This window comes from Ahaetulla prasina, chromosome 2, assembly GCF_028640845.1.
Source record: "Ahaetulla prasina isolate Xishuangbanna chromosome 2, ASM2864084v1, whole genome shotgun sequence".
Lineage (NCBI taxonomy): Eukaryota > Metazoa > Chordata > Lepidosauria > Squamata > Colubridae > Ahaetulla > Ahaetulla prasina.
This window is the reverse complement of record NC_080540.1, coordinates 14863836-14935924: the sequence shown is the minus strand read 5'-3', so window position 1 is coordinate 14935924 and position 72089 is coordinate 14863836. Positions and strand designations below refer to the sequence as shown.

The window sequence follows — 72089 nt, the reverse complement described above, 5'->3', positions numbered from 1 at the left end:
ACTGTGGGACAGAGTCTTTATTGACATTTTATTTTATTTTATTTTATTATTTTATTTTATTTTATTTTATTTTATTTTATTTTATATTATTTTATTTTATTTTATTTTTTTATTTTATTTTATTTTTTTATTTTATTTTTTTATTTTATTTTATTTTATTTTATTTTATTTTATTTTATTTTATTTTATTATTTTATTTTATTTTATTTTATTTTATTTTATTTTATTTTATTTTATTTTATTTTTATACCGCCCTTCTCCCGAAGGACTCAGGGCGGTGTACATCCAAATAGTAAAAACCCCACAATATACACATTAAAACAAAACTTAAAACCAAGCATATAACTTAAATGGCCAAAATTTAAAACAATTTAAAACCCTAAGATACATAAAAACCCCAATTAAAAATTTAACAAAACTTTTAAGCCAGTCCCGCTTGAATAAATAAATGCGTTTTCATGTCACGGCGACATCAGTCTGGGGGAGCCCAACTTGACATCAATCAAGCCAAGCTTATGAGTGGGAAACAGAATCTAGCCCTCCGTTGCAAGATCTAACATTTCATTAGTTCCCAGAAAGTCACAAGAATTCATGTATGAACACATCTTCTTCCTGCACTATGAATACAAGCACACTTGTGCTTGATCTCCCTGCATCTGAGTCATCATCTGCCGTTTTGAACAAGTGACACCGAGAGCGGCTGGGTTGGTGCGACCACAAAAAGCTTGCTGAGAAAATAACGTGCAGTTTGTTTCTCGAGATTGAGGGAGGAGGGGAGTATGTGGGTTGGTTTGATGGGGTGTATTTGACAAAGAAACAGAACACTTGCAGATTCTGTGTCCTTCGGCAGCTACAGTATTTCTCAAAGCGTTGCTAAATTTCTGTTTCTAGTTTTGTGATTAGATTCTCCACACATATTAATCATACCCAATTTAAGGCAAGTGACTCATTTTGTCCCAGATTTTATTCTCCGGATAATCATGCTTTGTAGATAATCAAGTTGTGTGATTCCAAGTTGCCTTTTTCCATCGGTAGCGGCTTTACCACTTCCATGTTGAGACTGGAGAGCTAGCAGTGCATTGCATTTTAAATGATTGGTAAACATAAACATTCTGATGAACATCTGGCTCAAAGGCTGTGATTTTCAGAAAGTGTTATTATTTTGGGGTGTGTCTAATATTACATTAAACTCAACTCATCTCAAACATTCAGTAGTTACATCAGTTAATGACTGAATACTTGACTTACCGTATTTTTCAAAGTATAAGACACACTTTTCTCCCCTAAAAGAGGGTGAAAATTTGGGTATGTCTTATGCACCAAATGTAGCCACGCCTACTTGCCAGCCCCCCCCTTTGGCCTCTGCCTTCCAGCAATTTACCTCCTTGCAGCAAGCAGCAAACAGCAAACAGCCCATTTCAGCTTCAGCACAGCCTGATTAGCACAAGCAGCTGATTGTCGGTTGGATCGGCTTCCTGACCCTCAGCTGTTTTAGGCTGCAGGGATTGCCATTGCCTATTGCTGCGTCGGCCTCCGCTGCTTGCTGCAAGCAGACAAATTGCTGGGAGGCAGATGTTTTTTCTTGTGCTAATCAGGCTGTGCTGAAACTGAAACTGGCTGTTTGCTGCAAGTAGGAAAATTGGTGGGAGGCAGAAGCAGATTTCTTTTTCTTGTTTTCCTCCCCAAAAAAGGTAGGTGTGTGTTATAGTCCGGAGCATCTTATACTCTAAAAAATAAAGTACATATAATTTGGAAGTTTGAGTAGACCTTTTTTTGAGGAAAAGGAAAAGGAAAAGGAAAGGAAAGGAAAGGAAAGGAAAGGAAAGGAAAGGAAAGGAAAGGAAAGGAAAGGAAAGGAAAGGAAAGGAAAGGAAAGGAATCCCAAAGATTCTTTTTCAAAAGGCAACTGGACTTTCTGGGGAAAAAATGTTTAGAAAGTCCATTTTCCTCTTGAAAAAGCATTTTTGGGACAACCATGATCTGGATGACTGAGAATCTCTTTAGGCACGAAAGGGGAGGGAAGGAATATCCATGGAGGAATCAAAATCTGCAAGGTAGTAGCTGTAGTGTCACGATCGAAGCCCTTGCCACTTTGTACATACAGGGTTCTCCAGTCATAAAATGGTTTGTTTAAACAGGGTTCAATCACAATAGCTTACTGATGTTGATCAGCCCCTGCCTGCAGACACCCCTTCATACACCGAACCATAATTACAATGCGGTACAACGTTAATATTAAAAGAGAAAAGGATGGGGTGGGAAAATCTGAGAAATTTGTGTTAATTTTAAAAAGGTAGATCCAATTTCGGCAAAGTCTTCTTCCTTGCCCTATTATTGAAAGGGAAAAAAAGAGATCAAGCAAGTATCTTTTGCTGCCAATGAAGCATTGACTTCTCCTTCTGGATTCTTGGGGCAGTCCACATTTATGAAATGTCTTGATTGTTTCCCAACAATGGAGATATAGCTGAGAACAATATATCCATCGTGACTTGTATCAAGTGATTTAAAGGCACAGTATCGGTCCTTTGGATTTCAGCTCAAAAATGTGTCAATAAGGCGAATTAACATTACTACCTCTGAACAGCTGCTCCAACCAAAAGGCATTCATTAATATAAGTCATTGTTAAAACGGCGATGCCGTTTTACAGTGTGCAGAAATGGACAAGATGACGCTAAAAATTAAGGAAAGGGAAGAGTCGGAATACTACAAAGTGTGGAATAAATTATATGATTGGTTAGAAAAAAGAAATCAAAATAATAAATTGGAATGTTAACCTAATTAAGTTAAAATTAAGAAGTATAAACCACTGAATTGTGTTAACCGGATAAGGACGGATTGGTAAATAGATACCAATGTAAATATAAGCATGTAGAGCAGGGGTCTCTAAACTTGGCAACTTTAAGACTTGTGAACTTCAACTCCCAGAATTCCTCAGCTAGCTTTGCTGGCTGAGGAATTCTGGGAGTTGAAGTCTACAAGTCTTAAAGTTGCCAAGGTTGGAGACCCCTGATGTAGAGGATCAATTGAATAAGAACAGAGAATATATATTTATGTCGCTACAGCAAGCTGTAAAATAATATATGATGTAGTGTTATGTCTGTTATGTGTTTTTAATGTGTTTTTGTTGTATTTTTCTTCTCATCGTTTCCATCACCAATCTCTTTCAGCTTCTGACTGTATGACTGTAACTTTTTGTTGCTATCATTAAGGGTTAAATTGTACCCTATGACCATCATTTGTGTTGTAAATGTTGTACCTTGATGAAGGTATTTTTTCTTTTATGTACACTGAGAGCATATGCACCAAGACAAATTCCTTGTGTGTCCAATCACACTTGGCCAATAAATTCTATTCTATTCTAAAATTCTATTCTCTTTTTCTTTATTTTGTTTTTAAAAGTTAAAAGTTTAATAAAAATATTTTTTTCAAAAAATAAAATAAAACGGCGATGCCTTATATACAGCAAACCAACCCTACAGTTGAGTAATTGGCACTTCAAAGGAGACCCATCTCACTATAATGGCCAAGAATGGGATGTTCAAATGTTATTCCAGAGGTATATAAGTGATCAATGTAAAATTAATTCAGTTTCCTTCCACTTCTTACAAGAATGATCTACTGGGTTTGAAGGCTCAGTTGTCATGTAACTCAGACTTTTAATGAATAAGAGAGACAAAATCCATCTATCTATCTATCTATCTATCTATCTATCTATCTATCTATCTATCTATCTATCTATCTATCTATCTATCTACCTACCTACCTACCTATCTATCTATCTATCTGTTTATTTCCTTTATTATTTTTACAAATATGGCAGTGAACATATCCGACATACCTTCCTTCTCCTATTTTCCCCACCACAATCTATCTAGCTATCTAGTTATCTAAACTAGATAACTAGATAGCTTTAAATTGTTTTAAATTGTATATATTTTGTTCTTATTCCGGCTGTACACCGCCCTGAGTCCTTCGGGAGAAGGGCGGTATAAAAATCTAATAAACCAACCATAAACCATAGCTATCTATCTATCCATTCATCCATCCATCCATCCATTATGAACAGGCTCAGTCAATCCAATGAAGAATGAGGTTCTACATTAAATCTTATGGATGTTAATCTAGGATGCTTGTCCAGTGTTGTCAGGGAATAATTTAATTTTTTATTTCCCAGATTGGGGGGTGACAGACCCAGCTGGATTCTCATCTTAAGAGGGGCACTCCTATTCCTTTACCACTGAGTTACACTAGATCCCATATTAATCTACTTATCTAGTCTCTCTGATTTATAGAATTTCACCCATAATAAAGTGGCTATGTAGCCAATTCCAAAGCCTTGATGGTCAGGGTGGTTTCTGTGAAGGATAATTGCTTGAATAATGTGTACGCTTCTACCTACTATATGTATTCCTTTCTTTGTGGTACAATTGTGCAGTTAGGTAATGATTGTTTAGCAGTTTTTCTTTAGAGGGTCCCTGCCATTATTTAATGGTAAAACACAAATTTAATCTCCTTCCCCACCCATCTCTCTCTCTCCCTCCCTCCCCCCTCCCTCCCTCCCCCCTCCCTCCTGCAGAGTAACAGTGCAGTAACAGTGGTTGATTAACAACAGTTCCCACCTCCCTCTATTCCCCCTGCCCCCCATGTGTCATCACAATTTAAGTTTTAATTTAATTTACTTATGTTTTAATGTACTGTATAAATAGATTTTTATGACTGCAAACCAGTTGGGTTGGATTTTTTTTTTACTACCGGTTCTGTGGGCATGGCTTGGTAGGCATGGCATTGCATGGCTTGGTGGGCGTGGCAGGGGAAGGATACTGCAAAATCTCCATTCCTACCCCACTCCAGGGGAAGGAGTCTGCAAAATCTCCATTCCCACCCCACTCCAGGGGAAGGATATTGCAAAATCTCTATTCCCACTCCACTCTGGGTCCAGCCAGAGGTGGGTATTTGCTGGTTCTCCAAACTACTCACTCTCTACTACTACTACTACTACTACTACTATTACTCCTCCTCTCTTTCTCTCTCTCTCTCTCTCTCTCTCTCTCCATCATCTAGCTATATCATCTAGCTACCTACCTAGCTAGCTATCATTGGTCTATCTATCTCAACATTAAGTAAAGCAAGATAAACAAAGACATACCCCATTGCTATGTGAGAACAGGCACATATACAAAAGGAGCTGTTGTGACAATGCACCCACCTTCATGCAGATTTTGACACACACCCAAATGTCACCAAGTGCATACACTGAACTTGATCCCTAGGAAAAGAGGGATCCCACAATGGCCCAGTGAGGTCATAGAACAGCCTTCAAGCTGAGGAGATGGATTCAGATAAGCTTGTTCCAAACAGTAATCTTAATCAGTTTTAAAACTGATGCTTGCTGATAAACACACACAAGTGTAGCTGATCTACCTTTTCAATCAACATTTGTAATCCATGCAGGGAAAATTTCAGAGGATTCCCCACCCACAGATAGTTACATAACAGTACACTCAGAAAAAAAACAACTTTTCATGAAATAACATGAAGGGAACTTAACATAAGGTGACCAACTTTTTTACAATGAGAAGGAGGACACAAATAAATTGAAGGGAAAAAAATGTCGTAAATAAAAGAAACATTTTATTCATTGCAACAACAATACAGAATACACTATAATATGATAAATGCATAATAAAAAACATTTGTAACAATATTTTATATTGTAATTATGCTTACGTGCCTATTAATTATTATTTAAATGAGTAGTTTTCCATTGAATAAATAAACTTGTAAATAAAATTGCACATATTTGGAAATTATTAAATAGATAACGAATTAATAAAATGTGAATTAACATGCTTACCTGCGTGTGACTGAATATTCACTGAGAAAGAAGTGAATCTAATGTGTGCGTGCGTGTGTGCCGTGTCGTGTTTCAGTAAGAAGTAAACAAATCCACTTGCGCACGGTGCACCCTTGCGTGTAGTGCATTCTCTCAAAACAATTCCCCTGTGCGGAGCACATGCATCTCATAATCGCGTCTCGCCTCATTGTACCAAGCCTTGACGAATCGTCATGTCAAATACAAATACGTCACATCACATGCAACGGATTGGATCGGCATCGATCAAATATGGAGATTTACAGATAGTCTTCAAATATCGAAAAGGAGGACATGTAGGAGAACACTTTTCGAGAGAGGACAGAACTTACAAAAGAAGGACTGTCCTCCCTAAAGGAGGACGATTGGTCACCTTACTTAACAGAAAAACGTCTTAAAATACTATTCACTATCAGAATCTAAAGAATTTTCATCGTATTTATTTCAGAAAAATGGTAGTAGCCCATATGACTGAATGCAGTATTTTTATTGTGATAAAATATTACATTTTTAATTTTTATTTCCCACATTTTAATGTAGGAAATAAATTCAAATTTGCTAAATGAGAAAGTTTATATCAGTATACCATAAAAAAAAAAAGAAGGATTCCTTAATAGGCCAATATGGTTTCTGAACTCTACGGCTATCAAAAGTGATTTATTCAAATTTATAGAAGGTGTCATAGCAACTTTTCCAACTAACAAATTTTATTAAAAGGCATACATTAAATTATTAACATTTTACAAAAAGGCATAAATGATCTGCAGATATTAAAATATATCTTTCTCACTTTTTGTCATTTTTATAGCTCTCCTTTCATAATGTCTAATTTGTAGAATAACCCTAACCCTAATTTATAGAATTTATGGAATAACCATAGAGGACACCAAACTCAGAAATTAAGGAAGTTTGGGAGATCCACAAAGGTGGGTAAAAAAATGTAAAGAAAGTGGCAAGAACATATGATTAAAACCTTCACTTTTTTCCTTTTTTTGTAATGTTATAAATCTTGATGCACTGTATTATTTCAATGCAAATTTGGATGAAAAATAAACAACTTTTTGCTTGTTATATGGACATTGCCTATTAATATTGACTGACATTTTACTTTTTCTTATTGTCAATATTTTAAGCTTTCTAAATAATGTTCATAATTTATAATCATATTATAAATATTATAAATATATACCTATGATATATACCTAATATTTATGATATCATATTATAAATATATATTTATGATTATAAATTATGAACACTATTGTTTAGAAAGCATAAAATACTGAAAATAAGAAGAAGTAAAATATCTGTTAATAATAAGATGTCAAATAACAAGCAAAAAGTTACTTAATTTTTCATCCAAAATTGAAAATAACATAAAAAGGTCTCTTATATTTCATATCAAAGTAATCATTATAAGACAATAGTTTCAATATGAAACTGACAATTAATATTAAGATCTCTTCAGTGGTGGGTTGCTACTAGTTTGCTCTGGATCTTGCAAACCGGTAGTAGCGGTGATGGGGGGCTCCGCCTACCCGCCCGGACATCAATTATGGACACTCTGCGCATGTGCAGAAGCTCACCATGCGCGAGCGCTTCTGCTGCAAACCGGGAACAAAGGTAAGTAGAACCCACCCCTGGATTTCTTGTTTTATTATTTGTGTGTGTGTGTGTGTGTATGTGTGTGTGTTTTTATTTATTTATTTTATTTATTTATTTGTCACAACATTATATATAAGCATAAGCATGAAATAACTATACTATATATAAACATATATATAATCATAAGAATGTAATAACTATATGAAATTGGATACAATTAAAGGGAACATTAGGACAGGACCAGTAGGCATGCTTGTGCTCTTATGCACGCCCCTTACAGACCAAGTCTTAGGAATGGGGTGAGGTCAATAGTAGATAGGTTTTGGTTAAAGCTTTGGGGATTTTGGGAAGAGACCACAGAGTTGATAAAAGCAACAAAAGGAGCAAATTTAACAAAGTTAAACACCTAAAAAACAAAAAGAAGAAAGAAAGAAAGAAAGAAAGAAAGAAAGAAAGAAAGAAAGAAAGAAAGAAAGAAAGAAAGAATAATTTTAAGAGGCAAACTACTGGTTTCTGATTCCCCAATTTTTGTACATTTGCTAATTTGCAATATTTGAAAACATTCAGGCCCTGTAAAAAGCCAGACAGTAAAGATTATGTTTGCCATGGTGTGCAATGTGTCATATGTATGGAAACCATTCTTGCTTAAATTTGGTTTTGCATACAGTATATCAATCATACAGTCACACCTACCAGCTTGAAGTATTTTTTATATCCTCACCCCCGAAACTCCTGTATAAGTAAGAATTAGAACTGAAAATTTTGATTCATCTCGAAACTTCTGATTCTTCTCCTCCTACTGCAATTCTTCTAATTATATATATATATATATATATAATATATATTGTATATATATATATGTATATATACATACATACATACATACATACATACATACATACATACACAAATTGGAGTTCAGAAGCACAAATCAAAAGAAACGAAGGGGAAAAACATGCACACTATGTTTCATGACATGTGTTCAATTAAAAAGGAAATACACATTTGTAACAATGACACATGATTCTGGATTGAAGTAAAATATGCTGATCACGAGACAAAACTTTGGTGGTTAAAATGAGTCAAGAAACCTCCAGAAAATCATATAAAAAACTTCCTTAGCATTTAAATTTTTTTTAAAGAAATTGCAGATGCTGGCTTTTGTTTATTTGAAGTTAAAACAATTATATCGGTAAGGAAAGGAAGCTTATATTTTTGAAGGCTACAAATGAGTGCAGCCTTGACCCACTATTGTTGAAAGAATAAGATTAATCTAATGCAGTGGTTCCCAACCTTTTCTTGTTTGAGGCACAACCTTTTCTTGTTTGAGGCACCCTTGGAAAGCCTTTCAAAAGTTCCCGGCACCCTTATAAGGAAATAGATATTTAAAATCTCCGTAGCTCAAAAGTTCCCGGCACCCTCAAAAGATCTCACGGCACCCCTTAGTGCCGCGGCACACTGGTTGGGAACCACTGATCTAATGGTATCTTTCAAGTTTTTGGATTCTACAATCCCCCCAGGATTTGAAATGGACGCCTAAATTTAGAACCATCACTAAAAGGTGTGATTACAATAAAGAATGTTCTTCCTGCATCATCTCAGGAGCTGTTGATACAGTTTTGCAGAGGAATTATTGAATCTGTCATTTGTACTTCTATAACTGTCTGGTTTGGTTCAGAAACCAAACAGGACAAGCACAGACACCAACTGATAGGACTGCAGAAAAAACTATTAGAGAGCCTTTGCACTGGAGACAAATTGCCTGTGTGTCTAATCTCACTTGGCCAATAACATATTCTCTACTCTACTCCACTCCACTCCACTCCACTCCACTCCACTCCACTCCACTCCACTCCACTCCACTCCACTCCACTCCACTCCACTCCACTCCTATTCTATTCTATTCTATTCTATTCTATTCTATTCTATTCTATTCTATTCTATTCCATTCTCTTCTTTAGGGTAGGGTAAGGTAGGATAGGGTAGGGTAGGGTAGGGTAGGGTAGGGTAGAATAGAATAGAATAGAATAGAATAGAATAGAATAGAATAGAATAGAATAGAATAGAATAGAATAGAATTGAATTCTTTATTGTCCCAGTGTGGTTGGACACACAAGGAATTCGGTACACAAGCTCACAGTGTATATATTATCAGTAATAGGTCAATAGATCAAGGTTACAGAGTAAGGGTAGCCCTTAAACAAAAAATCCAGATTAGCCTTCTTCAATTCTATAAGTAGAATTGTGGTTACAATTTCTTGTGAAGTAAGAGGGAAGAAATGCAGTGTGTAATCTAGTTCTGCAATCAATGGGGTAGCTCTGCCTCATGTGTGGATGACAAATTGAGACTCTCATTGGAATACTTTTTTTTTTGGACAATTAATAGATTTACAATAAGCATGGATCATAATTATTATGTCATTTAATTGGTTTATATCTAACCAGCCAGTCACATAATGATATAATTTTCTCCTTCACCAGTGTTGAAAAAAAGTGTTCAGACTTTTTGAAACATTTTTAAATTTAAAATCTTTATTTTTTGCAAGAAAGCCATCTTTAATCATTTTTGAGTTTCAAAATTATATTAATTTATCAAAACATAAAATACAGAAAACCACCTTTAATCTTAAAAATACGAAAATAAATAAATAAAATCAGAAAATAAAAAAAAATTAAAAGGATAAATTAAAAATTTGTAAAGGATGGAAAAGAAAAATAATCTACCTGTGGCTGGGCCTGGACGGCTATTAGGTGTAGTCCCTATGGTTATGGGAATGCCGGTCTTCGGATCAGTAGTGGCTTAGCCACCGTGAACCAACCCAGGCATCTGCCATCACCAATGATGAGAAGGAATCAACAAAATTCTATACCGGATGGGTTGTCGCGTCAGATGCTATGGCTCCTGGACATCTGCTGAAAAATGGGCTACAGGGCTCAGTTGCTACTGCTGGGGAACCAGGGCGTGCAACTGTAAAGCAAATGGGATAAAACATCATATATTTTAAGAAGATATCGGTACTTAGTTGATACCTAGGATGCTGGCAGCAACCCGTACCAACCATTAGCACCAGTCAATTGTATTTGTGACACATTTTTAAATATTCGGTTGACTGAGTTTTATGTCTAATGAATAAAAGAGATAATAATAATATGAATATTAATAATAATAATAAAATATGGGCAGCAACCTGTATCAACCATTAGCATTGGTCAGTGGTATTTGTGACACATTTTTAAATGTTCAGTTGACTGAGTTTCATGTTTAATGAATTGTAGGAATTTAGCACCCACCCCCCTCCTAGAAGAATGAAATATTCTAGGAAATATTTAAAAAAGCAGAATATTATACCTTCCTGGATGAGAAAAGGAGAAACATGCTCTTGGAAAGCGGCCCCCACCTTTGTTAATAGCCCCAGAAAGACAAAAGACATCTTATCTACAACACAGAAGACCTTCAGCTCCAGGGTGATGGGATTAAGACATGGCCCTCAGGACATGATAGGATTAGCCTCTACCCATCTCACCACATGGCACCTGGGAAGATTACATCAGCCAGCAAAGCTCAGGCAAGCTTGAGGGACACCCTACAAGGCTAGCTAAGACCCCCACCCCCTGGGAGTCTGACAACCAATCAGGATACTCTTCCTGTGCCCCAGAAAGTTCAAAGCTCAGAAAAAGCATAAAACCAGGGAGCACACAGGATCTCAGCCCCTTTTCTGTTCAGGATCTCAAGCCATGTGATCCTGGCCACCATTAAACCATCTTTCCAAGCAGCCTCCATGTTTCCAGTGTCTTTATCCCCACTTGGAACTGAACCCAGATGGATATTTCTTCCAACAGAATAAAGTAAATAATAATAATAAATATAACCAGATTGTTGGGGGGGCAATAAATTGACTTTGTAAAAATATACAAATAGAATGAGACTATTGCCTTATACACTGTAAGCCGCCCTGAGTCTTCGGAGAAGGGCGGGATTTAAATGTAAACAAAACAAAATAATAATAATAATAATAATAATAATAATAATAATAATAATAATAATAATAATAATAATAATAATAATACTGTAATAACAAGAGGAACAAAGAGGAACAATTGTTTACGCAGTTTATATTTTTAACTGTCACTATGTTCCACTTTTCTTTCTCAAAAGGGGGAAATAATTCCAAAAGAATTTGGTGTTTCTTTCCTCCTCTTTTGAGAAAAAAACCCTAAATCCTCACAGCATCTGAGTTCTCTTTCTGGATTGCTTAATTCCTCTCTTCTTCCGTCCAACAATCCCTCCCCTACCTCCCCATTTTTCAATGTCCTAATCTTTTCCCAACTAGCCAGTTTCGAAGCAATCCTTCTCCCCGAAATCTAAATACTCGGATCTCAAATCACTTTTCCAGTAACCGCAACCGGATCCTCTCAGCTTCTTTAGGAAGTTTTTTTTATTTTATTTTTTTTTGGACTCCGGCTTTTTGTCTTTAGGACAAAGTCAGCGGGTTTTCCCGCCCATCTACTTGGCATAGGAAGTAGACTTCTGGAGCAATTCAGGAGCTGGGATTTCCCTGTCAAAACCTCAGATGTCACCATGAACTCGCTTACCTTTTTGTTGTTACCTTCCCCCGGATCCTGTTTGAACATTCAAAAAAAAAAAGCTCCACAGGGGCTTTTCCAGTTTTTTTTTTTAAAGGTTTTACGGGGAAGAAAAAAAATGTGCATTACTCATCCATGGCATAGGTTGCCTTCTTATGTTTCTTTCCAGGCTACACTCACAATTTTATAACCCCGAGGCGGCTGTTGTTTGCTGATACTGTTTCGTAAATGTCTTAGGGGCTTCCTTGGATTTTGCCTGTTCTGTGTAGGGTAAGGATGAATGTGCAGATTTTTTTTTAAATGGAGTGTTTTACATATGAATCACCATTCCCTTTTATTTAATGGATTATAGGATGGGCGGGAAAGGAAAGGGTTAGCTCTTGTTCCTTGAAACGGATTTGCCTGGCTTCCTTGTTAGATGGATTTAAAAAAAAAAAATAGTGGCATTTTCACTTGGGGTGATATCTTTTATGGATTTATTACACCGATATCCTGTTTCATGGGAACCCACAGGAATTAATTAATTAACTCATAGAATCATCTATTGCAATGTTCTTCCTGTTGAAAACTTCTTCAGCTTCAATCACAATACAAGAGCAAACAATAGATTTAAACTTAATGTTAACCGTTCCATCTTGATTGCAGAAAATATGACTTCTGTAACAGAGTTATTAATGCTTGGAATCCCAAAATCTTTAACCAAAAACTATCTACTATTCCTAAGAGATCTATATGGGCGTGCATAAGAGCACAAACGTGCCTACCGTTCCTGTCCTATTGTTCTCTTTCATTATATCCAATCAATATAGTTATTACCTACTTATGCTTATATATATATGCTTATATATTATATAGTTACTTTCATGCTTATGCTTATATATACTGTTGTGACAAAATAAATAAATAAAAATAAATAAATAAAAATTCCCCATCCCCTGTCCCTATTTCTATTGGCATCCTTCAGTCTCAAAAGACTATGGTATCGTGCTCCGGAAACGGCATCTAGTGTGGCTAAAAAGGACAATTTGAGAGTGGCGATCCCTTCCACACTGAGGGCAGATACTTTCTGTCCCCTGCCCAGCCCCCAGATTTCGCTGGTTCCGGAACTGCCTCTTTGCCTCTGCCTGCCGAACAAATGTCTCTTCGGATTGGAGAAGGCCATGCTGCGTCTTTAGCATCCAAGCTGAACGATCGGAGGTCAAGGTTTCCCAGTTGTTAATGTCTATTCCCAGGGCCTTTAGGTCCCCCTTGCAGATATCCTTATATCGCAGCTGTGGTCTCCCTCTGAGGTGTTTTCCCTGCACTAGTTCTCCATACAGGAGATCTTTCTCCTGATCTAATGTCATATAAGAGATCTAATGACAGTAAAAAGATGGGGAAAGGGGCTTTGATTACATGGCTGTAGCCAACATCTTGACTTTTTTGACCTACTCCCTTCAGATCTGTATCTGTTCTTTACTGGAATGCTCCCCTCTCTGGTTTTATCCTCACAACCACCTTGCGAGGCAGGGAGAGATGGAGGAAAAAACTCCCAGGTTCAGACGAAATTTAAACTTTCCACCTCCTTCCCTTGATCACAGGCTGATGTTTGCCCTCCGTCCAGATGTTGGGGGAGAAGAAAAAGACCATCTAGCTCAGGGGTCTTCAACCTTGGCAACTTTAATACTTGTGGACTTCAATTCCCAGAGTTCCTCAGCCAGCTTTTGCTCTGGGAGTTGAAGTCCACAGGTCTTAAAGTTGCCAAGGTTGGAAACCCCTGAGCTAGCTTGACTGTTGTACTGTATCTGTTTTGCAATGTTCTAACTAATATTATCTCCATGGAATCTTTGTGAGGTCGTTTTGCATGACGAAATTTCTTTCTGGATACAGGAAGTCAGAAATAAGCCAAGATGGCCGTGACTACATAATTTAGGTCCTCAATTTAAAAAAAAACAACTGGGCACAGATAACTATGTGCTGCGTTGATCTTCTCAGATATTGCACCAGGATTGGGGGGGGGGATATCGGTTTCTAAATGTATTCCCCCCCTCATCCTTCCTCCCAAATATCCAAGGGATTATCTTCTTGAAAGTTCCATGAAGCTTTGGTGAGAGGGAATGACCCACCATTGCCCACTGAATTTAGAATAGCATATAATAGAGTGGAGTGGAGTGGAGTGGAGTGGAGTGGAGTGGAGTGGAGTGGAATAGAATAGAATAGAATAGAATAGAATAGAATAGAATAGAATAGAATAGAATAGAATAGAATAGAATAACAGAGTTGGAAGGGACCTTGGAGGTCTTCTAGTCCAACCCCCTGCCTAGGCAGGAAACCCTACACCACTTCAGACAAATGGTTATCCAAAATCTTCTTAAAAACTTCCAGTGTTGGTTGGAGCATTCACAACTTCTGGAGGCAGAGTTGTTCCACTGATTAATTGTTCCGTCAGGAAATTTCACCAAAAGCTAGTTGTGAATTTCAGTCTGGATTTCCATGGTCCTGCTTTCCCAATGCTGTGCTCCCTGCCCATCTTGCAAAGCAACAAAACTCAGTTTCTCTGTTTCGTGGGGCAAGCTTATTAAAAGCAAATGGTTGCCGAGACCAGAATGGGATTAGTTTCATACAGTCCTGATTGTGTGTTGATCAGCCACACGATGAATGGCTTAAGCGAGAACAAACTCACTCCACTAATCAGCCAAGCTATTGGAAGGCATTCAGAGCAGAGCCCAAAGGCGTCCGTAGCTGGGACAAAACAACTCAAAATGGCGCCTGCAACATGATCAAGGTTATGTCTTTTACTACAGTTCTAGATCAGCATAAGAAGGGTGAAATACAAACAATCAATAATTTTAAAAAATAAAACAAATATAAAATACACAAACCTAAAAAAGATTAAAAGCGCACACACAAATCTAAAAAAAATCCAAAACCTTATGCTTGAAGCCCCATCCTTTGACATGTGTGTCGTGACATTTGGATTTGATCAAATAGTTGTGGCCACTATTTGACTTTTTTTTTTTTTTAGAACACACCCCACCCCACCTCAGCAAACTTTCCTAGCACAGCTAAATATTTCGGTCCAGCTCTCCAGAGGACTTAGGGGCAGGGAATTTTAAGGATGGAAGCATTTCATCTCAAATAAACCTTGTGTTTCCATTTCCCCACCCTCAATTGAGAAACTTAAAAACCAGGCCATTCCAAACCAGCCATTTTACCGTCACATTCAGTGATGCAATTTGGTGGGCTACAGAAGGGATGTAGCCTGGAGGTGGGTTTCAGCAGGTTCTGAGCAGTTCTGGAGAACCAATAGCGGAAATTCTGAGTAGTTTGGAGAACCGGTAGTAAAAATTCTGACTGGCCCCACCCCCATCTATTCTCTGCCTCCAGAGTCCCAGCTGATGGGGAGGAAATGGGGATTTTGCAGTAACCTTCCCTTGGAGTGGGAGGGAATGGAGATTTTACAGTATCCTTCCCCTGTCACGCCCACCAAGCCATACCCACAGAACCGGAAGTAAAAAAATTTGAAACCCACCACTGATGTAGCCCCCCCTCAAATGAGATGATGGGGGATACCTGTGGCTTAGCACAGTGTTTCTTAACCTTCGTAACTTTAAGAAGTGTGGATTTCCAGCTCCCAGCTGGCTGGGGAATTCTGGGAGTTGAAGTCCCACAGATTTTAAAGTGGAGAAAGTTGAGAAACACTGGCTTAGCACATTGATAGAATCCAAGCAAACATGGTTCAGACAGCAAGCTGTGGTTAAGCAAACCATCTTTCAGCGTCTGTAGAGATTCTCAGTCATCCAGGTCATGGTTGTCGCAAAGGTGCTTTTTTTTTCCCCAGTAGGCAGCTGGACTTTCTTGTTTTTCTTTTTGAAGACGTTTCGCTTCTCATCCAAGAAGCTTCTTCAGCTCTGACAGGATTCCATTCCCCACTATCCTGTCAGAACTGGAGAAGCTTCTTTCAGAGTGATACAGGAACTGATCCGTTTGATTTCAAAAGAGGGCATCACAAGAATAGGCTTGTGACCAATTTTAGCCCTTTAATTACGTTTTTAGTAGTAGCTCCAGTGAAAATGAATGAAATATAGGTGAATATAGGTTTTTTTAAAAGAATATAGCCAGTGAATAAAAAAAACAAAAACTCTTCTCCAAACACGCAAAGTTGGTGAAAAGGGGGGAATGGGTTGAATCATCCACTTAAAGGGGAGTATTTCCAACAATACAGCTTATTTATTTTGCAAACCAAGAATTAAAAAAAAAAAAAATAGAATGAATCATTTCCACGAAACAATAATAAAAAACAGCTGTGCTCAGATATATTGCCAGAGTACTCCTTTCCTTTTCCTTCCCCTAATTTCTCCAGAAAGCGTTGGAGAGACAAATGATCTGAGGGACTTATTTCCTTTATAAAAAAGCAAAAAGAAATCAAAGTTTCAGTGAAACCATCAGCCTGCTAATTCCAGCTTGTGCTTATGAGGGGTCAGGTTTTTTTCTGACTCAGGATTGCCCTGTAATTAACTTCCAATGTGGGGCTTCCTTCTCCCCAGGAGTCTATATTTTGTATAGGCATAAACTAGATTGAGATGTAACATTAACGTTAACGTCATCAAATTATCATACCATTCTAAATAACGGATCGGTTTGGATAATCTCCTTAATGCAAGTGCTTTACATTAAAAAATTCTGTGATCAATATCATTGACCTTGATTGGATTTCGTCATGTCCAGGCACTGTTTTGAGAAAGGAGGACAGGATTTCCTTATAATAGGGTGGTGAGGAATGGGGAAATGGGTCTTCCAGTTAATGATGATGATAGATATCTCATCATATGACAACATTGTAAGAATGGGGATTATGGAGAACCAAGGTGGGTACTACTGAAGATGCTTGAATCGAAGTTGGAAGATCCAAGTTCTAGGTTCCCCTTCAGCTACAGATGCTCCCTTGGAAATGGTGGGCCAGTTCTTCCTACAATGGTCTAGTGGTAAAAATGTTGGACTCACATCAGGGAGATCTAGGTTCTAGGTTCAACCATGAAAACTCTTTTGGGGACTGTGCGCCGGTTCTTCCTTCTCAACCTTATCCAGTGGTGAAAGAGTTGGACTGGTATCAGGGAGACCCAGGTTCTAGATTTCCCTTCAGCCACGGATGCTCCCTTGGGAACGGTGGGCCAGTTTTTCCCATAATGATCTAGTGGTAAAAATGTTGGCCTCACATCAGGGAGATCCAGGTTCTAGGTTCCCCTTCAGCCATGGAAATTCTTTTGGGGACTGTGCGCCAGTTCTTCCTTCTCAACCTTGCCCAGTGGTGAAAGAGTTGGGCTGGAATTAGGGAGACCCAGGTTCTAGGTTCCCCTTCAGCCATGGATGCTCCCTTGGGAACTGTGGGCCAATTCTTCCCTCTCAGCGTGGTCTAATGGTGAAAATGTTGTACTGGCACCAGGGATACACAGGTTCTAAGTTCCCCTTCAGCCACATACGATCCCTGGGGATCTCTGGGCCAGCTCCTCTCCCTCTCAGCCTGCCTGGTCTAGTAGTAGAAATGTTGGGATGGCACCAGGGAGAGCCAGGTTCTAGGTTCTTCTTCTGCCACAAAAACTCTGTGAGAGAACTTGGGGGTCATTCTCTCACAGTCAAGACCCAGTGGGCTGTAAAAGGGGAAGATATTAAACTAGCCATTAGGAAACACCGGTTTTAATCCTCCCTTAGACATATGCTAGCTGGAGAATTCTGGGAGTCCCTGTATACAATGTAAAGTTGCCAACGTTGATGACAATTATTCTAGACTAGCATCCAGATCAACCAGGTTGTATATATTGTATATTGTATATTGCAGTAATGAGGACAGGCTTTCTAACCTAAAATTCCACAGCTGGATGAAGATGATGATTGATTAGATTTAGTAAGGCCAATTTATCATGGCCACCCACTCCAAAGGATGGTGTAAATCACTAGTGTGGGTGCCAAAACTGGCTTTTTGGGTGCCCTGCTGCCACTTCCTATATAGCCTGCTCTCCCCCTGAACACTTCTGAAGCAGTGGTCACCTATAACCATGTCAGCTAAGGATGATGGGAGCTGTAGCACTAGAGTACGAAAGGGTCAATCACCTGGTATGGTGATGAAAACATTGGACTGGCACCCCACCCCTGCGAGGTAGGATAGTGTGAGGAGGGCAAATCAGCCTCCTAATCGATAGGAGGAATAAGCAAATCCAAGGATTGGTGACAGGGAAGGGCATCCGGCCAGTAAACACTCGGCTCCATTCAGTTGACCGGACTCTACCCCGCAAAGGATTATTGGGGGGGGGGCGGTCGTTAAAAGAGGATGTTGATGAAAACGAATCCAAGGAGGGCCCGGACAGCAGACAGATCGCTTTCCCACCCCACTCCCCGCCTTCACTTTCCGATCCCCACAACCAGAGGTGGGTTTCAGCAGGTTCTGACCAGTTCTGGAGAACCGTTAGCGGAAATTTTGAGTAGTTCGGAGAACCGGTAGTAAAAATCCTGATTGGCCCGGCCCCCATCTATTCTCTGCCTCCCGAGTCCCAGCTGATCGGGAGGAAACGGCGATTTTGCAGTAACCTTCCCCTGGAATGGGGTGGGAATGGAGAGTTTACAGTATCCTTCCCCTACCATGCCCACCAAGCCATGCCCATCAAGCCATGCCCCACCAACAGAACCAGTAGTAAAAAAAATTGAAACCCACAACCCCTGCGAGGTAGGACAACGTGAAAGCGAAGCAGGATTCGCTTTCTTGGCCAACCCATTTCCCACTTCACACCCTTGGAGTTCTTTTTTCCGCCCTATTCCCCTCGCCTAATTTCCCCTTCCTGGATTGTTAGATATTCGCTTTCCTTTTTCCTTTCTCTCTCTCTCTCTCTTTTTTTTTAAACCCTCCAAGCGGCATTTCCCCCATTGCTCCGTCTCCTGCACGTCTCCCGCAGTCCGGGCAAGTCGAGGCATTTCCCCCCACGTCGAGGTTCCGCCCACCGTCCTTTTCCAGCACGCAACCTCACCCGGCTGCCCCGACGAAAGCTGGCTCGGAGCCCTGGGATTCCCTCGTGCGTCTTTCGGATGACTCACGCGTCGAGCGGGCGCGCCGTATATAAAAACCCTCCGCCCGCCTGGCTGCCAGCGGAGTCGGATTACGAAGCGGAACGGGAGAGAGGGAAGGGATATAGATAGATAGATAGACTGATTGATAGATCGAGCGATTGATTGATTGATTGACGGACGGACGGACAGATCGACGGGCGGGGCAGATCGATCCGGAGATAAATTTGGAAAACTTCGCCTGGGGAGACCAGCTCGGCTCGTGGATGATGGGAAAGCTCCGCGGCTCCGTGATGCCCATGGATCCCCTGGGCAAAGTCGGGCTGCTGTGCCAAGCGTGCGGCTTCCTTTTGACCAACCCGCAACAGGCGGAATGCGGGCATCGCTACTGCCGGAGATGCGTGAAAGGACTCTTCAGGTGAGGGGCAAGGAGGATTTTTGGGGGGGGGGGGAAGGCAGGGAGAATCGCGACCTGGGGGGTGGCTACCCGTCCCCCGTCTCCCTCAAGCTTTCGGATTACGAGCCCCATCATGCTCAGCCAGAACTCGAAAGGGTCCGGCAGGCGGTCGGAGAAGGCTGAAAATTGTACTGGAATTAAATCCGCCGCCGGTGGCGGAGGGTGGGGGTGGGAGGCGTATAGAGGGGAGTCGACTTTTTTTGTACATCTGGATTTGCCGGTTGGGTTGTGTGTTGCGTTCCTGGGTACACGAATTTGTGACACGGGTTTGCTGACTTGGCGAGTTGATGGTTAGGCTTAGATCGGCGTTTCTCAACTTACGCAGCTTGAAGGTGGGTGGATTCCAATTCCCAGAATTGAATTCTTCTTACGGGTAATAATTGGCAAAAGAGCCCTTTTGGTCGCAGCCATGTGTCCTTTTCTTAACGGTAGCTTAGATAGACATACACACAAAAGTGATTAATTGGTTATGTGCCATCAAGTTGTTTGGCATATAGAATAGAATAGAATAGAATAGAATAGAATAGAATAGAATAGAATAGAATAGAATAGAATAGAATTTTTATTGGCCAAGTGTGATTGGACACACAAGGTGCATATCCATATCTTGGTGCATATGCTCTCAGTGTACATAAAAGAAAAGATAGATTTTTCTCCCGATGGTATTGGTTCTGATCTTAATAGGGACTGACGACTTGTCAGCCACCGTTTCTCTAGATTGGAATGAATTGTGAATTAAGTTCTTACTTTGCTTTTTTTTTTCCAATTTCAGGCGTCTGCCTGCTTAATACATACTTTTTCACCAGATAAATTCCTTAATTAGTTACTACCTTAATTACTTCTATATTCATAGTAATTATCAAATCATAATTATTAATGATGTTATAAATATATAATTATAACAATTATAATTACAGTACAATCTATGTTCTAATTCCCTACATTTTTTTGGGTTATTCCCCTGCGGTATTTATAGAGTCTGTATTTTCATAATCTGTATTACATTTCAGATATAAATATAAAAATACAGAATCTATGTATATAAAAAAAATCTCTCGTATTCTGTATTGTACTGGCTTTCCACTAGTTAGTGCCACAATGATGTATCTAAATCAGGGGTGTCCAAACTTGGCCCCTTGAAGAGTGGTGGACTTCAACTCCCAGAATTCCCCAGCCAGCAATTGGTCATATTTATAGCTCATGCTGGCTGGGGAATTCTGGGAGTTGAAGTCCACCACTCTTCAAGGGGCCAAGTTTGGACACCCCGATCTAAATAAATTTGTTCTTTGAGGAAACGAAATGCCTCGGAGTTCAATTTGGGATGGGTGCATTACTTGGAACCTGACCTCTGTATTCAAATGCCCTGGTGGTTTTTAATTTGACGAATGACGGAGGTTTTCCTCAAAATTCTGCCCATCTGTTGAGTTTTAATTGCTGGATGCCTTGAGCACTATTTTTTATTTTCCTGGTTAAGGAGGGACAGACCCAAAATGAAATGGATTTGATCAATCAAATCACAAAATTGAGGTTTTTTGCCTAAGTATAAAGGAAGAGCCAAAAGGATAAGTGGAATGAAGGATGTGCTGAAGGATGGAAGCAGCAGGTGGTTGGAAGGGTTTTGTGTGTGACAAGAATTTAAAAATTGCCCACAGTTCTGTTAGATTTTCACTCAGTTCACCTTTTCCTTTCTTTTCTTCCTCAGGGACTCAGAGAGAATAGTCTCCTGCCTTACGTGTAAGAAGGTCTTGCATCTCAAAGAGGTGAGTTTCAATGTAATTGTCCTCAGACCTGAACAACCTTAAAAGTTGCTAAGATTGGAGACCCCGCTTCTAGAGCAGGGGTCTCCAACCTTGGTCCCTTTAAGACTTGTGGACTTCAAATCCCAGAGTCCTCAGCCAGCAAAGCTGGCTGAGGGACTCTGGGAGTTGAAGTCCACAAGTCTTAAAGGGACCAAGGTTGGAGACCCCTGCTCTAGAGAATTCTGTCTCCCTTGGAAATTAGCGTAGCCGTGTAAAGTCAGAAAACGTAGCAGGGTTAGATGGGCCGATGGTTTGTTCTAGCGGGAGGTGGGGGAGGTGTCTCCTGATGTTCTCAAAAATGTGCCCCACAAGGCATGAGTGCACCTCCATTGCTAAGCCAAAATAAGTCACATGGTTGACTTGCATAATGGAGGTTCCATCCAGTGGGGGGCGGGGGAGGAATTGTATCTTAAAAGATGGCCTGTAGGATGAAGGGGACAAAAGCTGGATCAAGGTGAATCTTCACTACTCATGGCAAAAGATACATCACCACTACAGAGTTTAGAGTTACAGTCATCTATATCAGGGGTTTCCGACGTTGGCAACTTTAAGACTTGTGGAGTTTAAGACATGGACTTCAACTCCAAGAATTCCTCAGTAAAGCCAGCTGAGGATTTCTGGGAGTTGAAGTCCACAAGTCTTAAAGTTGCCAAGATTGAAGACCCCTGGTCTATACGACATTCACCCTTTTCTATAAGATCTTCCCACTAAATATCTATGGAGATTCTCAGATCTAGGTCCTAAATGTGCTTTTTCAAGAAGCAATGAACTTCCTTGTTTTGTCTTTGAAGACGTTTCGCTTCTCGTCCAAGAAGCTTCTTCAGCTCTGACTGGATGAAGAAGCTTCTTGGATGAGAAGCGAAACGTCTTCAAAGACAAAACAAGGAAGTGGCCTTTGGGACATCTTGCCACTAATTCTCAGGATCTACTGTCTGGCATTACTATCTCAGTTCACCTAATGGTAGAGATCATAGTAGTGCTGGAAGTTGACGTTAGAAGGGAGGGGATGGATTTAATGTTACCATGATCAACTCTTATCATTGTCATCTGACTTCTTGAATCTTTCATTTTTCAGTTCCACAGTGACAAAGCAGCAGAGAACGATGCTCTCGATACACAGATTGCCTGTCCAAATTTTGACTGCAGGTGGACGGGAACTCTGAAATCATACCAGGTATTTCCAATGAACTTAGTCCCTTTTATTGCTTTTCAATCAGCCCTCAAGTTCACTGTTAAAAAAGGTATTAATATCTCATTAAGATTTAATGTGATATTGGTTATAAACTGGTCCATAAGTGTGATGGCAATTTTCATAATTAATACTATTACTGCTATCATGAAAAATATTGGTAATAAAACCCCAACAGTTCAGGTTCAGATTCAGAATAGAGCTGGAAGGGACCTTGGAGGTCATCTAGTCCAACTCCCTGTTCAAGTGGGAGAGCCTATATCATTTCAGACAAGTGGCTGTCTAGTCTCTTCGTTAAAATCTCCAGTGAAGGAGCATCCACAACTTCTGAAGGCAAAGCTGTTCCACTGGTTAATTGTTCTCACTTTTAGAAAGTTTCTCCTTAATTCCAGCTTGCTTCTTTCCTTTTTTTTTTTAAAATTTGAATTTATATCCCGCCCTTCTCCGAAGACTCAGGGCAGCTTACATTGTGTTAAGCAATAGTCTTCATCCAATTGTATATTATATACAAAGGCAACTTTTATTGCCCCCAACAATCTGGGTCCTCATTTTACCTACCTTATAAAGGATGGAAGGCTGAGTCAACCTTGGGCCTGGTGGGACTTGAACTTGCTGTGTTAATAACAGACAGACTTAGTCCGTTGAGCCACCAGAGGCCCCCTTGATTAGTTTCCATCCACTGTTTCTCGTCCTGCCTTCTGGTGCTTTAGAAAATAATTTGATCCCCTCTTCTTTGTGGCAACCCCTTAGATATTGGAAGACTGCTATCATGTCCCCCACCCAGTTCTTGTTTCCTCTAGACTAGCCATACCCAAATCCAGCAACCGTTCTTCATATGTTTTAAATGAAGTTAATGGTTAAATGAAGTATTTCCTGGATTTTTAAAAAAAATCATATCTTTCTTGAGGAAAGGGCTAGAACTATGTGACAATTTATGAAAGAAAGACTGAGAAAAGTGTATCCTAGATACAAACTGATGTATTGTTGTTATGAAGGCATTAGACTAGCAATACCTAAAAAGGGCTTATCTGACTACTAATGTACAATTAATGTACACTTATCTGGCTACTAATGTACAACTCCCTGGAATCTTTGTCAGAAGAAAGCCATGTGAGTTAAAAAATTTAAACTGTGTCCTGGACTTGGAAGCCTTTATAACTTCTCAGTCTGATTTATGTGTCAAGAGTCATTGATCAAGTGTCAAAAACCCTAGTTTGAACCATGCTGTCCCGATTTTGAATTGTAGGAGCACTTATGCCACCCTGAGGCACCTATCGGAACTACAAAAAATGCTACTTTGATTCCTGAAGACCAAAATGAGAATAAAGAGAAGGAAGCGCACTGGAGCGTCACTGCCCCTATTATGGTAAGTTACTGAATAAACTTTGAAAGCCTAATTCTTTTCCAATGCATTGTTCAATGGTCAATTTTAATTGATCATTACGGGAGGTTATAGATACTAATTTAAATGTTGGACACATTCGTGAACGATGAGAATTCACGGAACATCAGAGGAACCAGATCAGGGGTCATGTAGCTTCTAGTCTATTGCCTGAATCACAGAGAGATCTTAAATATCAGTTGTTGGGAAGCAACAATACAAAAGGCCACAGCCTCAAGCCATGAACTCTTGTCTTTTTTTTTTTTTTGGAGTTAAAAATGCTTCTGGTTGGACACTATGTGGACCCTTCTATATTCTTAAGTTGCCACTAGGTTCCAAAGAGAACCTAGCCAATTCTAGAAAGAAGCACTGAAAGACTGAAGAAGAGAACTTTGAGGAACCTCAAGAGAAAATGAGGATTTTCAATCAAAACATGGAAGCGCAACATGAACAAATGCCACTCAGAAAGTTGTGACCTAGGCCCAAGTAGCTATTACCAGACACAGTCAGTCCTAAACAAACATATTTTATTAGAACAGCTGAGAATTACTTCATTCTCAGTTTAGTCCAAATTAAGTCCAAAACAAAGTCCTTCAGAAAAAGTCCTTTGGCCTTATCACAAATCTTTGTCAAAGGCTTTTCTTGGCACTCTGCGAAAGGCTTTTCTTGGCACGCTGCCAAAGGCTTTTCTTGGCAAGAATCCCACGAAGTTCAGAAACAGGAGACAAGAAACCAATGTAGCAATGTTGCTTTGTTACAAAGAGCCCAAGAGCCCTTGCTGCTCTTTTAAACCTTATGGGAGGGGCCAATCATCTCCTGGCCTTACTCCCAAGTCGTCCTTTTTGCTTTAGCTGCTCTTGACTTCTGGCAGCTGTTCGCATACATGCACTAGGAACAGGCTCCTCCTGTTCCTCTGCCTCTCTGTTGTCTGCCTCTGGAAACTCCAGAGTCCGGGCATTGCTCCCAGATGGCCCTGGCCCCATCTCTGCCTCCGATGCAGAGCCCTCGTCTGGGCTTTCCCCTGACTCCAGGACTGGCCCATTGTCCTCTCCAGCCTCCTCACTGTCCAACTCCGCTGCCAGCTCAGCAGGCTGCTGGTGGACCACAACACAGAATGCAATGCTTAGAGAAAGGGTGATTTTATTGTAAGGTCCTGTTGGTTTAGAAACTATGAGCAAAGCAGTTGAGTTAAGAGGAAAACAGTAGCACTTTTGAGAACAGTGGTATGGGGGGAGAGAACTGACTTGGTTTTGTGCCTCCAATTTTGGTGTGTTTTTTTCCCCCTGATGTGAGGTTATCTTCTCCTTTTCTAGGGTGGCCCTTCGCTAAACGTCGAAGCTGTCCAGCTGCGAATGGAGGCCCTGGAGCTGATGGTTGCATCTTTGCGTCGGCAGCTGAATCAGCAAGTCTCCAATGTGAAAACCCTCCAGCACTGCTGTTCCCAGTATGAGGAGTTGCTCAAAAATTCTCAGGAAACGCGTAACAGCCCTCATGGTACCAAAGGTTCTGTACCATCCACTCAAGAGCTGGCCAGCACTGATGGAATCTTGGTTTGGAAAGTAGAGAATTTCTCCAAACTCCTGAAAGATGCCAAAAGCGGGAAAAGGCATTCCATCTTCTCTCCGGCTTTCGCCACCCATCCTTTCGGATACCGCCTCTACGTCCGACTGTACCCTGATGGAGATGGTGTAGGCAAAGGTGGCCACCTTTCACTCTTCCTGGCTTTGGCCAAAGGGCCTTATGATGACATTCTGCCTTGGCCTTTCCGACAGAAGGTCACCTTCTCTCTCTTGGATCCCACACGAAGGAAGTCGCCTCTGATGGAGACTTTCCTCCCAGACCCTCAAAGCACCTCTTTTCAGCAACCTCACCAGAAACTCAATGTGGCCAGTGGAAGCCCTCTGTTTGCCAGCCATGCTGAGATTCCCAGCTACCTCAAAGATGACACGCTCTTCCTCAAAATAGTGGTGGATTTGACAGGGATAGACATTTAATCAGCAGTGGGATTCACTTACCTTCCCTGCCGGTTCCCAAATGTGAGTGTTCGCGTGGCCTTCTGCGCATGCGCAGGCTCGCACGTTAGGTCCGGGTGGGTGGGCGGAGCCTCCTGCAGTCGCTGCTACCGGTTCGCCCGAATCTAGAGAGAACCGGCTGAATCCCAACATTGCATTTAATTCTGGAAAGAGCTGGAGAGATTTCTATGGTGAACTTATGCTGCATTTCCATTACTTTTGATACTTCCATTTTTTTAAAATCAAATCTCTTTTTTTTTTCTTTACTATTACCCAAATCTGTCAACCACAATTGCTGTTTCAAAACGGATCGTCAACTGCTTCTCAGGGTCATCTAAAACCTGCTTGTTGTTTTGGCTTAAATCGTGGGAAATCGATCCTTCATTATCCTCAGACTGAGATTGGGCATCCACTAAACCTTACAGCCTTTATAGGATTTTAATGGCCAGCTATTGGAGAACGTCTGTTAAATGCAGAGAACTGTGGGATATGTTTTTCAGTGGTCCAGGATGTCAAATGCCTTCCTATCAATATCCAATCCTGAGTAATAACTACTATATTTATCTGGGGGGGAAAAACCCAACTTCCTCCTAACATTACCTAATAATAATAATAACAGAATTGGAAGGGACCTTGGAGGTCTTCTAGTCCAACTCCCTGCCCAGGCAGGAAACCCTACACCACTTCAGACAAATTACCATGGGACAGTTGTAAATTGATAAACCAGGAAGATCAATTTTTGCTATCTATTAATCTGTGATGTGGCAATCCAAGGACATGTTTCTTATGGACAAAGTAGAATAATTTGTAAACAAATATATATATGTATATCCAAAGTGCAGATGTTCAGCTCTCCTATTACACTGCTTCCAGTTTGTTAAAAAATACACATTTGGCATTAAAAAATGAAACAGAAAGGTTTTCCACTGATGACTCTTTGTGATAAGTTATTATGTATGGGAATTACAACACAAAATAGGATGTTTGCAGTGGTATATTGTTACGTGTGTATGTGTGCAATTGGGGAGTGTTTTCCTATTAAATATTAGCATGGATTGAAGGAACCGGATTGTTTTAAAACACCAATTTTAATTGTTAATTATATCCATAGCACTATTTATGGAAAAGGGACTTTGCAATAACAACTAAGGATTTTAGGATGTACATCCTTAGTCTTGACATTGTTTTTCTACCTCGCATTCTTATTTATTATCAACTGTGGTATTTATTATGTAAATACTGTGTACTGATATGCAAATAAAACATATTTATATGATTGATGAAAAGTGTTTTATGTTTCTTACAGAAGAAAAATAATGTAAATGCAGCAGCGAACTGATGTTTGATTTCGCTTTTCCGCTAAGACTTAAATCATGATTTTAAACCATGATATTTCTTTAATGTGGTTCTTGGGTAATTGTTAAATAGAGAGGGTGTCCAATCATCCAGTGATTCTGCTAATCCTCAAGAAAAAAAAACTTACTGTGGGAAATTTAGAGCCACATAAATTTAGAAATTTTCTGGCTTAATCTGGTTTGCCTGAACCGGTAGTTAAAAAATGCTTTAAAAAAGTAAAAAAAAAGGTTCCAAGGATCGCGCAGCACAGCTGATTGTCACAGCTGATTGTCGGAACTTTTTAAAAACTTTTTTTAGTTAAAAAAATGCTTTAAAAGTTAAAAAAAAAGTTGGCCATGCCCACCCAGTCACATGATACCCCTCCCCACAACCCACGCCCACCAAGCCACACCCAGTGTGAAAAATTTTGAATTTTACCACTGGGTAGGACAAAAACAGATTAGTTACAAGGACGTCAGGCCAAAATAAATATCACGATTTGGCAAAGAAAGGGGAACCAGAATTCTCTTTTTGATTTGTTATCACTATGGCTGCTTTACTAATTGACATTCATAGATATACAAGTAGTCCTTGTTTTAACAATCAATTATTTAATGGCCATTTTTTTTTTTTTTTAACATTTATATCCCGCCCTTCTCCGAAGACTCAGGGCGGCTTACATTGTATAAGGCAATAGTCTCATGCTATTTGTATATTTATATACAAAGTCAACTTATTCCCCCCCCAACAATCTGGGTCCTCATTTTACCTACCTTATAAAGGATGGAAGGCTGAGTCAACCTTGGGCCTGGTGGGGCTTGAACCTGCAGTAATTGCAGGCTGCTGTGTTTAATAACAGGCTTCTTACAGCCTGAGCCACACCACGGCCCTATTTGAAGTGACAAAGGCACTTAAAAAGTGACATGACCGGTTTTCATAACTTGCCACATCCCCTTGGTCATGTAATCAAAATTCAAATGCTCGCCAAACTGGCTATAAATATGGTTGCAGTCTCCCAGAGTTATGTGATCCCCTTTTGTGACCTTCTGACAAACAAAGTCAATGGGGAAGCCAGATTCACTTAACAAGTTACCAACTTAGTGATTCACTCAACAAGTGTGGCAAGAAAAGTTTTAAAGTAAGGCAAAACTCACTTGTATCCTTACGATTTATATTGATATTGATTGTTTCCTGATTGCTTATTTGTAGCCTATGACTATCATTAAGTGTTGTACCTTATGATTCTCGATGAGCGTATCTTTTCTTTTATGTACAGTGAGAGCGTATGCACCAAGACAAATTCCTTGTGTGTCCAATCACACTTGGCCAATAAAATTCTATTCTATTCTATTCTGTTCTGTTCTGTTCTGTTCTGTTCTATTCTATTCTATTCTTAACTGCCTCACTTAACGACAGAAATTTGGGGCTCAGCTGTGGTCGTAAGTCAAGAACTACCTGTTTCGTTGCCCAAATGTTTTTATGACAATATGATACTGCTAGCCTCGAATTAGAAATTTCACTCTAGGTATGCCAGATTCAGGATTGACGCAGATCTCAAGCAGGCTGCACACACATCAATTCCATCTGGAAATAGTTTTATCTTGAATCGATACACTGCTTTGCATTACAAAAGGAAGACCACTTGCCACTTTCCAGTTTACTATTAGTACAAAAAGAAATCCCAATTTGCAGTCACATTAGAATTATAATAGAATACAGCTGGAAGGAACCTTGGAGGTCTTCTAGTCCAGCCCCCTGCTCAAGTGGGAAACCCCATACCATTTCAGACAAGTGGCTGTCCAGTCTCTTAAAAACTCCCACAACTTCTGAAGGCAAGCTGTTCCATTGGTTAATTGTTCTCATTATTAGGAAGTTTCTCCTTAATTCCAGGTAGCTTCTCTCCTTGATTTGTTTCCATCCATTGTTTCTTGTCTTGCCCCTCTGGTGCTTTGGGAAATAATTTGACCTTCTCTTCTTTTTGCCAGCCCCTAAAATACTGGAATATTTCTATCATATCATCGTCATCCCCCAGTTGTTCTTTTCTCTAGACTGGACATACCCAATATAGACGAGAGGTCGAACGACTAGCCTTGTGGTGCAACCAAAACAATCTGGAACTGAACACACTCAAAACCGTAGAAATGGTGGTAGACTTTAGGAAAAACCCTTCCATACTTCCACCTCTCACAATACTTGACAACACAGTATCAACAGTAGAAACCTTCAAATTTCTGGGTTCTATCATATCGCAAGATCTAAAATGGACAGCTAACATCAAAAACATCATTAAAAAAGGACAACAAAGAATGTTCTTTCTGCGCCAACTCAGTAAGCTCAAACTGCCCAAGGAGCTGCTGATCCAATTCTACAGAGGAATTATTGAGTCTGTCATTTGCACCTCTATAACTGTCTGGTTCGGTTCTGCAACCCAACAAGAAAAACACAGACTTCAGAGGATAATTAGAACTGCAGAAAAAATAATTGCTACCAACCTGCCTTCCATTGAGGACCTGTATACTGCACGAATCAAGAAGAGGGCCGTGAAAATATTTACAGACCCCTCGCATCCTGGACATAAACTGTTTCAACTACCACCCTCAAAATGACGCTATAGAGCACTGCACACCAGAACAACTAGACACAAGAACAGTTTTTCCCAAGGCCATCACTCTGCTAAACAAATAATTCCATCAACACTGTCAGACTATTTACTGAATCTGCACTACTATTAATCGACTCATAGTTCCCATCACCAATCTCTTTCCACTTATGACTGTATGACTATAACTTGTTGCTGGCAATCCTTATGATTTATATTGATATATTGACCATCAATTGTGTTGTAAATGTTGTACCTTGATGAACGTATCTTTTCTTTTATGTACACTGAGAGCATATGCACCAAGACAAATTCCTTGTGTGTCCAATCACACTTGGCCAATAAAATTCTATTCTATTCTATTCTATTCTATTCTATTCTATTCTATTCTATTCTATTCTATTCTATTCTATTCTATTCTATTCCTGCAACCATTCTTCATATGTTAAGTTAGTCTTCAGACCTTTGATCATCTTGGTTGCTCTTCTCTGAACTTTTTCCAAAGTCTCAACATCTTTTTTGTAGTGTGGTGACCAAAACTGGTTGCAGTATTCCACGTGTGGCCTTACTAAGGGCTTTATAAAATGATACTAATACTTTATGTGATTTTGATTCTATGCCTCTGTTTATACAACCCAGGATTGCATTAGCTTTTTTGGCTACTGCTACACACTACTGGCTTAATACCGCAACCGGTTATAAATATAAGTGGCCAAAATGCAATCTTGTCACCAGGGCTTTTGTGAGGGATGGCACTCATAACCTGAAGGATAGGTTGTAAGTAGCTTTTAAAAGGTTGTTTCAAAGGGTCATTAATATACCGATCATAACCTGAGGATTACCTCTATAGGTATTTCTTGACTTATGACCATGCTTTCAGCAACCATTGGAAATTATGATGGCGCTAAATAAAGGGACTTAAAACCCTTGCCTAAGGTTACAGCTGTTAGATTCGATGATGGAAGAGATGGACACAAGTCTTTCAGTAACAACAAAAATATTTTACTAGAAGAGTTCTTCACTCCTCCGAAAACAACAAAATACCTTATACCACCAGGCTTGAAATCCTGGGTTTAGAAAACTTAGAACTCCGCCGACTCCGACATGATCTGTGTTTAACACACAGAATCATCTATTGTAATATCCTTCCTGTAAAAGACTACTTCAGCTTCAATTGCAACAATACAAGAGCAAACAATAGATTTAAACTTAATGTCAACCGCTCCAAACTTGATTGCAGAAAATATGACTTTTGTACAGAGTTGTTAACGCTTGGAACTCACTACCTGACTCTATAGTCTCTACTCAAAACCCCAAAAGTTTTAACCAAAAACTGTCTACTATTGACCTCACCCCATTCCTAAGAGGACTATAAGGGGCGTGCATAAGAGCACAAAAGTGCCTACGGTTCCTGTCCTATTGTTCTCTTCATTATAGTATTATATGCATACTTTTACTTATACGTTTACTTATATATACTTTTTCTCTCATGATGAATTATTGTTTATGTTGATGATTGTATATACTGTTGTGACAAAATAAAAACAAAACAAAACAGCTCTTTATTAGTAGACCAGTACAACCCAACAACCTGCTTTCTGGCAGTGTCCTCTTTTATAGAGGGCTGCCAGACAGCTTAACCAATGAGCTTTAAGTATTTTCCCGCTTTTTTTGGAAGACCTGAGTGAAGCCTATAGCTCACTCCTTATATGGTACATAACACCAGCCGTTGCAGCCACCCCCCGATGGTCACATGATCAAAATTCAGGCACACAGCAGCCTATCCGCACTTACGACCACAACAAGGTGCTAGGACTCCCTGCACCCACCTATCTCGCTCCCACCATCTATGCCCTTTTGCTCTCTGCTCCCCTAAGCCAGGGGTGTCAAACTGGATTTCTTCGAGGGCCGGATCAACACTGCAGTTCTCCTCCGCGGGCCGCAGGGGAGGGGGAAGATGGGACGGATGCCTCCTGCAGCACCCTGCCAGCCAAAATGGGGCACGGGTTTCGCCCATGGACGGCCTCCTGCAGCACTTTGCCAGCCAAAACGCACCGTGTTTTGGCTGCCAGAGTGTTGCAAGAGGCCGTCCAGGCCAAAAACTTGACGCGGGGTGGGGGTGGGGTGTGTGTGTGTGCCCCAACCCGAGCCTTGTTCTGGGCCAGATTTTAGCACTCTTGTGTTTGACACCCCTGCCATAAGCCCTCCTATCCTAGCTCATTTGGCATCTTCTTACTCCCACTGCCGATGAGGAGTACCCGGCCTGGCTGCTAGGCCGTTTGTTCCGGCTTCATGTGCCAAAAGAAGAAAAAAAAGCACAAAGCAAACTTTAAAAGGATGTCACCGTTCTCCCGGGCCTATGGGGCTGGCTTTGAACTGTGCAGAAGTAGAAGCAAAACAAGAGAAACAAAAAATTAAACAAGCCAAATACGTATTTTAAAAAAGAACGAAACAACCCATCCCTCAGGTAGAGTGAACCAAATTGATTTTGGCTCAATCTATAGGGTTGCTTTTTTGCTCCCCCCAATAACAGGGGGAATTGCAAAGCAGGACTTCCCTGGCCCAAGCGTGCCAAGAGGTCCCTTTCTGCTGTACTACTAGACCAGGGGTCTCCAACCTTGGCAACTTTAAGCCTGGTGGACTTCAACTCCCAGGCCTCTGGTGGCCTGTGGTGGCTCAACAGACTAAGCAGTCTGTTATTAACACAGCTGCTTGCAATTACTGCAGGTTTTAGTCCCACCAGGCCCAAGGTTGACTCAGTCTTCCATCCTTTATAAGGTAGGTAAAATGAGGACCCAGATTGTTGGGGGCAATAAAAGTTGACTTTGTATATAATATACAAATGGATGAAGACTATTGCTTAACACAATGTAAGCCGCCCTGAGTCTTCGGAGAAGGGCGAGATATAAATTCAAATAAAAAATAAAAATAAAATTAAAAACTCCCAGAATCCCCCAGCCAGCAAAGCTGCCTGGGGAATTCTGGGAGTTGAAGTCCACCAGGCTTAAAGTTGCCAAGGTTGGAGATCCTTGTACTAGACTGCAAAAACATTACACTTCAATTACAGTTTCCAAAAAAGGAGAAAAAGCCGAAAGAGACTTTACCCTTTGCCCTTTGTCCTTTTACAGGACAAAGCCAGACCAAAACAGTCAAAGATTGTTGAATAAGAGCAATGTTGGAATAAATTTCTATGCTACTACAGTAGTATTCAGACAGTAGATGGCAGTGTTTACAAGTTTGGATCTATATACTCTATGCTAGTGATGGTTAACCTTTTTGATGCCAAGTGCCCAAAGCATGCGCATGTAAGCGAATGCATGTGTGCGTGCCAGAATCCCAAAAATGCAATATGTGTGCCCCCGCGCATGCGCACACATCCCCTACGCATGCACCTTGCCCCCTGCACCTTGTTTTGGCTTCCAGGTTGGTGCAGGAGGCTTTCCAAACCCAAAATGGGGCACGGGGGGGGGCTGCGTGAGGCCCCTGCGGAAAGCCGCCTGCTCCAACCTGCATCTCCCCACACATGCATTCCCTGCAAATGTGCATGCGTGTCCTCCCCATGCACCCCACACCCCGTGCATGCACGGCAGAGACCTGAAGACGAGCTAGCCAGTGGAAGGTGCATGGGCATATGCGGTGGAGCTGGGCTGGGGCAACGGCTGGTGTGCCCACAGAGAGGGCTCTGTGTGCCACCTGTGGCATGCATGGCATAGGTTCGCCAGCACGGCTCGATGCTCTAAGTCATGGGTGTCAAATTTGCCGTGTCACATTGCTATCATGTGATGTTTCACATATAAGTGACCAGACGTCCCACTTTTGGCGGGACAGTCCCGCTTTTTAATAATTTGTCCCGCGTCCCGCGGCAATTCAAAAAAGTCCCGATTTTTTTTTTGTTTCACTCCCATTCTGGAAATGGGAGGCGGCAACGCAAGAGGAGGAGGCGGACAAGGGGGAGTGGCGGAGAAGGGGGCGCGAGAGGGAGGAGAGACGCTGCTTGTCTTCACCCGAGAGGAAGAGAAGAGCCGAGAGGAGAGCCGAGGAGAGCCGAACCTGCCTGGAAGAGCCGAGAGGAGAGCCGAGACTGCCTGGAAGAGCAAAGAAGCAGCAGCCGGTCCTCCTCCTTCAGGCAGGTGGCAAGACTCAGTGCGCATGCGCAGCCCACCCCCCTCCCGGTCAATGGTGTCCCGCTTTGCCATTGCTGAAATCTGGTCACTTTAGTTTCACGACACTTTTTCCCCTTCGTGAAGCTGGGGTGGGCATGCTCCGTGCGTGACACATCTGATTAGTGGGCTGCCAGCTTCACACCCTTGCTCTAAGTAGAGTTTTCTGTTTCCTGTTACAGAAACAGTTGAGCAGTAAAATGCGGGGTGACTGTTCCCTTTGTTTGCTCTGTGGTGCTATCTATAAACAGGATTTCTAAACAACCATGCTGGTCCCTTTAATTTGCTTTGTGACCTTCTTCTTTTTTTCTTTTTCATAGTGTGAAGCCATCAAACTAACTGCCCAGCAGAGGCCTGGGCAGAGCTTGTCAACAATAGGAGCAAGAGAATACAAGTGGAGGTGAACCATGGCAGCACAACTTGAGGTGTTAGAGTGCCAAAAGCCCATAGCTGGAGAAAGAGAATCCCCACCCATCTCAGCCCAGGCCCTCACTTTTCTTTGCCCTACCTACCTGATTTCCAGCTCCATCGCGTTTCTCCATCGCATTTCTCACCATCCTGCGCAGGGAAACAAAAGTTTGGGAACTTTTTTTTTAAAAAAAGTCAATCAATTAATTCCAACTTCTCGCAAAAGAAAAAGATCTCGCGAAGTTGGAATTGGTTGATTGAAGGGGTTTTTTTTTAGTCCCAGAAACTTGTTTCTTTGCACAAACGGCGAGAATTGCGATGGAAAAATGCAACGGACGGGAAATCAGGTAGGCAAAGAAATGATTGGGGAAAGTTAGACAGTGGTGAAATTCAAATTTTTGTACTACCGGTTCTGTGGGCATGGCTTGGTGGGCATGGTGTGGCTTGGTGGACGTGGCAAGGGAAGGATACTGCAAAATCCCCTTTCCCTCCCCACTCCTGGCGGAAGGATATTGCAAAATCTCCATTCCTACCCCACTCTGGGACCAGCCAGAGGTGGTATTTGTCAGTTGTCCAAACTGCTCAAAAGTTCCACTACTGGTTCTCCAGAACCTGCTGGATTTCACCCCCAAAGTTAGGCCTGGGCGGTGGTGGGTGGGGCAAGCTTCATGTTGTAGCGCTGCAATGGAGAAAAGGGCAACAGAGCAGCCAGCGTGAGGGAAGGAAGCCGCTTTTTCGCTCGAGCTGGCTGCTCCCTTTCTCCTGTCTTTATTGGGTGCAGCACCCAGGTTCCTCTTCGATAGCAGCGGTGTAATTAAAAACCGGCCTCGCATTGGACGGAGTAAAAAGCCCCCGATCTTTACATAGGAGGAGGGTAAGGGAAAGTTTTTCGGCACTGGAGCATCGCTCGGGCACTCCCCTCGCCACCCGTCTCCGCCCGTTCATGACAGAGCAATTTCTTCCTCGCTGGGCTTTAGCCAAGGGGAAGCAGCCAGAGCAGGGAGTGGAGGAAAGCCTTGCACAAAAACGCAGAGGCCGGGGAGGAGAGTTGACGACGGAAGAGGGGTGGCCCGGGAGGGTCTCTCCCTCTCGCCATCCCCAGTTTATTGGTGAGATGGAAGGGGCACACACACACAGTGCCCTGTTTTGGGCCTAGTAGGCCTCCCTGCAGCCTCCTGGGAGCCATGTGACAGGCAGCACTTGGCCTCCTGAACCCCCTGGGAGCAAAAATGGGGATTCGTGGAAGCAATAGGGAGGGGAGGGGCCAGCCAGCAATTTAACAACTGGTTCGCCCAAACTAGTCTGAACTGGCCTGAACCGACTGAATCCCATCACTGTCCAGAAGGCTGCAGGGAGGCCTACTAGGCCCAAAATGGGGCACAATGGGTGTGGCGCAGCCCATTTTTTGCTCCCAGGAGGTTGCAGGCAGGCCTAGGTAAAAGTAAAGGTTCCCCTCGCATATACGTGCTAGTCGTTGCCGACTCTAGGGGAACACTGCTCATCTGCTCAGCTATTGGCCCCCACAGAAAGGGCTCGCAATCTGGGCGTCCTCCTGGATGTACGGCTATCTTTAGAAGATCATATGACGGCCGTCGCTAGGGGAGCTTTTCATCAGGTTCGCCTGATACGCCAGTTACGCCCCTTTCTGGATCGGGCTTCCTTATGCACGGTCGCTCATGCCCTTGTTACATCCCGCCTGGACTACTGCAATGCTCTCTACATGGGGCTCCCCTTGAAGGGTACCCGGAGACTCCAACTGGTCCAGAATGCGGCTGCGCGGGTGATAGAGGGAGCACCTTGTGGCTCCCGTGTAACACCCCTCCTGCGCAGTCTGCACTGGCTCCCGGTGGTCTTCCGGGTTCACTTCAAGGTACTTGTTATCACCTTTAAAGCGCTCCATGGCTTAGGGCCGGGATATTTACGGGACCGCCTACTGCCACCAGTAGCCTCTCACCGACCAGTGCGCTCTCACAGAGAGGGCCTCCTCCGGATACCGTCAGCTAAACAATGTCGGCTGGCGACCTCCAGGAGGAGGGCCTTCTCTGTGGGGGCTCCTACCCTTTGGAACGAGCTCCCTCTGGGACTTCGTCAACTCCCCGACCTCAGGACCTTCCGCCGCGAGCTGAAGACGTTGTTGTTTCGAAGAGCAGGACTAGCGTGAACATAGTTTTAAATTGGGGTTTTAAATCAGGGGTTTTAAACGGGGTTTTAAATTTGTATTTAAAAGTTTTAGGCCATCAATTGAATAAGTTTTCTATTCTTCTTTTAGCTGTTTTATATGTATTCTATGTTTTCTGTTGTTTTTATTGGCTGTGAACCGCCCTGAGTCCTTCGGGAGAAGGGCGGTATACAAATATAATAAATAAATAAATAAATAAATAAATAAATAAATAAATCAATCAATCAATCAATCAATCAATCAATCAATCAATCAATCAATCAATCAATCTCCGTTTCAAAGCTGAAGAGCCAGCGCTGTCCAAAGACGTCTCCGTGGTCATGTGGCCAGCATGACTCAACGCCAAAGGCGCACGGAATGCTGTTACCTTCCCACCAAAGGTGGTCCCTATTTTTTCTACTTGCATTTTTACGTGCTTTCGAAACTGCTAGGTTGGCAGAAGCTGGGACAAGTAACGGGAGCTCGCCCTGTTACACGGCAGCATTAGGGATTCGAACCGCCGAACTGCCGACCTTTCGATCAACAAGCTCAACATCCTAGCCCCTGAGCCACCGCGTCCCTCACGCAGGCAGGCCTACTAGGCCCAAAATGGGGTGCAGGAGTGCCCCCCTTCCTGCAGCCAGTTTTTGCTCCCAGGGAGGTTCAGGAGACCGAGTGCTGCCTGTCACACCCCCTGGCCACACCCACCCAGCCAATCACCAGGCAGAAAACTGGTTGTTAAATCATTTGCCCTTATGCACGGTCACTCATGCTCTCGTCACTTGTCATCTGGATTATTGCAATGCTCTCTACATGGGGCTACCCCTGAAGTGCACTCGGAGACTCCAGCTAGTCCAGAATGCAGCTGCGTGGGTGATTGAGGGAGCACCACGTTGCTCCCGAGTAACACCACTCCTGCGCAGTCTGCACTGGCTACCTGTGGTCTTCCAGGTGCGCTTCAAGGTTTTAGTTACCACCTTTAAAGCGCTCCATGGCTTAGGGCCCGGGTACTTACGGGACCGCCTGCTGTTACCACATGCCTCCCACCGCCCGTGCGCTCTCACAGAGAGGGTCTTCTCAGGGTGCCGTCCGCCAAGCAGTGTCGGCTGGCGGGCCCCAGGGGAAGGGGCTTCTCTGTGGGGCTCCTACCCTCTGGAACGAACTTCCCCCCGGTTTACGCCAATTGCCCGACCTTCGGACCTTTCGCCGGGAACTGAAAACTTATTTAATTATCCAAGCGGGACTGGCCTGATTTTAAAATTTTAAAATTTTAAATTTTTCAATTTTAATATTTTATTGGGTATTTTATATGGTCAATTGGACGGTTTTAATTTCGGCCTTTATTGAATAAGTTTTTTTATTGTTATTTTAATGTGTATATTAATTGTTTTAATGTAGGCTGTACACCGCCCTGAGTCCTTCGGGAGATAGGGCGGTATACAAATATAATAAATAAATAAATAAATAAATAAATAAATAAATAAATCAATCAATCAATCAATCAATCAATCAATCAATCAATCAATCAATCAATCAATCAATCTCCGTTTCAAAGCTGAAGAGCCAGCGCTGTCCAAAGACGTCTCCGTGGTCATGTGGCCGGCATGACTCAACGCCAAAGGCATACGGAACGCTGTTACCTTCCCACCAAAGGTGGTCCCTATTTTTCCTACTTGCATTTTTACGTGCTTTCGAAACTGCTAGGTTGGCAGAAGCTGGGACAAGTAACCGGAGCTCACCCTGTTACACGGCAGCATTAGGGATTCGAACCGCCGAGCTGCCGACCTTTCGATCAACAAGCTCAACGTCCTAGCCCCTGAGCCACCGCGTCCCTCACGCAGGCAGGCCTACTAGGCCCAAAATGGGGTGCGGGAGTGCCCCCCTTCCTGCAGCCAGTTTTTGCTCCCAGGGAGGTTCAGGAGACCGAGTGCTGCCTGTCACACCCCCTGGCCACACCCACCCAGCCAATCACCAGGCAGAAAACTGGTTGTTAAATCATTTGCCCTTATGCACGGTCACTCATGCTCTCGTCACTTGTCATCTGGATTATTGCAATGCTCTCTACATGGGGCTACCCCTGAAGTGCACTCGGAGACTCCAGCTAGTCCAGAATGCAGCTGCGTGGGTGATTGAGGGAGCACCACGTTGCTCCCGAGTAACACCACTCCTGCGCAGTCTGCACTGGCTACCTGTGGTCTTCCAGGTGCGCTTCAAGGTTTTGGTTACCACCTTTAAAGCGCTCCATGGCTTAGGGCCCGGGTACTTACGGGACCGCCTGCTGTTACCACATGCCTCCCACCGACCCGTGCGCTCTCACAGAGAGGGTCTTCTCAGGGTGCCGTCCGCCAAGCAGTGTCGGCTGGCGGCCCCCAGGGGAAGGGCCTTCTCTGTGGGAGCACCTACTCTCTGGAACGAACTTCCCCCCGGTTTACGCCAATTGCCCGACCTTCGGACCTTTCGCCGGGAACTGAAAACTTATTTATTTATCCAAGCGGGACTGGCCTGATTTTAAAATTTTAAAATTTTAAATTTTTCAATTTTAATATTTTATTGGGTATTTTATATGGTCAATTGGACGGTTTTAATTTCGGCCTTTATTGAATAAGTTTTTTTATTGTTATTTTAATGTGTATATTAATTGTTTTAATGTAGGCTGTACACCGCCCTGAGTCCTTCGGGAGAAGGGCGGTATAAAAGTTTAATTAAATAAATAAATAAATAATTTGAATCCCACCACTGTAAAGAAGCCTTCAGTGTGTGCGTGTGAGCATTCCTTGATTTCAGGAATCTGGCTTCAGCGAGGATAAGTGAAGAAGGTTTTATAAATAGAAAGGAGATTTATTTAGGGAAATCCATGAGAGAGATACAGTAAGCGAAGCCTAGCACCTACATCCTATGAGGAGGCGAATCAAAAAAATTGTGGGAGTAGTGTGTGTTTGAGTCTTCCTAGGACAAAGGCTGAAGCAAATGATCCAAGATTAAACAATTTTATAAATACTCCAAATACAAATCTCCAGATACAGAGATTTGGAGAAAATCCCACATACTCTTTCTACACTGCTTTCCTTAGACTTAAGGCAGTGTTTCTCAACCTCGGCCACTTTAAGATGTGTGGACTTCAACTCCCAGAAGTCCCCAGCCATGGCTATTCTAGGAGTTGAAGTCTACGCATGTGGCCAAGGTCCAGAAACACTGCATGTAGGGGATCATTTGACAATCTATCTATCCTTGAAGTCCCACCTCACCCCTCTTTGAATTAGGAGTTTCCTTGGTGATTACTGTATAGTTTTGGATGGCTTTGCTGAATTTTGCAAATGTTGGCCACTAGGGGGCAGTACTGACCAATGTATCTTTTTAAAAATTTTTAGAATTTTTTTAGAATTTATTGCCCAAGTGTGATTGGACACACAAGGAATTTGTTTTGGTGCATATGCTCTCAGTGTACATAAAAGAAAAAGAAAAAAAATACCTTCATCAAAGATACATTTACAACGCAAATGTTGGTTATAGGTTGCAATTTAACCCTTAATGATAGCAATAAAAAGTTACAGTCATACAGTCGTAAGTGGAAAGAGATTGGTGATGAAAATGATGAGAAGATTAATAGTAGTGTAGATTTAGTAAATAGTTTGACAGTGTTGAGGGAATTATTTGTTTAGCAGAGTGATGGCCTTCGGGGGGAAAAAACTGTTCTTGTGTCTAGTTGTTCTGGTGTGCAGTGCTCTATAGCGTCGTTTTGATGATAGGAGTTGAAACAGTTTATGTCCAGGATGTGCGGGATCTATAAATATTTTCACGGCCCTCTTCTTGATTCGTGCAGTATACAGGTCCTCAATGGAAGGCAGGTTGGTAGCAATTATTTTATCCTATTTATTTTAAATAGTATTTTATTATTTTTATAATTAATTCAAAGCAGCAAACACCCCTAAGAAACACCCCTTCCTCCTGTTGTTTTCCCCACAGCAACAACCTTGATCTTTATTTTTATTTTCTTGTGGCATCTTCTCCAGGTTCAAAGGTATCACTAGATTACAGATTAACAGAGTTGGAAGGGACCTTGTAGGTCATCTAGTCCAACCCCCTGCCCAAGCAAGAGACCCTACACCATTTCTGACAAATGGCAGTCGAATCTCTTCTTGAAAGTCTCAAGTGATGAAGGCAAATGCTTCACCTATCCTGCTTCTTTAAAGCCCAATGTATGCTTCTATAGCAGCAGTCTCCAACCTTGGCAATGCTGAGGAACTCTGGGAGTTGAAGTCCACAAGTCTTAAACTCCCAGAGTTCCTCAGCTTTGCTGGTTGAGGAATTCTGGGACTTGAAGTCAACAAGTCTTAAAATTGCTAAGGTTGGAGACACCTGTTCTATAGAGTATCACAGGGAATGTCATGGCGTGACTGAATCTGATCATGGCATTTGAATATTCCGCCCTCCCCCTCAAGGCCTTCTTGGCTGCTCTACCATGTGCAACTCTATGGCATATTTCTTGACTGCTTTTTTTTTTAACTGTTGATGGCTGCTCCTATCCACCATTTCAGTATCTTCATTGCTAACCACAATATTAGAGATAGTCCTCATAGAACAACAGTTCTCTTAGTGACCGTTCAAAATTACAACAGAACTGGAAAGAAAATGTGACGTGACCATTTTTCATGGTTACGTCGTTTGTAGCAACCCCATGATCATGTGATCAAAATTCAGATGCTTGGCAAACTGGTTCATATTTATGACAGTTGCTGTGTTCCAGGGTCACGTGATCCCCTTTTGCGACCTTCTGATAAGCAAAGTCCATGGGGAAGCCACTTAACAACCAGAACACTAACTTATCAGCTGCAGTGATTCACTTAACAACTGTGGCAAGAAAGATTGTAAAATGGAGCAAAACCTACCTAACAAATGTCTCACTTAACACCAGAAATTTGGGGCTCAGTTGTTGTCATAAATCAAGGACTACCTGTATACCTTTGTTGTGATGCCTCTATTATTTTGCCCAGTGGTGAAATGCTACTGGTTCTCACCGGTTCGGGAGAAACAGTAGTGATAAAAACTACCGGTTCCGGCGAACCGGTAGTAAAAAAAAGCTATCAGTTCCTCCGAACCGGTATATCCAACGATCAGCTGTGCTGTGCAATTTAAAATCATTAGAAAGCAGGAAATCCTATGTTCTAGTGAATCTAAATCATGTGGCACAACTGAGTCCCCTCCCTCACTATTCTACTTACCTTCCCAAGCCTCCTTTTTCCACGTGCAGCATGCATTTGGCACACACTGTGCATGTGCGGGTGGCAAACCAGGGAAGATTTCACCACTGATTTTGCCAAGATCTGTCATAGTTTTTCTCCCAAGTGTCAATTCTCTCTTTATTTCACCAGTAAGAATTGAGTCATTGTATTGTTTTAGCAACTGAACAATATGGCTGCAGTGCAGGTGTCAGCCTCCACTCCAATCTTCATATAGTTTTGAATCATTATATCAGTAGATAGAATGTAAAATGTTTATTTCTGTATTATAAACTGTTAAGGAAATGAGATGTATCATACCTCCGTCCAGGGTGAGGGAAAGGAGCCTATTATGAGTGTCGGCTGACATAACAGGTGGGAGGGATGATTTATTACTGAGTGTTATCAGCGCGCGCTTTTCTAACCGACACTTCATTCCTAAGTTGACTGACATCCAGAGACCTGTGGAAGAAGATTACCACGAGGGGCCGTGAAGGAGTTGGCATTGGACCAGACCAGCCTGACCTCCTGGAGGAGGAGGGACAATTGGGGGGATATGATATGTTAGCCATATTTTGTCTCAGTTCCAGCTTTGCTTGGCTGCCACCAAGACTGTAAAAGTAAAAGTACTTGTTTTCATTCCAAATGGAGTCAAGGTGATTTCTTTCCTATTTACCGTCGGAGGTAGCCTGACATTAAGCTGGAACTCACATCATGTCTACCAACCAGGATTGCAATCGCAATACCGAGGGGGGAGAAAACCCAAATGTGATGGAAGGCCTGCTGCCGGCTGAGCTGGGGGAGGCGTCCGGAGGAATTTCTGCTGACACTTTCGACCCTGAGCTGGAAGATTGCAGAGCTCGGTGGGCAGAGCAACTAAAACTGGAAGAGGAAGGGTGGAAACCAAGCACCGAAAAGCTTCCCTCTGGAGTAACTAAAAGGAAAAAGAAAAAAGGAAAAGAAAAACTTTCGGAAACAGAACAAGAGATAAGGGACAAGCTCCAGTTGGAGGAAGCCTTACGTCTGTTCCGTGAAGTGAAAGTGAGGCAAGCAGCTCGCCAAAGGTATGAATCCCCTATTCGGTCCTCCAGGTGGGAGGGAGAAGAGGAGGAAGAGAATACAAAGGGGCCAGCTAAGGGTGATTTCCAGGGTGGTGAGATTTCGGAAGAGCCAGGGCTGGAAACTCTTTCCCCAGAGGAGGCTGAATTGGATGAGGGCCGGGCGCCACCTGCTGACCAAGCAAGGCCACGCAGGGGAAGGAAAAAACCAAAAATTCCCCCCATATCAGAGAAATTTGATGGAAATGCGAAGGAGTTGGGACTGTTCCTGGCGAAAGTGAATGACCACATGATAGACTGGGGGGAAGATTATTGGTCACAGGCAGCACAAGTGAGAGCTGTGACTCATAATTTGACCGGAAGAGCAGCTGCGTGGTATGTGTCGTTACATACAAACCACTCCCCCTTACTGCAAAACTACGAGCATTTTATGACTGCACTGAGGAGGAGGTTTGAGGACCCCCTGGCAGAGCAAAAGGCCAAAGGTCGGATGAAAACCATCAGGCAAGGGAGGAGGCCGGTGGCTGATTATAACCAGGAGTTCAGTGATTTAGTTCCCTTGATGAGAGGGTGGTCGGAGGTGACCCTTGTAGACATTTTCAAAGATGGTCTGAATGGAGATCTCTATGAACTGTGTCGAGCACGAGCCTCTCCAACTACGCTGTATGGCTGGTACACCCTGGCAGCAGAGATGGAAATCGAGTTAGTGAAGGACCGCGGCAGAAGACAGCGCATTGGAGGGCCATCCTTGGCCGTTTCCAGAAGGTACTTATAGGGACGTCCCTAGATTGGAGGGAGGAAGACCACGTTCGTCTGCGTGCTACAGATGTGGAAAAGAAGGCCACCGAGCAGCCGACTGTAGGGTTAAGTTGATGCCAAGCGCGACCTCTGGTGGTGAAATGGAACCAGTGAAGCCAGCGGCTAAGGCGCGTAAACCAGCAAAAGTGGGGGAGGCCGTTGCCAAGAAGGGCACGCCCATCAAGGAGGAGGCTGAATTGGATGAGGGCGGGCGCCACCTGCTGACCAAGCAAGGCCACGAGGGGAAGGAAAACCAAAATTCCCCCATATCAGAGAAATTTGATGGAAATGCGAAGGAGTTGGGACTGTTCCTGGCGAAAGTGAATGACCACATGATAGACTGGGGGGAAGATTATTGGTCACAGGCAGCACAAGTGAGAGCTGTGACTCATAATTTGACCGGAAGAGCAGCTGCGTGGTATGTGTCGTTACATACAAACCACTCCCCCTTACTGCAAAACTACGAGCATTTTATGACTGCACTGAGGAGGAGGTTTGAGGACCCCCTGGCAGAGCAAAAGGCCAAAGGTCGGATGAAAACCATCAGGCAAGGGAGGAGGCGGTGGCTGATTATAACCAGGAGTTCAGTGATTTAGTTCCCTTGATGAGAGGGTGGTCGGAGGTGACCCTTGTAGACATTTTCAAAGATGGTCTGAATGGAGATCTCTATGAACTGTGTCGAGCACGAGCCTCTCCAACTACGCTGTATGGCTGGTACACCCTGGCAGCAGAGATGGAAATCGAGTTAGTGAAGGACCGTGGCAGAAGACAGCGCATTGGAGGCCATCCTTGGCCGTTTTCCAGAAGGAACTTATAGGGACGTCCCTAGATTGGAGGGAGGAAGACCACGTTCGTCTGCGTGCTACAGATGTGGAAAAGAAGGCCACCGAGCAGCCGACTGTAGGGTTAAGTTGATGCCAAGCGCGACCTCTGGTGGTGAAATGGAACCAGTGAAGCCAGCGGCTAAGGCGCGTAAACCAGCAAAAGTGGGGGAGGCCGTTGCCAAGAAGGGCACGCCCATCAAGGAGGATGGCGAAGTGTCGACCGATACTGATGACAGCAAAACCACGTCAGAGTCCGATGAAGACCTTCTGGTGAGTTGGGCACGGGGCCCTTTGGACATTCCAGTTAATCTACACGTACCCTCTTCGGGTAATAAGGGGGAACTGCTAGCACTACTCGATTCTGGATGCACTAGATGTATGGTCAGTCCCGAACTAGTAGAAAAAATGGAACTAAGGTTGAGAACCTTAAGTAGGCCCATAGCGTTTGCACAGTTAGATGGCTCTGTGGCAGGGGGAGGGCCCGCCCATTTCGTAACGGAACCCATAGAAATGATAATAGGAGACCACCGAAATTCTGAACTTCATAGTAGCCCCAGGAATGGACCAACCCCTGTTGTTAGGCTTGTCATGGTTGAAATGGAACCCCATATTAACTGGAGAACGGGAGTCCCACGTTTCCGTTCCAAAACCTTAAAAGGGAAAGAGGAAAGCCAAGAAGGGACCTACCGTGACCTTGCACCAGGATAAGTTAGGGGCAATGATTGAACGGATAGACGGGGAAGAGAGAATACCCAAGGAATACTGGGACTTGCGAGAAGTCTTTAGTGAGAAAGCATCAGACGTACTTCCTCCCCATAGGCCTATTGACTGTGCCATAGACATCCTTCCGGGGGTAAAGCTTCCAAAGCCAAAAGCTTATCCCATGACCCAAAAGGAATTGGGAGAACTACGTAAATTCATAGACAAAACCTAGAGCGGGCTTTATCCAACCGGCTAGGCCTCGTGTGGCGGCGCCAGTGATGTTCCGGGAAAGAAAGATGGCTCCTTTCGTCTTATAGTTGACTATAGGAACCTAAACGCAGTGTGCGAAAACATATATCCCATGCCACTCATGAAAGATATGTTAGCACATTTAGCGAAGGGAAAATTCTTCACCAAACTGGACCTGCGAGAAGCCTACTACAGAGTTCGTATAAAAGAGGGGGATGAATGGAAAACCGCTTTCAACTGTCCACTAGGATGTTTCCAGTTTCGAGTACTGCCATTTGGACTGCAGGGGGCGCCCGCAGTTTTTATGCAACTAATAAATGAAATACTCCATCAGCATTTATTCAAAGAGGTTCTTGTCTACCTTGACGACATACTTATCTATACAGAAACAATGGAAGAACATATTAAACTAGTAAGAGCTGTACTCAAAAAGTTATTATCTGCAGAACTATATTGCAAGCTATCCAAATGTGATTTCCATCAAACCAAAATAGACTACTTAGGGTATCGCATTTCGGCTGATGGGTTAGAAATGGATCCAGAAAAAGTGAAAGCTGTCTTGGAATGGGCCCCCCCACGCACACGCAAACAACTCCAAAGTTTTTTGGGATTCGCAAATTTCTATCGTCAATTCATCCCCTCCTTTGCTCAAATTGCTTTACCAATAACTAACCTCTTAAAAACTAAAGGAGACACGAAACCCAAACCATCATTACCCCTCGAATGGACAATGGAATGTCAGGCAGCATTTGAAAAATTGAAACGACTTTTTGCCGCTGAACCTATTTTAAAGCACCCTGACATGGATGTTCCTTTTGTAATACAAGCTGATGCAAGTGATGTAGCGGTCGGAGCCGTCCTGCTCCAAAACAATGCTGATGGTAATTTACAACCCTGTGCTTTCACTTCTCGAAAATTGACTGAAACTGAAAGACGATGGGCTATTTGGGAAAAGGAAGCATTTGCAGTTCATTGGGCTCTACGGACATGGAGACAATTCTTAGAAGGTTCAAATCATCCTTTTGAAGTTTGGACTGATCACAAAAATCTAGAAGCTCTAAAGACTCCTAGAAAACTTTCACCTAAACAAGCCCGCTGGGCTCAATATTTTAACCGCTTTAATTTTACTTTACATTATATTCCTGGGGGAAAAAACTTCTTAGCAGATGCTCTCTCACGTTTACCCCAATACAATTGCACTCGCTCCGAGGTGGTTCAACCAATACTTCCGTGCAACAGTTGGCAGCCCCAGCAATAACTAGAAGCCACTCCAAAGCTGACCCCTCACTCCCAGATGAACTAACCAAGTCGTTTAAAGAAGCTTTAAACACCGATGACTGGTACTTAACCCATTCCCATGAATGCACACTCCGTGATGGACTAGCTTGGATTGGAACAAAACTATATGTTCCTCTATCACTCAGAGAAACCATCCTACAACGATGCCATGATGCCAAAATGGCAGGGCATTTTGGATTTGTGAAAACTTTGCATCTTCTTAAAAGACAGTTTTGGTGGCCAAGTCTTAAAAAAGACATTCAAGCATATGTAGCAAGTTGCCCTATTTGTGCATCATCCAAAAGGCCTCCAGGAAAACCTCCTGGACTACTTCAAACTGTAGCCAGGCCAGGAACCCCATGGAAAGAAATATCCATGGATTTCATAGTGGAATTACCTGAAAGTTCAGGCAATACTGTTATATGGGTTGTGACTGACCTTTTCTCCAAACAAGTCCATTTTATTCCATGTTCAAAATACCCTCCTCAAAGACTCTAGCAAAGTTGTTTGTACAACACATTTATAGACTTCACGGAGTTCCTGATCGCATCATTTCAGATCGAGGAGTTCAATTCACTTCTCAATTTTGGAAAGAATTTTACGACTCATTGGCTCCGCCAAGGATTAAGCTCCTCCCATCATCCTCAAACTAATGGAAGCTGTGAACGTTCAACTCTGTACTAGAACAATATCTGCGATGTTATGTTAACTACCAGCAAGACAATTGGTCTGATCTCTTACCTTTTGCTGAAGTTGCCTACAACAACTCAATTCATAGTAGCACAGGATTTACTCCCTTTAAAATAGCTTCAGGTCAAGATTTTGTTCCTATCTCGAACTCCCAAAGGAAGAAACTACTGTTTCCTCTTTGTCAGAATGGATAGATCAAATACAAAGCACATGGAAAATGACTGCATAAGCGATCGACGACGCTCACCGTGCGCATAAAAACAAGCAGATAAAAAGGTCCCTGAGAATAAATATCAAGTGGGCGATAAGGTTTATCTTTCCACCAAATATCTTCAAACCACTCAGAAATCTAAGAAACTTGGACCCAAATATGTGGGACCTTTCCCCATAGTAAAATCATCAACCCGTGACGGTACAACTAGATTTACCAAAAACACTTAGAAGAATCCACCCGTTTTCCATGTCAGTTTGCTGAAACCTGAACACACGTCTACTTTCTGTCCTAACCATACACCCCTCCTATACCAATTCTCATAGAGGAGAACAACACTTTGAAATAAAAGAAATTTTAGATTCAAGAAAACATAGAAATAAAATTCAATATCTTATTTCCTGGAAACATTTCCGTTATCCCAAGCTGAATGGGTGAACAAAGAAGATGTTCGTGCATCGGAAAAGATAGCACAATTCTATAAAAATATCCTGACAAACCCTAACTTCTCTTTTTCTTTCTAGGACTGGCGTCCTTGTTGCAGGAGGGCGAATGTCAGCCTCCACTCCAAACTTCATATAGTTTTGAATGATTATATCAGTAGATAGAATGTAAAATGTTTATTTCTGTATTATAAACTGTTAAGGAAATGAGATGTATCATACCTCCGTCCAGGGTGAGGGAAAGGAGCCTATTATGAGTGTCGGCTGACATAACAGGTGGGAGGGATGATTTATTACTGAGTGTTATCAGCGCGCGCTTTTCTAACCGACACTTCATTCCTAAGTTGACTGACATCCAGAGACCTGTGGAAGAAGATTACCACGAGGGGCCGTGAAGGAGTTGGCATTGGACCAGACCAGCCTGACCTCCTGGAGGAGGAGGGACAATTGGGGGGATATGATATGTTAGCCATATTTTGTCTCAGTTCCAGCTTTGCTTGGCTGCCACCAAGACTGTAAAAGTAAAAGTACTTGTTTTCATTCCAAATGGAGTCAAGGTGATTTCTTTCCTATTTACCGTCGGAGGTAGCCTGACAGCAGGTATTTTCCAGCAAGGGGCAAAAATGGAACAGAGCACAAAGGGCTGAGGTAAAAAAAATCCATGCTATTTACCTATAAGGGCACACGGTGGCAATAGATATCTATGAACATAGGAAAGGTTTTTTAAAATCTCCTTAGCCAATTAGATTGTCTTCATCATATTATTGGCCTTTAAATTTTCCCCAGTAATGTCTAGCTTTTTCCCAAACACACTTTAAATGTATGGACTGACCTCTAGGCAAGGCTTGTGTGTGAAAGCAAAGGCAGGAGTTGGAATTCTTATGGTATCTCCTTAATCTTTGCCTCCATAAATGTAACTAATCAAAATTCACATTTATTGAGCACCCCAAGTCGCTCTGTGAGAAGATGGGCAGTCCCTAATTATGATAGATAGATAGATAGATAGATAGATAGATAGATAGATAGATAGATAGATAGATAGATAGATAGATAGATAGATGATCAAGAGGGATGATAGATAGATAGATAGATAGATAGATAGATAGATAGATAGATAGATAGATAGATGAGAGAGAGAGAGAAAGAGAGAGATAATCATAGATAGATAGATAACTAGATGGATATATGATAGAGAGAGAGATAATAGATAAATAGATAGATAGATAGATAGATAGATAGATAGATAGATAGATAGATAGATAGATAGATGGATGGATGATATAGATAGAAAAATATAGATAGCTGAGAGGGAGAGAGAGAGAAAGAGAGATGATAGATAGATAGATAGATAGATAGATAGATAGATAGATAGATAGATAGATAGATAGATAGATAGATAGATAGAAAGAAAAATATAGATAGATGATAGAGATAATGATAGATAGATAACTAGATGGATAAATGAGAGAGAGAGAGATGATGATGATAGATAGATAGATAGATAGATAGATAGATAGATAGATAGATAGATAGAAAATATAGATAGATGATAGAGAGAGAGATAATGATAGATAGATAACTAGATGGATAAATTATATATATATATAACTTTTATACCACCCTTCTCCCGAAGGACTCAGGGCGGTGTACAGCCTTCATTTAAAACAATTAATATACATATTAAAATAACAATTAAAAAGCTTATTCAATAAAAGGCCGAAATTAAAACCGTCCAATTGACCATATAAAATACCCAGTAAAATATATATATAGAGAGAGATGATAGATAGAGAGATACAGAGATAGAGAGATAGAGAGATGATCAAGAGGGATGATAGATAGATAGATAGATAGATAGATAGATAGATAGATAGATAGATAGATAGATAGATGAGAGAGAGAGAGAGAGATAATCATAGATAGATAGATAACTAGATGGATATATGATAGAGAGAGAGATAATAGATAGATAGATAAATAGATAGATAGATAGATAGATAGATAGATAGATAGATAGATAGATGGATGATATAGATAGAAAAATATAGATAGCTGAGAGAGAGAGAGAGAAAGAGAGATGATAGATAGATAGATAGATGATAGATAGATAGATAGATAGATAGATAGATAGATAGATAGATAGATAGATAGATAGATAGATAGATGATAGAGATAATGATAGAAGATAACTAGATGGATAAATGAGAGAGAGAGAGATGATGATAGATAGATAGATAGATAGATAGATAGATAGATAGATAGATAGATAGATAGATAGATAGAAAAATATAGATAAAAGAGAGAGGGGCAGAGAGACAGAGAGAGATGATAGATAGATAGATAGATAGATAGATAGATAGATAGATAGATAGATAGATAGATAGATAGATAGATGATAGAAAAATATAGATGATAGAAAGAGAGATAATGATAGATAGATAACTAGATGGATAAATGATATATATATATATATATATATATATATATATATATATATATATATATATATATATATATATATATATATATATATATAGAGAGAGAGAGAGAGAGAGAGAGAGAGAGAGAGAGAGAGAGAGAGAAGGAGATGATAGATAGATAGATAGATAGATAGATAGATAGATAGATAGATAGATAGATAGATAGATAGATAGATAGATAGATAGATAGAATGTTGTGGTAGAATGCTGATACTCTTTTCAGTGTTGTCACCTTTTAGGATGATCCTGTTTCCTGCAAATCCTCTTTCTAAAGAGCTACCAAATTCTGTTCATCAGAAGATTGCTCAGAAACCAGCAAGTGAAAAAAAAAGTGACTTATGACCACTTTTTTAAACACTTACAACCATTGCAGCATCCCCATGGTCAGGTGATCAAAATTCAGACGCTTGGCCACTGACTCATATGTGTGATCTTTACAGTGTCCTGAGCTCATGTCGTTTACCTTTGGCGACCTCCTGATGAGCAAAGTTAATAGGGAAGCCAGATTCACTTTACAACCATGTTACAAACTTAATGGCTGCAGTGATTCACTCAACAAAAAAGGTTGTACGATGGGGCAAAATTCTCTTAACAACAGTCTCGCTTAGCAGCAGAACTATTGGGCTCCCTTGCGGTCGTACGTCGAGGACTACCTGTATTGGCTTTGAAAGCCCCAAGAGGCTTAGGACATGGTTATCTGAAAGTCTACCCTGTCTGTAATGAAACTGCTCAGCTGGAAGGTTGTTTTGAAGATACTTTCTCCTCCATGTCAGGCCTGGAAGCCATATTACTTTGGTGCCTTCAGGACCCAGGCCTGCCACAATCCTACCGTGGGAAGTTGGGAGGTGGGAGGCTGCATGAACAAAGTCTTATTATGGCTAATTCTACTTCACTCATGCAATCCCCCCTCCCAACTTCATTTTTGATTTTGTTGGGGGTGTTACTTGGAACCCTGTGTTGTGACCTAGGCCCAAGTAGGTAGTAATAAACTTAGTCCATGGAAAATAAACTTTATTCGAACAGCTGGGAATTACTTCATTCCCAGCGTCGTTCAATTCAAAACAAATGCCTCCCAAACACAAATTCTTCAGTTATCTCACAAACCTTAGTCCAATTAGGCAAACTGCCAAAGGCCCTTCCTGGCAAATGTCCAGAAGCCACAAAAAGAAAGACATACATGAAGCAGAAGACGAAACAGAAGACACAGCTACAACATTGTTTTCCAGCAAGCTGAAACACCGGTGCCGGTCTGTTTTAAGCCTTATGGGAGGGGCCAATCATCTCTTGGCCCTACCCCCGAGTTGTCCTCTCTGCTTGAGCTGCTCTTGCCTTCTGGCAGCTCTTCTCATGAGTGCATTAGGAACAGGCTCCTCCTGTTCCTCTTCCTCACTATTATCAGTCTCTGGAGGCTCTGGAATCTGCATCTCACTTCCCGATGGCCTTGGCCTCCCCTCAGCCTCATCGCTGTCTAACTCCATTGCCGGCTCCGTAGGCTGCTGACCGACCACAACAGCTTGACAGTCCATTCTTTAATCTGACATGTGGGAGGGAAGATCTTTCTCTTGCATTGCTCACAACCTATGGAATACAACCCAATACCCGAGGTTTTTAAGAAGAGATTGGACAGGGTTTCCTGCTTGTGCAGGAGGTTGGACTAGAAGACCTCCGAGGCCCCTTCTGACTCTGTTATTCTGTTTGGGATGACCAAATTGACTGCTTGAATTAAAGAAAAAAAACATATATCTATTGTTTCTATTTGGAAATCACTTCTAGACTTTGCGCTCAAGACAAAAAAAAATAAAATAAATGAAATTCCGATTTTGGGATTTACCGATTAGATAATTTAGTTGTTATAGAAATGGCTAGGATATATTAACTATGTCAAAGTAAAAAGTCAACACTGTTATTTTCTTTCTACTCCGTTGAAAGAAATGTTGGGAGTTAATGCCTTTTTGCCTCAAATGGTGTAGAGCAGCGATGGCTAATCTTTTTGCCGTCATGTGCCAAAAGTGGGGGGAGAGGGGCGGGTTACATGCGTGCGTGCCCACATCCATAATTCAATGCTTCCCACCCCCTTGCACATGTGTGCGTGACACACACACACCGTGTTCCCCTCGTTTTTAGCACATAATGGCCCGGTGGGCCCGGTAGGCCTGTTTTTCACCCTCCCCAGGCTCCAGAGGGTTTCTAGGAGCCTGGGGAGGGCAAAAACGGCCTTCCCCACCCACCCCGGAGGCCCTCCAGAGGCTGGAAACGGCCCGTTTCCCAACTTCCGGTGGGCCCGGAAGGCATGAAAATGAGCTGGCAGGTGCGCATGCATGCTGGAGCTGAGCTAGGACAACGCTCGCCTGCCCACAGATATAGCTCCGCGTGCCATCGGTTCGCCATCACCGGTGTAGGGATTCCCTGCTTGAGCAAAGGGGTGGAACTAGAACAGGGATCCCCAACCCCCAGCCCAGTACCGGGGCCCCATTCAGAACTGGGTCACACAATGACGTGCGAGCCTGCTCACGCACGCAATTCCACTTGAGTGAGCGCCAGTTGCGTGTGCTCACACGCAAGGCTCCATTTGTGCAAACGGCCAGTGTGCGTGCCTTACAGACGACATGCCCACTGTTTTGTGTGTGGAACGATCTTCTCTCCCCCACAGCTGATGGCGCCACCAGTTTCCACAAAACCAGAAACTTTGGGGAGGCTGGACTAGAAGACCGCCAAGGTCCCTTTCAACCCTTGTTAGTCTGCCTGTGGAAAACCTGTAAAACACATCTCTTCCTTCAAGATATTAATAGTTTAATGACGCATAGAATATTTTGTAATCATGAAATATAGAAAAATACAGCTGATCGTCTCCTGACATTTCAAGGCGGCAAAAATAAGGAACCTGTTTTTGTGTTTTTGACATCTCATTGTAGTTATCTAACTTTTGCATTACATCACCAAGTATGGATTCATTTTTTCTTTCATTGAAGACATAGGCCGTTAACTTGTCAGGTGTCACCTCCTCAGCAGGGGTGAAATTCAAAATTTTTCCCTACTGGTTCTGTGGGCATGGTAGGGGAAGGATGCTGCAAAATCCCCATTCCTTCCCCACTTCTGGGGGAAGGATACTGCAAAATCTCCATTCCCATCCCACTGTAGGGCCAGCCAGAGGTGGTATTTGCCAGTTCTCCGAATTATTCAAAATTTCCATTACTGGTTCTCCAGAACCTGTTAGAACCTGCTGGATTTCATCCCTGCTCCTTGGCGAACCATTCTCCATTCTCCTTACCTTTATCTCCTGATTTTAAAACCACTTGCAATCCCAAAACCTGCAGAAGATTCTGGCAATCTGACCATGATAAGTTCATATGCAAGCTGTGTACATTAACAATGACTTTGCAAAGGAGTTTCTCCTAAGGAGTGATATGATAGCAGAGTTCCAATATCTAAGGGGCTGCCACAAAAGAAGGAGGGGGTCAATTTATTCTCCACAGCACCTGACGGCAGGACAAGAAGAAATGGATGGAAATTGATCAATGAGAGAACCAACTAGAACTAAGGAAAAATTTCCTGACAGTGAGAACAATTATTAATCAGTGGAATGATGTGCCTCCAGAAATTGTGGGTGCTTCACCATTGGAAGTTTTTAAGAAAAGACTGGACAGCCATTTGACTGAAATGGTATAGAGTTTTCTGCTTGAGCAGCGGCTTGGACTAGAAGACCTTCAAAGTCCCTTCCAACTCTGTTTCCTATTATTTCATTTTGTCACAACAGTATACACAAACATTGTCATAAGTAAAAAAAAAACATATCATGAAGAATATATATATAAAATTGGAAGTGTCTTGGCGGCGTTTGACGAAGTCTCATTCGTCATCTTCAGGCTTCAGCCGTGAAGCCTGAAGATGACGAATGAGACTTCGTCAAACGCCGCCAAGACCCTTCCAATTTTATGCGGAGAAAACCCGAATAACCAAAGACCTACATACAAACACCAAAAACCTCAGAAAACATATATATATATATATATATATATATATATATATATATATATATATATATATATATATATATATATATATATATATATATATATATATAAAATTAATATAGCTAATGCATATTCTTTACACACACATATATATATATATATATATATATATATATATATAGGTCTTTGGTTGTTCGGGTTTTCTCCGTGTAAAATTGGAAGTGTCTTGGCGGCGTTTGACGAAGTCTCATTCGTCATCTTCAGGCTTCAGCCGTGAAGCCTGAAGATGAAGCAACTGAAGCCTGAAGATGACGAATGAGACTTCGTCGAAACGTCGCCAAGACACTTCCAATTTTACACGGGAGAAAACCCGAACAACCAAAGACCTCCATACAAACACCCGTGAAAACCTCAGAAAACAAATATATATATATATATATATATATATGTTTTCTGAGGTTTTCACGGTGTTTGTATATATATATATATAGGTCTTTGGTTGTTCGGGTTTTCTCCGTGTAAAATTGGAAGTGTCTTGGCGGCGTTTGACGAAGTCTCATTCGTCATCTTCAGGCTTCAGCCGTGAAGCCTGAAGATGGCACCAACTGAAGCCTGAAGATGACGAATGAGACTTCGTCGAAACGTCGCCAAGACACTTCCAATTTTACACGGGAGAAAACCCGAACAACCAAAGACATACATACATATATATATATATATATATATATATATATATATATATATATATATATATATATATATATATATATATATATATATATGTAAAGAATATGCATTAGCTATATTAATTTGATATAATAAAGGGAACAATAGGACAGGAACGGTAGGCACTTTTGTGCTCTTACGCACGCCCCTTATAGTCCTCTTAGGAATGGGGTGAGGTCAATAGTTATTATTATTTTATAATAATATTATTTTTATTATATTATTATTATATTATTAATATTTAATATTATTAATAATAATATTATTTTGTTCATTCTGTAACCTGGTATTTATGTACTGATGATTTATTAAATTATATCCCACCTTAACAACTCCCAAATGTAGAAATATAATTCAGCTAAGATTTTTTTAAAAAAGCAAAAGAGTGGATTGAAATGCAATTACAATTTTTTAAAAATCAATAATTTACACAACCTCTAAAAACTTATTTAAGCTATATACACCTCTTAGGATTCAATGGAAGAAGGGATAACATTACTCTCCAGATAGAAATATCCAACTGTCTCTTTTTAACCAAACAGATCTCAAACTATGACAGAAACTTAAATTTATAAAGCTAAGAACCAGTTTGACGTAGCAATGAGGCATCAGGCTAAAAACAGGGAGACGGTGAGTTCCTATCCCACCTTAGGCACAAAGCCATCTAGGTGACCTTGAGCAAGTCACTTTGTCCCAGTCCTTAAGAAGAGGCGATGGCAGACCAGTTTTAGAAAACTTCTCCAAAAAAACTGCAGGAACGTCCAGGCAGATTCTGAGAATCACACACAACTGAATGAAAGGAGAAAGAAAGTGTCGGCCAGCACAGGGATAAGAAAGGAATTCCATTGCTGAGATCAGAAAGCAAGTTAAAGATCTGATATTCCAGTCTTGAGCACTCTCTCTGTATAGAGGTAGTCCTTGACTTATGAGCACATTTGAACCCGACATTTCTGTTTCTGCCCCATTTTACAACATTTCTTGCCACAGCTGTTAAATGAATCACCGCAGTTGATAGTAACCCAGTTGTAACCTATTGACTTTGCTTGTCAGAAGGTCGCAAAAGGCAGTCACGTGACTTTGGGGCACAGCAGTGGTCATAAGTATGAACCAGTTGCCAAGCATCTGAATTTTAATCACATGATCATGGGGGGCTGCTGCAAAGGTTAAAAACTGTTAAAAATGGTCATAAGTGACTTTTTCAGTGCCATTGTAACGGTCACTAAATGAACTGTTGTAAGTTAAGGACTACCAGTATATATAGAAACACACACACACATGTATTTAATGAAATCTCCTATATTGACAGTTCTGATTTATTATTATAGTATTATATGTAGCGATAGCAATAACCCTTAGACTTATATACCACTTCACAGTGCTTTACGGCCCTCTCTAAGCGGTTCATTGCCCCCAACTATGTGGGTCCTCATTTTACCCACCTCGGAAGGATGGAAGCAGAGGTGGGCATCATATACTGTAACAACCGGTTCGCCCAGAACCAAAAAATGTGACTGTGTGCGCGGCATCAAAAAAGCGGTGATTATATAGGACGTGATAGCGCCAGGGCAGGTAGGCGGGCCCAGCCCCTGTCGGAACTACCGGTTCACCCGAACCAGTCCGAACCAGCAGCAGCCCACCACTGGATGGAAGGCTGAGTCAACCTTGAGCAGGTCAGGATCGAACTTCTAGCAGTGGGCAGAGTTAGCCTGCAATACTGCATTCTAACCATTGCGCCACTCCGACTCTTCATTTTCTGTAAGGTGGAGTGCTGGTTCTGCCTTAAGACAGTTTTTAACGCCTAGTGACTGCTTGAAAGAGAGAGAGAGAGAGAGAGACCCAGTGTCACCCAGTTAGCTTTGTGCCTAAGTTGGGATTAGTTTCCAGTGCATATACAGTCTCTATGTGTGCATTGTGTGTGAGAGAGAGTGACAGTTTTAATTTAGTACTTTCATAATCAGGGAGATGCCTAGATGGAGACAACCCTTTAGGCGTAGGAAAATTCACTCTTTCCTCTCCCTTGTAGCAATGGTTCGAGTTTCAGATCAGGGATCAGGAAACAGGAAATGGGCATTGTATCACTTCCTCTGAGGCCCTGGGAAATATCCAGAGCTGTGTTAAGCAATCAAGTTTTGCTGACATCCTTAGCCAGATTTAGTGTGGAGGAACCGCAGCTTAAAATAAATGTCTGAGGAGAGAAAGAGGGGGAGGGAGGGAGGAGGAGAAAGAATAGATGATAGATAGATAGATAGATAGATAGATAGATAGATAGATAGATAGATAGATAGATAGATAGATAGATAGATAGATAGATAGATAGATGATAAATAGAGATAGATAGATATATAGATAGATAGATAGATAGATGGATGGATGGATGGATGGATGGATGGATGGATGGATGGATGGATGGATGGAGGAAGGAAGGAAGGAAGGAAGGGGACGAGAGAGAAAAAATATTAGATAGAGGGAGAGGGAGAGATAATAGATATTTAGATGTTAGTGTAAAATAGATGAGAGATGCACTGTTTATAATACATATAAACTTAATTTTATTAATAGGCCCGTGCATATGATAGTATGTATAACATATGACCAAAGATAAATCATGAAGCCAGTAATTAAAGTACCATATTTTCTCTTCACATTAAAAAAAATAATACTTGTAATATGGTAAGGTTTATAATTGCAGCTGCAATCAGACCTCTCTACTGAGATAGAACATTCCAGATATGTGACAGCAATATAGCTATCTACTGATTTTCCTTCTCTCTCCACTGGGAAGCGCTTTTTAAAATTAGAAAATACTTTTGCATTTGAAGGATGGAAGGAAGCTCTATAAAAAGAGTTTATATCTCTTTGTGCCCACGTATCAATATATATATATATATATATCACTCCTTTTATTTTGAGGGAGATGGGCGGTGCAGAAATTTGCTCAATAAACAATCACATGCACACAGTCATTATATTCTTGGCTGGGAAATTCTAGGAGTCGAAGTCCACACCTCTTAAAGTTGCCAAGGTTGAGAAAGACTTGTGATGTGGCCGCCCTGGTGTCACCTGGTGTCACCTAAATTAACTTGCGGGCTTCTGACAACAGATGAGCCTGGAGGCTGAAGAGAGATTTCACTGCCAGAACAATTGGGTTTCATATCCAGACCGTGAAAGGAAGCTATCTCCTTCGTTGCTTCAGATAGTGAAATATGAAGACTAGCTAGCTATCCCAAAGATAGCTTCCCCCACCCACTAAAAGCTACTGGACTTCTTTGTTTTTCCTTGAAGATGTTTTGCTTCTCATCCAAGAAGCTTCTTCAGTTCGTGCTTTTTTCTTCTTCTAAAGACAACTGGACTTCTTTGTTTTTCCTTGAAGATGTTTCACTTCTCGTCCAAGAAGCTTCTTCAGTTCGTGCTTTTTTCTTCTTCTAAAGGCAACTGGACTTCTTTGTTTTTCCTTGAAGATGTTTTGCTTCTCATCCAAGAAGCTTCTTCAGTTCGTGCTTTTTTCTTCTTCTAAAGACAACTGGACTTCTTTGTTTTTCCTTGAAGAAGTTTCACTTCTCGTCCAAGAAGCTTCTTCAGTTCGTGCTTTTTTCTTCTTCTAAAGGCAACTGGACTTCTTTGTTTTTTTCTAAAGGCAACTGGACTTCTTTGTTTTTCCTTGAAGATGTTTTGCTTCTCATCCAAGAAGCTTCTTCAGTTCGTGCTTTTTTCTTCTTCTAAAGACAACTGGACTTCTTTGTTTTTCCTTGAAGATGTTTCACTTCTCGTCCAAGAAGCTTCTTCAGTTCGTGCTTTTTTCTTCTTCTAAAGGCAACTGGACTTCTTTGTTTTTCCTTGAAGATGTTTTGCTTCTCATCCAAGAAGCTTCTTCAGTTCGTGCTTTTTTCTTCTTCTAAAGACAACTGGACTTCTTTGTTTTTCCTTGAAGAAGTTTCACTTCTCGTCCAAGAAGCTTCTTCAGTTTGTGCTTTTTTCTTCTTCTAAATGCAACTGGACTTCTTTGTTTTTCCTTGAAGAAGTTTCACTTCTCGTCCAAGAAGCTTCTTCAGTTCGTGCTTTTTTCTTCTTCTAAAGGCAACTGGACTTCTTTGTTTTTCCTTGAAGATGTTTCACTTCTCATCCAAGAAGCTTCTTTAGTTCGTGCTTTTTTTTCTAAAGACAACTGGACTTCTTTGTTTTTCCTTGAAGATGTTTCACTTCTCATCCAAGAAGCTTCTTCAGTTCTAAAAAAAAAAAACCAACAACTGATGACTGAGAATCTCCACAGACAGTCAGATATGTGAACACCAATAAAAGGGAGGTCCAAAAAAACCGTCTTCCAGAAGAGGATGGACACTTGTTTTCTATTTGATTTGCAAAGATGCATCCCTTAAATGTAGGAATAAAAGTGCATCTTTTTTTCTCTTTTATAAGAGCAATTCTCTAGCAATTTTCAATAAATTGGGCAAGGACGTAACTGGACATTATCCATAATTTTATTTTAAACAGCAGTATTGTTTTTATTTGTACTCTTGTTTGATTATATCTATTGGATTTACCTGTTTGTTATTTTTTACAGTTCAAAGGAATTCCCATATTGAACTTGCTATATATAAATAACATATACTGATAACAAGCTATTGAGGAAAGAGAAAAAGGAGTTAATATCATTTTTCTTCAGTGTTGTTAACAAGGAAGTTTGAGCACAGAAATGCGAGTTCCACTATGGGAAATTCCATTCTCACTTTCATTTTTCAGGCAGCTACAAAAGCTACAAGTCAGCCAACTTCCACATTCCAGAGTTTCAGTTTTCAGGAGAGAATGATGTTTTGTCATAAAATCTTTCTTTTCCATCCGGTTGATAGCATTTCGTGATTTCTAAAAAAAGTACGAGGACTCAAGCCATCTTGGGCAATCACAGGAAGTTGTAGCAAATTGCTTTATCACGCATAGTATAAATAAAAACAAAATAACCAACTGTAAAATCACTGTAACAGAAGTGCAATTAAATGGCCCATAACATATAATAATAATAATAAAAGAGATAACAACAACAACAACTACTACAATGAAATCCATTGTCATCAGGGCACTTGGTGCCATGTCCAAGAATTTTACAAAGTACATCAACAAATTGCAGCTTCCTGCAATAAGACCAGTGGAACTGCAAAATATTGCGCTACTTAGAACATCGTACATTTTAAGATCCTTGGTTGATACCTAGGTTGCTGGTAGCAACCCATATCAACCTTCAGCGCCAATCAATGATATTTGTGACACATTTTTAAATGTTCAGTTCACTGATTTTCATGTTTAATGAATAAAAGATGATGATGATAACAATAACAACAACAACAACAATAATGTGTTTCCTTGAAAATACAACCTACCCTAAAAACAAGCCCTAGTGTGTGATTTTCACACCTAATATAAGCCTTACCTCAAAAATAAGCCCTAGTTAAGACCCGCCCACATCTGGCTGTATGAGGTGGGGTGAGGTGCAGGCAGCGGTGGTATTCAGCCGGTTTGCACTATTCGGGAGAACCGGTTGTTAACTTTCTAAGCAGTTTAGAGAACCGGTTCTTGGAAGAAATCTCCTTTTGTTTTTTTCTAACTTTACAGGGCTAATCCTGTAAGGAAGGCAGGAAGGAAACATTCTGGTGGTATTTCTAGCCTAATCTTTATTGCCCTGCTTATAGAAACTGCCTCTCGGCTTAACCCGTATTACATTGTAACAGCTAAGGCGAAGCACCCATCGACGTGAGTGATGCTGAGTTGGCCACACCCACATGGTCACATGACCACCAAGCCACGCCTACCCAGCTGGTCATTAGGGCAGAGAACTGATTGTTAAATTATTTGAATCCCACCACCGGACTCAGGTGTAAAAATCAAGCTAGGGAGGGGATAGGATGGAGGTGCCCCACGCACACTGCACCCGCTTATTTCATCTCGCTGATGGAGCCGCTTGCAACTAGATGGTGCGTTGTGTATTGTTTTGTCGTATGTGAACGGCGGCACCAGCAAGACAAGACTCGCAGCATTTTGCCAGGAGTAGCTCCACTGGCAGGACAAGCCTCGCTGCTTTGTGCCGTGAGCAGCTCCATCCGTGCAACAAGCCTCCCGGCGTTCTGCCGCGAGCAGATCCACCAGCAAGAAGAGGTGCGCGATGTTCAGCCATTAGCGGTTCCACCGGCGGGATGAGCCATGCAGTGTTCAAGACCCCGAGGAAAGGTATTCACCCCTGGAGGTGGTTGGCAGGGTAAGAAGACCTCATCCCTGCCCCATCTGTCTTTTAAATCTCTTAGTTGTGTTTTTAGTACAGTTTTTAATACTATTTTAATTTGGGCAGCTTTAATGTTTTAACATATTAATTACGTTGACCTGTTTTATAACTTGTAAGCCAACCCGAGTCACCTGGTAGGAGAGATGGGAAGCATAAAAATTTAATAACTAAAATAAATACAATAAATAGTAAAATATTCAAAGGCCGTGCTGTGTTTTGTTACCTGCAAAGAATTGGAATCGTGCAAACATCCTTAAACTCTGGAAGTGGAAGTTGGACTGTAAAGAGACCGATAGGAAGAATATTGATACCTTAGAACTTTAATGTTGGAAAAGACCCCGGAGAATACTGTGGACAGCCCAAAAAACCCCAAATGATGGACCACTAAACAAATAAATCCAGAGTTTCCTCTTGAGGCACAAATGACCAGGTTCAAATTATCCTACTTTGAACATTTGATGCAAAGAATAGGAGTAGGAGTTGTACCGTAGGATGGGGTGGGGTGGAACAGAACAGAACAGAACAGAACAGGAGTGGAGTGGAGTAGAATAGAGTAGAGTAGAGTAGAGTAGAGTAGAGTAGAGTAGAGTAGAATACTTTATTTTGCCAAGTATGATTGGACACACAAAGAAGTCTCTGATGCAGAAGCTCTCAGTGTACATGAAAAAAAAGCAGAGTAATAATAATCATAATAATGATACCAAGTAACTTCTACTGCCTGGCTGTAGATTTCCTTGGGTGGCTAAGTGGCTGAGTTTGGAGCAGACCAAAAGCTTATGGACACTGAGTAAGGGCGTCAGGCCCAAAGCCTGCAGGAACCCCGAAAAGCAGAATGGAGCACAAGGTGTCTCAAGGAGTGGAGGAGGGACTTGATAGGCCCGAGATAAAGGGCTAGGGCCTGCACTAGGCCTCCCAGGGTCTCCCCCTTGAGGCATCCCGTGCTCTGCTTAATGAGCTGTGGGTTCGCTTAATGGCTGCATCAGGGAGAGCATGGAGTGGGGTCGTTAACCAAGACCATCTCACTTAATGGCCAGCATAACTTGCAACCATAATGGGGCAGGCTCTGTTGCCATCAAAATTCAAGAACTACCTGAAGTTGCCTTAATTTGGAAATATTTCTGTGTGTAGGTGAGGATCAATAAAGGCAACTGCTAGATAATGGATAATAAAGGAAAGTTTCTTTCTATGAGGGAGGGAGGGAGGGAGGGAGGGAGGGAGGAAGGAAGGACAGATTTACCGTATATACTCGAGTATAAGCCGAGTTTTTCAGCACGTTTTTTGTGCTGAAAACGGGCTTATACTGAGTTTTTTTTTATACTCGAGTTGTTTTTTTCTTTTTTCACATTTTGGGAAGCCCTGCCGGTGCAGTGAGAGGGCGGGCGGGGAGCCGCCAGCCTTCTCAGCTGAGGGAGGAGGGTTTCAACCGGTAGGTGCCTCATTTCCCACCCTCGGCTTATACTCGAGTCCCCAGTTTACCCCAGTTTTTGGGGTAAAATTGGGGACCTCGGCTTATACTCGGATCGGCTTATATTCGAGTATATACGGTAACTATTTTTCCTGACCTATCCTTGAAAAAAGTATTACTTTAATTTTTAAATTTTTACTTTAATTTTTAAATTCTTACTTTAATTTTTACATTTTTACTTTAATTTTTAAATTTGACTTTTCAATTTTTAATTTATTTATTTTTTAAAAAAGACAAGGTTGTCAATAAACTTGTTTAAAAAAAGGAAAAAAAGAGGGAGAAAGAGAGAAGCCTAACCAAGTCAGAAAACATATTTTTTGACTTGTAGTGGGGGAAAAAAGGGCTGGGGATGGCTGGAGGACCATAGATTTTATTTATTTATTTTATTTATTTGTCATAACACCATACATAAGTATAAGCATGAAGCAACAGTAGGACAGGAACGGTAGGCACGTTTGTGCTCTTATGCACGCCCCTTATAGTCCTTTTAGGAATGGGGTGAGGTCAATAGTAGACAGTTTTTGGTTAAAGTTTTTGGGAGTTTGAGAAGAGACCACAGAGTCAGGTAGTGTATTCCAAGCATTAACAACTCTGTTACTGAAGTCATATTTTCTGCAATCAAGATTGGAGCGGTTAACATTAAGTTTAAATCTATTGTTTGCTCTTGTATATGTAATATGGTATTTATATGTATATGTAATATATATTATATAATATTATATAGTATATATATATTATATAATTTATATGTATATGTAATATATATTATATATGTAATATATAATATGGTATTTATATGTATATGTAATATGGTCCTTCCCTGATGAAAAGACTAGCAAACATTACTAGGCCTTTGACTTAATCTAAAATCTTTCTTACATTTCTCTAAATTCCTTGTGGATTGGAGAAGGGATTAACAGTATGTACATGTTGATTCATTTTTATGGTGTTCCAAATTGTTAGTTCCCTTGAGAGAACTCTGTTTTAAAAACTTAAGGTAAAACAGTTGAACCTGGATGAATAAATGGTTAACTCAGAAAAACAAAACAAAACACCCAAGCCAGCCAAAGAATAGAATGGAATTCACAGAACTTTCTTCCTCAACAGTTTCTGGTTTCACTTTCAAAATCCAACCCAACTTGGAAACATAAAAAAATGAAGTAGTAACTCCTATTTCTTCAGCCAAATCATGAAGTCAGAAAGGAATAAGGGAAAATCCTTTGGTGAAGTAATTGAAGGTAGAGAATCAGGGATTTTCCACACTGGTAAACCCAAATTGAGCAAAATTTGCAAAACTTCTTGCACCCAAATTTTATCCCTACAGAGTTTCTCATCAGACAAATAGGAACTGATGCTCCCATGATATATCTGCTGGGTGTCATGTCACTAATTTTTTTTGGGGGGGGGCATTAATAGGGGGCAAGTACTGGACATTTGGCCATCACTCAAATTTCCAGATGAAACGAAATAACTTATATTTTCCAGTTATGTGAGACGGAATGAATAGGTCTAAGGCAGCGTTTCTGACCCTTGGCAATTTCAAGATTATCTGGACTTCAACTGCCAGAATTTTGTTCTTAATCAAGTTGATCATTCGCCAGAAAGCTAATGAGAAATTGAAAGTTGTCAAATTTTATCCCTACAGAGTTTCTCATCAGACAAATAGGAACTGATGCTCCCATGATATATCTGCTGGGTGTCATGTCACTATTTTTGGGGGCATTAATAGGGGCAAGTACTGGACATTTGGCCATCACTCAAAATTTCTACTACCGGTTCTCCAGAACCTGACGGAACCTACTGGATTTCACCCTGATGTAGTCCAATCTAACATACAGTAGTCTCTTGTTTTAGAGGAATAATTTGGGGTGGGGTGGAATTGGTTCTCTCATCGACTCACGTGGAGAGTTGTTAGGGCTCACCCACGAAGAGTTGTAGAATTTTTGTTCTTAATCAAGTTGATCATTCGCCAGAAAGCTAATGAGAAATTGAAAGTTGTCAAATTTTATAAACATCTATTTGGGTTATTCAGACCATGCTTGGCTAATATCATTTTATTTATTTGTCATAACACCATACATAAGTATAAGCATGAAGCAACAGTAGGACAGGAACGGTAGGCACGTTTGTGCTCTTATGCACGCCCCTTATACTCCTCTTAGGAATGGGGTGAGGTCAATAGTAGACAGTTTTTGATTAAAGCTTTGGGGATTTTGGGAAGAGACTACAGAGTCAGGTAGTGTATTCCAAGCATTAATAACTCTGTTACTGAAGTCATATTTTCGGCAATCAAGATTGGAGCGGTTAACATTAAATTTAAATCTATTGTTTGCTCTTGTATATGTAATATGGTATTTATATGTATATGTAATATATATTATATAATATTATATAGTATATATATATTATATAATTTATATGTATATGTAATATATATTATATATGTAATATATAATATGGTATTTATATGTATATGTAATATGGTCCTTCCCTGATGAAAAGACTAGCAAATATTACTAGGTCTTTGACTTAATCTAAAATCTTTCTTACATTTCTCTAAATTCCTTGTGGATTGGAGAAGGGATTAACAGTATGTACATGTTGATTCATTTCTATGGTGTTCCAAATTGTTAGTTCCCTTGAGAGAACTCTGTTTTAAAAACTTAAGGTAAAACAGTCGAACCTGGATGAATAAATGGTTAACTCAGAAAAACAAAACAAAACACCCAAGCCAGCCAAAGAATAAAATGGAATTCACAGAACTTTCTTCCTCAACAGTTTCTGGTTTCACTTTCAAAATCCAACCCAACTTGGAAACATGAAAAAATGAAGTAGTAACTCCTATTTCTTCAGCCAAATCATGAAGTCAGAAAGGAATAAGGGAAAATCCTTTGGTGAAGTAATTGAAGGTAGAGAATCAGGGATTTTCCACACTGGTAAACCCAAATTGAGCAAAATTTGCAAAATGTCTTGCACTCAAATTTTATCCCTACAGAGTTTCTCATCAGACAAATAGGAACTGATGCTCCCATGATATATCTGCTGGGTGTCATGTCACTATTTTTTGGGGGGGGGCATTAATAGGGGGCAAGTACTGGACATTTGGCCATCACTCAAATTTCCAGATGAAACGAAATAACTTATATTTTCCAGTTATGTGAGACGGAATGGATAGGTCTAAGGCAGCGTTTCTGACCCTTGGCAATTTCAAAATTATCTGGACTAGACTTCCTCAGCCAGCTGGCTGAGGAAGTCTGGGAGTTGAAGTCCACAAGTCTTAAAAGAGCCAAGTTTGCAGACCCCTGCACTAGTCAATATGGGTACCCTTGGATAGCTGGGTTATAAATGTGACCCGGCCAGTTCTTATGGTCGGTGTTACGTTCTAAACATCAATGGTTAATGAATAGAAGAAGCTGGGATGCAATACTACCATAGGGTGATAGATCAGATCGAAACCTTTCGGATAGATTCTCAGCAGCTCCAAGCAGCATTGGCCTTTGCAAATGAGACTGCATACTAATCTCATTTAGAAGATTCGACTAATTCAGCCTTAAAGTAGAATGAACACATCTAGTCGTATTTCCTGCCGTGTCTACCTTGCAAGACTGACAATCTGGCAAGTCTGAAAGGACAAATCTCTCACCGTTTTCTTTACAGCCTGAAAAAACTAGGGAAGGTCATTTCTGAGCCTCTTGTTCTACCTCTTGTTCCATTCAGCTGTGGCCTATGTCTTTTCATTTTTTTTGAATTTATATCCCGCCCTTCTCCGAAGACTCAGGGCGGCTTACACAGTGTTAAGCAATAGTCTTCATCCATTTGTATGTTATATACAAAGTCAACTTTTATTACCCTCAACAATCTGGGTCCTCATTTTACCTACCTTATAAAGGATGGAAGGCTGAGTCAACCTTGGGCCTGGTGGGACTTGAACTTGCAGTAATTGCAAGCAGCTGTGTTAATAACAGACAGGCTTAGTCTGCTGAGCCACCATCCCCTAGGCATCATCTCTCCCCCCTCTCTCCCATCTTTCCCACATACCATTACATGTAGTCCAATTTTTTTTCACTACCGAGTTTCTCATCAGACAAATAGGAACTGATGCTCCCATGATATATCTGCTGGGTGTCATGTCACTATTTTTGGGGGCATTAATAGGGGCAAGTACTGGACATTTGGCCATCACTCAAAATTTTATAAACATCTATTTGGGTTATTCAGACCATGCTTGGCTAATATCATTTTATTTATTTATTTTCCAAAGCACCGGAGGGCAGGACAAGAAACAGTGGTTGGAAACTAATCAAAGAGAGAAGCAACCTGGAATTAAGGAGAAACTTCCTAACAGGGAGGACAATTAACTAATGGAACAACTTTGCCTTCAGAAACCGTGGGCCATCATTGTAGGTTTTTAAGAAGAGACTGGACTTGACTGAAATATTATAGGGTCTCCTGCTTGAGCAGGGGGCTGGACTAGAAGACCTCCAATGTCCCTTACAGCTGTATTCTGATTTTTAAGTGCCCATAAATGTATGATTAGAAGATGAGCTATGCTGAAAAGTATAGCAATGGCAAAAGTACAGCAATTGCCGCACCTTCTGGTGATGCTTCTAACACTCTGGAATCCATGTCACTCTAATATAACAGTCTGGAATCCCTGTCAAATTCCAGAGTGTTAGATTCAAGGGGAGTTGTGCAAAGAGAAAGATTACTAGCCTTAAGATTATTATCTTAACATGATAACAGCTAATGTCCAGTATGGGAGTTGTATAACAGACACGTTCATTGAATTAATAAATGTTTTTATTAAGGGGGAACCAGCTACCCAGTGCACCTCAGAATATTTATATATTTGGACCTAAGAGGCTCCTAAATCACTCAGAAAAGCTTACCTAATTTCAATAGAAATGCTTTTGCTCTCCCTCCAAGGCACAGCCACGGTGCCCAAAAAAAAAAAATCAAAAAAAAATCAAGGTGCTTTCCACAGTGTTGCGATCAAAGTTCCGCCCATTTTTAAGGGAGATGCAGATTTAAAAACAGGCAGATCTTTGATTACATCATCATAGTCGCCATCTTGACTTTTTCTGGATCACGTTCTGCAGAACACCTCTGCATCTATTCCAGGGGTTGTCATAGTTGGAGGAGGGAGCAATAAACACATTTGGGATTTTGAAAATAAGTTTTAGGTGTTTCCACCGACTTAGAAGAGGATGTACAAAGCATCAACTTATCCCAAATTTGACCGGTCCCTTGCATGACCTCTGCTTTCTTAAATAATCACCACCGTCTCTGGTTGCATTTGTATTTTGGAGGTGCGTGTGTCCAAATAGAGTAGCTGCATCTGTGAATCGTTTTTATTCTCTAACGAGGTTTATTGGAACCCTTTGAAGTCTACAGAAGTGATTGTGGGAAACGGTGTCTAACTGGACTTTCTGGTTTTCCTCTGAAGACATTTCACTTCTCATCCAAGAAGCTTCTTCAGCTCAGAAGCTTTCATGGATGAGAAGCGAAACGTCTTCAGAGGAAAACCAGAAAGTCCAGTTGGCCCTTGAAAAAAAATGTAAAAAAAAAAATCAAGGTGCTTTCCACAGTGTTGCGATCAAAGTTCCGCCCATTTTTAAGGGAGATGCAGATTTAAAAACAGGCAGATCTTTGATTACATCATCATAGTCGCCATCTTGACTTTTTCTGGATCACGTTCTGCAGAACACCTCTGCATCTATTCCAGGGGTTGTCATAGTTGGAGGAGGGAGCAATAAACACATTTGGGATTTTGAAAATAAGTTTTAGGTGTTTCCACCGACTTAGAAGAGGATGTACAAAGCATCAACTTATCCCAAATTTGACCGGTCCCTTGCATGACCTCTGCTTTCTTAAATAATCACCACCGTCTCTGGTTGCATTTGTATTTTGGAGGTGCGTGTGTCCAAATAGAGTAGCTGCATCTGTGAATCGTTTTTATTCTCTAACGAGGTTTATTGGAACCCTTTGAAGTCTACAGAAGTGATTGTGGGAAACGGTGTCTAACTGGACTTTCTGGTTTTCCTCTGAAGACATTTCACTTCTCATCCAAGAAGCTTCTTCAGCTCAGAAGCTTTCATGGATGAGAAGCGAAACGTCTTCAGAGGAAAACCAGAAAGTCCAGTTGGCCCTTGAAAAAAAAAATCAAGGTGCTTTCCACAGTGTTGCGATCAAAGTTCCGCCCATTTTTAAGGGAGATGCAGATTTAAAAACAGGCAGATCTTTGATTACATCATCATAGTCGCCATCTTGACTTTTTCTGGATCACGTTCTGCAGAACACCTCTGCATCTATTCCAGGGGTTGTCATAGTTGGAGGAGGGAGCAATAAACACATTTGGGATTTTGAAAATAAGTTTTAGGTGTTTCCACCGACTTAGAAGAGGATGTACAAAGCATCGACTTATCCCAAATTTGACCGGTCCCTTGCATGACCTCTGCTTTCTTAAATAATCACCACCGTCTCTGGTTGCATTTGTATTTTGGAGGTGCGTGTGTCCAAATAGAGTAGCTGCATCTGTGAATCGTTTTTATTCTCTAACGAGGTTTATTGGAACCCTTTGAAGGCTACAGAAGTGATTGTGGGAAACGGTATCCAACTGGACTTTCTGGTTTTCCTCTGAAGACATTTCACTTCTCATCCAAGAAGCTTCTTCAGCTCAGAAGCTTTCTTGGATGAGAAGCGAAACGTCTTCAGAGGAAAACCAGAAAGTCCAGTTGGCCCTTGAAAAAAAATGTAAAAATAAAAAAAAATCAAGGTGCTTTCCACAGTGTTGCGATCAAAGTTCCGCCCATTTTTAAGGGAGATGCAGATTTAAAAACAGGCAGATCTTTGATTACATCATCATAGTCGCCATCTTGACTTTTTCTGGATCACGTTCTGCAGAACACCTCTGCATCTATTCCAGGGGTTGTCATAGTTGGAGGAGGGAGCAATAAACACATTTGGGATTTTGAAAATAAGTTTTAGGTGTTTCCACCGACTTAGAAGAGGATGTACAAAGCATCAACTTATCCCAAATTTGACCGGTCCCTTGCATGACCTCTGCTTTCTTAAATAATCACCACCGTCTCTGGTTGCATTTGTATTTTGGAGGTGCGTGTGTCCAAACAACTCAAAATTTCTACTACCGGTTCTCCAGAATCTGACGGAACCTACTGGATTTCACCCCTGATGTAGTCCAATCTAACATACAATAGTCTCTTGTTTTAGAGGAATAATTTGGGGTGGGGGTGGGAATTGGTTCTCTCATCGACTCACGTGGAGAGTTGTTAGGGCTCACCCACGAAGAGTTGTAGAATTTTTGTTCTTAATCAAGTTGATCATTCGCCAGAAAGCTAATGAGAAATTGAAAGTTGTCAAATTTTATAAACATCTATTTGGGTTATTCAGACCATGCTTGGCTAATATCATTTTATTTATTTTATTTTCCAAAGCACCGGAGGGCAGGACAAGAAACAGTGGTTGGAAACTAATCAAAGAGAGAAGCAACCTGGAATTAAGGAGAAACTTCCTAACAGGGAGGACAATTAACTAATGGAACAACTTTGCCTTCAGAAACCGTGGGCCATCATTGTAGGTTTTTAAGAAGAGACTGGACTTGACTGAAATATTATAGGGTCTCCTGCTTGAGCAGGGGGCTGGACTAGAAGACCTCCAATGTCCCTTACAGCTGTATTCTGATTTTTAAGTGCCCATAAATGTATGATTAGAAGATGAGCTATGCTGAAAAGTATAGCAATGGCAAAAGTACAGCAATTGCCGCACCTTCTGGTGATGCTTCTAACACTCTGGAATCCATGTCACTCTAATATAACAGTCTGGAATCCCTGTCAAATTCCAGAGCGTTAGATTCAAGGGGAGTTGTGCAAAGAGAAAGATACTAGCCTTAAGATTATTATCTTAACATGATAACAGCTAATGTCCAGTATGGGAGTTATATAACAGACACGTTCATTGAATTAATAAATGTTTTTATTAAGGGGGAACCAGCTACCCAGTGCACCTCAGAATATTATTATATTACTCAAATTTATATAGTCAACTCATCTCAGGTGGATGTTCAGAATGGGAAAGTGAGTGATGATGAAGTGTGATTTATTTATATATTTGGACCTAAGAGGCTCCTAAATCACTCAGAAAAGCTTACCTAATTTCAGTAGAAATGCTTTTGCTCTCCCTCCAAGGCACAGCCACGGTCCAAAAAAAAAAATAAAAAAAAATCAAGGTGCTTTCCACAGTGTTGCGATCAAAGTTCCGCCCATTTTTAAGGGAGATGCAGATTTAAAAACAGGCAGATCTTTGATTACATCATCATAGTCGCCATCTTGACTTTTTCTGGATCACGTTCTGCAGAACACCTCTGCATCTATTCCAGGGGTTGTCATAGTTGGAGGAGGGAGCAATAAACACATTTGGGATTTTGAAAATAAGTTTTAGGTGTTTCCACCGACTTAGAAGAGGATGTACAAAGCATCAACTTATCCCAAATTTGACCGGTCCCTTGCATGACCTCTGCTTTCTTAAATAATCACCACCGTCTCTGGTTGCATTTGTATTTTGGAGGTGCGTGTGTCCAAATAGAGTAGCTGCATCTGTGAATCGTTTTTATTCTCTAACGAGGTTTATTGGAACCCTTTGAAGTCTACAGAAGTGATTGTGGGAAACGGTGTCTAACTGGACTTTCTGGTTTTCCTCTGAAGACATTTCACTTCTCATCCAAGAAGCTTCTTCAGCTCAGAAGCTTTCTTGGATGAGAAGCGAAACGTCTTCAGAGGAAAACCAGAAAGTCCAGTTGGCCCCTTGAAAAAAAAAATGTAAAAAAAAAAGAAAAGAAAATCAGGGAATCCTGAAGCTCGTAAGCACCAAGGAAGATGCTGCCAGCATGTTGATAACTGCAAGCACCACATAATGGTTCTCCGCTAACCTTCCTCAGCTTGTCTAGAAATATCCTGCACAGAAATACAAAGGAAGGAGCTCTATCAAAGAGTCAGATACCTACACAACTGGTACCTCTTTTGAAACTCCTCTCCTATCGTATCCCTGCCATCTGTTGACTTAGCCTGGAAAAGAAAGAGTGGATTTATTTATCACACTCATTAAA

At 41.4% G+C, this 72089-nt stretch overlaps 1 protein-coding gene and 1 long non-coding RNA gene across 2 annotated transcripts in view; one reads left to right on the top strand and one right to left on the bottom strand.

Moving 5' to 3' along the window:
* Positions 1-19195: 19195 nt before the first annotated feature.
* LOC131189602 (TNF receptor-associated factor 2-like) lies at positions 19196-27190 on the top strand. The gene is made up of 5 exons (XM_058165793.1): positions 19196-19512; positions 21254-21311; positions 22426-22524; positions 23786-23905; positions 25234-27190. Exons 1-5 carry the CDS (start codon positions 19361-19363, stop codon positions 25912-25914), a joined length of 1110 nt encoding a protein of 369 aa, XP_058021776.1. The 5' UTR covers positions 19196-19360; the 3' UTR covers positions 25915-27190.
* A 28747-nt stretch (positions 27191-55937) lies between these two features.
* LOC131189610 (uncharacterized) overlaps positions 55938-72089 on the bottom strand; it is a 16311-nt gene continuing 159 nt past the window's right edge. Inside the window, exons 2-3 of the long non-coding RNA XR_009153082.1 lie at positions 71988-72048; positions 55938-56027 (exon numbers count right to left, since the gene is read on the bottom strand). This is a non-coding gene — a long non-coding RNA (uncharacterized LOC131189610). The remainder of the gene's footprint in view (positions 56028-71987; positions 72049-72089) is intronic.

What these genes read in the sequence shown, in the direction of transcription:
- LOC131189602 (XM_058165793.1), top strand. Translation starts at nt 19,361, where the DNA reads ATGATGGGAAAGCTCCGCGGCTCCGTGATGCCCATGGATCCCCTGGGC. An exon ending in TGCGTGAAAGGACTCTTCAG is followed by an intron (nt 19,513 to 21,253) that starts GTGAGGGGCAAG and finishes TTTCTTCCTCAG; the next exon opens with GGACTCAGAGAGAATAGTCT. An exon ending in GCGTCACTGCCCCTATTATG is followed by an intron (nt 23,906 to 25,233) that starts GTAAGTTACTGA and finishes CTCCTTTTCTAG; the next exon opens with GGTGGCCCTTCGCTAAACGT.